General features: G+C 47.2%; 2 protein-coding genes and 1 non-coding gene across 4 annotated transcripts; 2 read left to right on the top strand and 1 right to left on the bottom strand.

The window, feature by feature from the left end:
* Window positions 1–8,707: 8,707 nt before the first annotated feature.
* Window positions 8,708–8,780, top strand: TRNAW-CCA (transfer RNA tryptophan (anticodon CCA)). Its single transcript has one exon. It is a non-coding gene; the product is annotated as a tRNA-Trp (tRNA).
* Window positions 8,781–33,798: 25,018 nt separating this feature from the next.
* Window positions 33,799–36,109, bottom strand: LOC139055905 (alpha-(1,3)-fucosyltransferase fut-3-like). The gene has a single exon (XM_070533542.1). The coding sequence runs from the start codon at window positions 35,929–35,931 to the stop codon at window positions 34,399–34,401; it is 1,533 nt and encodes a 510-aa protein (XP_070389643.1). The 5' UTR covers window positions 35,932–36,109; the 3' UTR covers window positions 33,799–34,398.
* A 1,591-nt stretch (window positions 36,110–37,700) lies between these two features.
* Window positions 37,701–69,221, top strand: LOC135897754 (3-galactosyl-N-acetylglucosaminide 4-alpha-L-fucosyltransferase FUT3-like). Of its 2 annotated transcripts, XM_070533540.1 has the most exons (4): window positions 37,701–37,795; window positions 66,702–66,744; window positions 66,812–66,894; window positions 67,412–69,221. In XM_070533540.1, exons 1-4 carry the CDS (start codon window positions 37,716–37,718, stop codon window positions 68,964–68,966), a joined length of 1,761 nt encoding a protein of 586 aa, XP_070389641.1. In that variant the 5' UTR covers window positions 37,701–37,715; the 3' UTR covers window positions 68,967–69,221. The 2 variants fall into 2 exon arrangements, with proteins under 2 accessions (XP_070389641.1, XP_070389642.1); XM_070533541.1 differs by lacking the exons at window positions 37,701–37,795; window positions 66,702–66,744 and having other exon boundaries at window positions 66,795–66,955.
* Window positions 69,222–72,089: the final 2,868 nt, after the last annotated feature.

Raw genomic sequence — 72,089 nt, 5'->3', positions numbered from 1 at the left:
ACTTGGTGTCAGTGTTTGTTGGCTTCTCATTATATGACTAATAATTATCGGGTCCCTCCGTTAACCCCCTTCCTTCTGGTTTATTACATAACGAGGGTCTCGAATCCGGCAACATCGATGCCTTCAGGTAGCATATGTGGGTTTATCGACCAGTTGCCTTCACCCGAAAAGATCACGTTCTCGTGACGCCTGCGGCAAAAAAGACGTTCCACGTCCGCCGCCAAGGTCTGTGAGTGGGGGCGCTGGCTAACACTCCCAGGGTTCTACTAGTGCACACAAATACCCAAGAAAGTGGATGGGGAAACGCCGCCGCGGTAGCTCAATTGGTAGAGCATCGCACGCGACATGCGAAGGTTGTGGGTTCGGTTCCCACCTGCGGCAAGTTGTTTTTCATCCACTTTAATTTTCATTAATTTATCATTACTTTATTTCATTTATTAAGCGCATGCAATTTCCCTTATGTTGTACTTGGTGTCAGTGTTTGTTGGCTTCTCATTATATGACTAATAATTATCGGGTCCATCGGTTAACCCCCTTCCTTCTCGTTTATTACATAACGAGGGTCTCGAATCCGGCAACATTGATGCCTTCAGGTAGCATATGTGGGTTTATTGACCAGTTGCCTTCACCCGAAAAGATCACGTTCTCGTGACGCCTGCGGCAAAAAAGACGTTCCACGTCCGCCGCCAAGGTCTGTGAGTGGGGGCGCTGGCTAACACTCCCAGGGTTCTACTAGTACACATAAATACCCAAGAAAGTGGATAGGGAAACGCCGCCGCGGTAGCTCAATTGGTAGAGCATCGCACGCGACATGCGAAGGTTGTGGGTTCGGTTCCCACCTGCGGCAAGTTGTTTTTCATCCACTTTAATTTCCATTATTTTTATCATTACTTTATTTCATTTATTAAGCACATGCAATTTCCCTTATGTTGTACTTGGTGTCAGTGTTTGTTGGCTTCTCATTATATGACTAATAATTATCGGGTCCCTCGGTTAACCCCCTTCCTTCTCGTTTATTACATAACGAGGGTCTCGAATCCGGCAACATCGATGCCTTCAGGTAGCATATGTGGGTTTATTGACCAGTTGCCTTCACCCGAAAAGATCACGTTCTCGTGACGCCTGCGGCAAAAAAGACGTTCCACGTCCGCCGCCAAGGTTTGTGAGTGGGGGCGCTGGCTAACACTCCCAGGGTTCTACTAGTGCACATAAATACCCAAGAAAGTGGATGGGGAAACGCCGCCGCGGTAGCTCAATTGGTAGAGCATCGCACGCGACATGCGAAGGTTGTGGGTTCGGTTCCCACCTGCGGCAAGTTGTTTTTCATCCACTTTAATTTTCATTAATTTATCATTACTTTATTTCATTTATTAAGCACATGCAATTTCCCTTATGTTGTACTTGGTGTCAGTGTTTGTTGGCTTCTCATTATATGACTAATAATTATCGGGTCCATCGGTTAACCCCCTTCCTTCTCGTTTATTACATAACGAGGGTCTCGAATCCGGCAACATTGATGCCTTCAGGTAGCATATGTGGGTTTATTGACCAGTTGCCTTCACCCGAAAAGATCACGTTCTCGTGACGCCTGCGGCAAAAAAGGCGTTCCACGTCCGCCGCCAAGGTCTGTGAGTGGGGGCGCTGGCTAACACTCCCAGGGTTCTACTAGTACACATAAATACCCAAGAAAGTGGATGGGGAAGCGCCGCCGCGGTAGCTCAATTGGTAGAGCATCGCACGCGACATGCGAAGGTTGTGGGTTCGGTTCCCACCTGCGGCAAGTTGTTTTTCATCCACTTTAATTTCCATTAATTTATCATTACTTTATTTCATTTATTAGGCACATGCAATTTCCCTTATGTTGTACTTGGTGTCAGTGTTTGTTGGCTTCTCATTATATGACTAATAATTATCGGGTCCCTCGGTTAACCCCCCTTCCTTCTCGTTTATTACATAACGAGGGTCTCGAATCCGGCAACATTGATGCCTTCAGGTAGCATATGTGGGTTTATTGACCAGTTGCCTTCACCCGAAAAGATCACGTTCTCGTGACGCCTGCGGCAAAAAAGACGTTCCACGTCCGCCGCCAAGGTCTGTGAGTGGGGGCGCTGGCTAACACTCCCAGGGTTCTACTAGTACACATAAATACCCAAGAAAGTGGATGGGGAAACGCCGCCGTGGTAGCTCAATTGGTAGAGCATCGCACGCGACATGCGAAGGTTGTGGGTTCGGTTCCCACCTGCGGCAAGTTGTTTTTCATCCACTTTAATTTCCATTAATTTATCATTAGTTTATTTCAATTATTAAGCACATGCAATTTCCCTTATGTTGTACTTGGTGTCAGTGTTTGTTGGCTTCTCATTATATGACTAATAATTATCGGGTCCCTCGGTTAACCCCCTTCCTTCTCGTTTATTACATAACGAGGGTCTCGAATCCGGCAACATCGATGCCTTCAGGTAGCATATGTGGGTTTATTGACCAGTTGCCTTCACCCGAAAAGATCACGTTCTCGTGACGCCTGTGGCAAAAAAGACGTTCCACGTCCGCCGCCAAGGTTTGTGAGTGGGGGCGCTGGCTAACACTCCCAGGGTTCTACTAGTACACATAAATACCCAAGAAAGTGGATGGGGAAACGCCGCCGCGGTAGCTCAATTGGTAGAGCATCGCACGCGACATGCGAAGGTTGTGGGTTCGGTTCCCACCTGCGGCAAGTTGTTTTTTCATCCACTTTAATTTCCATTAATTTATCATTACTTTATTTCATTTATTAAGCACATGCAATTTCCCTTATGTTGTACTTGGTGTCAGTGTTTGTTGGCTTCTCATTATATGACTAATAATTATCGGGTCCCTCGGTTAACCCCCTTCCTTCTCGTTTATTACATAACGAGGGTCTCGAATCCAGCAACATTGATGCCTTCAGGTAGCATATGTGGGTTTATTGACCAGTTGCCTTCACCCGAAAAGATCACGTTCTCGTGACGCCTGCGGCAAAAAAGACGTTCCACGTCCGCCGCCAAGGTCTGTGAGTGGGGGCGCTGGGTAACACTCCCAGGGTTCTACTAGTACACATAAATACCCAAGAAAGTGGATGGGGAAACGCCGCCGCGGTAGCTCAATTGGTAGAGCCTCGCACGCGACATGCGAAGGTTGTGGGTTCGGTTCCCACCTGCGGCAAGTTGTTTTTTCATCCACTTTAATTTCTATTAATTTATCATTACTTTATTTCATTTATTAGGCACATGCAATTTCCCTTATGTTGTACTTGGTGTCAGTGTTTGTTGGCTTCTCATTATATGACTTATAATTATCGGGTCCCTCCGTTAACCCCCTTCCTTCTCGTTTATTACATAACGAGGGTCTCGAATCCGGCAACATCGATGCCTTCAGGTAGCATATGTGGGTTTATTGACCAGTTGCCTTCACCCGAAAAGATCACGTTCTCGTGACGCCTGCGGCAAAAAAGACGTTCCACGTCCGCCGCCAAGGTCTGTGAGTGGGGGCGCTGGCTAACACTCCCAGGGTTCTACTAGTGCACACAAATACCCAAGAAAGTGGATGGGGAAACGCCGCCGCGGTAGCTCAATTGGTAGAGCATCGCACGCGACATGCGAAGGTTGTGGGTTCGGTTCCCACCTGCGGCAAGTTGTTTTTCATCCACTTTAATTTTCATTAATTTATCATTACTTTATTTCATTTATTAAGCGCATGCAATTTCCCTTATGTTGTACTTGGTGTCAGTGTTTGTTGGCTTCTCATTATATGACTAATAATTATCGGGTCCATCGGTTAACCCCCTTCCTTCTCGTTTATTACATAACGAGGGTCTCGAATCCGGCAACATTGATGCCTTCAGGTAGCATATGTGGGTTTATTGACCAGTTGCCTTCACCCGAAAAGATCACGTTCTCGTGACGCCTGCGGCAAAAAAGACGTTCCACGTCCGCCGCCAAGGTCTGTGAGTGGGGGCGCTGGCTAACACTCCCAGGGTTCTACTAGTACACATAAATACCCAAGAAAGTGGATGGGGAAACGCCGCCGCGGTAGCTCAATTGGTAGAGCATCGCACGCTACATGCGAAGGTTGTGGGTTCGGTTCCCACCTGCGGCAAGTTGTTTTTCATCCACTTTAATTTCCATTAATTTATCATTACTTTATTTCATTTATTAAGCACATGCAATTTCCCTTATGTTGTACTTGGTGTCAGTGTTTGTTGGCTTCTCATTATATGACTAATAATTATCGGGTCCCTCGGTTAACCCCCTTCCTTCTCGTTTATTACATAACGAGGGTCTCGAATCCGGCAACATTGATGCCTTCAGGTAGCATATGTGGGTTTATTGACCAGTTGCCTTCACCCGAAAAGATCACGTTCTCGTGACGCCTGCGGCAAAAAAGACGTTCCACGTCCGCCGCCAAGGTCTGTGAGTGGGGGCGCTGGGTAACACTCCCAGGGTTCCACTAGTACACATAAATACCCAAGAAAGTGGATGGGGAAACGCCGCCGCGGTAGCTCAATTGGTAGAGCCTCGCACGCGACATGCGAAGGTTGTGGGTTCGGTTCCCACCTGCGGCAAGTTGTTTTTTCATCCACTTTAATTTCTATTAATTTATCATTACTTTATTTCATTTATTAAGCACATGCAATTTCCCTTATGTTGTACTTGGTGTCAGTGTTTGTTGGCTTCTCATTATATGACTAATAATTATCGGGTCCCTCGGTTAACCCACTTCCTTCTCGTTTATTACATAACGAGGGTCTCGAATCCGGCAACATTGATGCCTTCAGGTAGCATATGTGGGTTTATTGACCAGTTGCCTTCACCCGAAAAGATCACGTTCTCGTGACGCCTGCGGCAAAAAAGACGTTCCACGTCCGCCGCCAAGGTCTCTGAGTGGGGGCGCTGGCTAACACTCCCAGGGTTCTACTAGTACACATAAATACCCAAGAAAGTGGATGGGGAAACGCCGCCGCGGTAGCTCAATTGGTAGAGCATCGCACGCGACATGCGAAGGTTGTGGGTTCGGTTCCCACCTGCGGCAAGTTGTTTTTTCATCCACTTTAATTTCCATTAATTTATCATTACTTTATTTCATTTATTAAGCACATGCAATTTCCCTTATGTTGTACTTGGTGTCAGTGTTTGTTGGCTTCTCATTATATGACTAATAATTATCGGGTCCCTCGGTTAACCCCCTTCCTTCTCGTTTATTACATAACGAGGGTCTCGAATCCGGCAACATCGATGCCTTCAGGTAGCATATGTGGGTTTATTGACCAGTTGCCTTCACCCGAAAAGATCACGTTCTCGTGACGCCTGTGGCAAAAAAGACGTTCCACGTCCGCCGCCAAGGTTTGTGAGTGGGGGCGCTGGCTAACACTCCCAGGGTTCTACTAGTACACATAAATACCCAAGAAAGTGGATGGGGAAACGCCGCCGCGGTAGCTCAATTGGTAGAGCATCGCACGCGACATGCGAAGGTTGTGGGTTCGGTTCCCACCTGCGGCAAGTTGTTTTTTCATCCACTTTAATTTCCATTAATTTATCATTACTTTATTTCATTTATTAAGCACATGCAATTTCCCTTATGTTGTACTTGGTGTCAGTGTTTGTTGGCTTCTCATTATATGACTAATAATTATCGGGTCCCTCGGTTAACCCCCTTCCTTCTCGTTTATTACATAACGAGGGTCTCGAATCCGGCAACATTGATGCCTTCAGGTAGCATATGTGGCTTTATTGACCAGTTGCCTTCACCCGAAAAGATCACGTTCTCGTGACGCCTGCGGCAAAAAAGACGTTCCACGTCCGCCGCCAAGGTCTGTGAGTGGGGGCGCTGGGTAACACTCCCAGGGTTCTACTAGTACACATAAATACCCAAGAAAGTGGATGGGGAAACGCCGCCGCGGTAGCTCAATTGGTAGAGCCTCGCACGCGACATGCGAAGGTTGTGGGTTCGGTTCCCACCTGCGGCAAGTTGTTTTTTCATCCACTTTAATTTCTATTAATTTATCATTACTTTATTTCATTTATTAAGCACATGCAATTTCCCTTATGTTGTACTTGGTGTCAGTGTTTGTTGGCTTCTCATTATATGACTAATAATTACCGGGTCCCTCCGTTAACCCCCTTCCTTCTCGTTTATTACATAACGAGGGTCTCGAATCCGGCAACATCGATGCCTTCAGGTAGCATATGTGGGTTTATTGACCAGTTGCCTTCACCCGAAAAGATCACGTTCTCGTGACGCCTGCGGCAAAAAAGACGTTCCACGTCCGCCGCCAAGGTCTGTGAGTGGGGGCGCTGGCTAACACTCCCAGGGTTCTACTAGTGCACACAAATACCCAAGAAAGTGGATGGGGAAACGCCGCCGCGGTAGCTCAATTGGTAGAGCATCGCACGCGACATGCGAAGGTTGTGGGTTCGGTTCCCACCTGCGGCAAGTTGTTTTTCATCCACTTTAATTTTCATTAATTTATCATTACTTTATTTCATTTATTAAGCGCATGCAATTTCCCTTATGTTGTACTTGGTGTCAGTGTTTGTTGGCTTCTCATTATATGACTAATAATTATCGGGTCCATCGGTTAACCCCCTTCCTTCTCGTTTATTACATAACGAGGGTCTCGAATCCGGCAACATTGATGCCTTCAGGTAGCATATGTGGGTTTATTGACCAGTTGCCTTCACCCGAAAAGATCACGTTCTCGTGACGCCTGCGGCAAAAAAGACGTTCCACGTCCGCCGCCAAGGTCTGTGAGTGGGGGCGCTGGCTAACACTCCCAGGGTTCTACTAGTACACATAAATACCCAAGAAAGTGGATGGGGAAACGCCGCCGCGGTAGCTCAATTGGTAGAGCATCGCACGCGACATGCGAAGGTTGTGGGTTCGGTTCCCACCTGCGGCAAGTTGTTTTTCATCCACTTTAATTTCCATTAATTTATCATTACTTTATTTCATTTATTAAGCACATGCAATTTCCCTTATGTTGTACTTGGTGTCAGTGTTTGTTGGCTTCTCATTATATGACTAATAATTATCGGGTCCCTCGGTTAACCCCCTTCCTTCTCGTTTATTACATAACGAGGGTCTCGAATCCGGCAACATCGATGCCTTCAGGTAGCATATGTGGGTTTATTGACCAGTTGCCTTCACCCGAAAAGATCACGTTCTCGTGACGCCTGCGGCAAAAAAGACGTTCCACGTCCGCCGCCAAGGTTTGTGAGTGGGGGCGCTGGCTAACACTCCCAGGGTTCTACTAGTACACATAAATACCCAAGAAAGTGGATGGGGAAACGCCGCCGCGGTAGCTCAATTGGTAGAGCATCGCACGCGACATGCGAAGGTTGTGGGTTCGGTTCCCACCTGCGCCAAATTGTTTTTTCATCCACTTTAATTTCCATTAATTTATCATTACTTTATTTCATTTATTAAGCACATGCAATTTCCCTTATGTTGTACTTGGTGTCAGTGTTTGTTGGCTTCTCATTATATGACTAATAATTATCGGGTCCCTCGGTTAACCCCCTTCCTTCTCGTTTATTACATAACGAGGGTCTCGAATCCGGCAACATTGATGCCTTCAGGTAGCATATGTGGGTTTATTGACCAGTTGCCTTCACCCGAAAAGATCACGTTCTCGTGACGCCTGCGGCAAAAAAGACGTTCCACGTCCGCCGCCAAGGTCTGTGAGTGGGGGCGCTGGGTAACACTCCCAGGGTTCCACTAGTACACATAAATACCCAAGAAAGTGGATGGGGAAACGCCGCCGCGGTAGCTCAATTGGTAGAGCCTCGCACGCGACATGCGAAGGTTGTGGGTTCGGTTCCCACCTGCGGCAAGTTGTTTTTTCATCCACTTTAATTTCTATTAATTTATCATTACTTTATTTCATTTATTAAGCACATGCAATTTCCCTTATGTTGTACTTGGTGTCAGTGTTTGTTGGCTTCTCATTATATGACTAATAATTATCGGGTCCCTCGGTTAACCCACTTCCTTCTCGTTTATTACATAACGAGGGTCTCGAATCCGGCAACATTGATGCCTTCAGGTAGCATATGTGGGTTTATTGACCAGTTGCCTTCACCCGAAAAGATCACGTTCTCGTGACGCCTGCGGCAAAAAAGACGTTCCACGTCCGCCGCCAAGGTCTGTGAGTGGGGGCGCTGGCTAACACTCCCAGGGTTCTACTAGTACACATAAATACCCAAGAAAGTGGATGGGGAAACGCCGCCGCGGTAGCTCAATTGGTAGAGCATCGCACGCGACATGCGAAGGTTGTGGGTTCGGTTCCCACCTGCGGCAAGTTGTTTTTTCATCCACTTTAATTTCCATTAATTTATCATTACTTTATTTCATTTATTAAGCACATGCAATTTCCCTTATGTTGTACTTGGTGTCAGTGTTTGTTGGCTTCTCATTATATGACTAATAATTATCGGGTCCCTCGGTTAACCCCCTTCCTTCTCGTTTATTACATAACGAGGGTCTCGAATCCGGCAACATCGATGCCTTCAGGTAGCATATGTGGGTTTATTGACCAGTTGCCTTCACCCGAAAAGATCACGTTCTCGTGACGCCTGCGGCAAAAAAGACGTTCCACGTCCGCCGCCAAGGTCTGTGAGTGGGGGCGCTGGCTAACACTCCCAGGGTTCTACTACTGCACATAAATACCCAAGAAAGTGGATGGGGAAACGCCGCCGCGGTAGCTCAATTGGTAGAGCATCGCACGCCACATGCGAAGGTTGTGGGTTCGGTTCCCACCTGCGGCAAGTTGTTTTTTCATCCACTTTAATTTTCATTAATTTATCATTACTTTATTTCATTTATTAAGCACATGCAATTTCCCTTATGTTGTACTTGGTGTCAGTGTTTGTTGGCTTCTCATTATATGACTAATAATTATCGGGTCCATCGGTTAACCCCCTTCCTTCTCGTTTATTACATAACGAGGGTCTCGAATCCGGCAACATTGATGCCTTCAGGTAGCATATGTGGGTTTATTGACCAGTTGCCTTCACCCGAAAAGATCACGTTCTCGTGACGCCTGCGGCAAAAAAGACGTTCCACGTCCGCCGCCAAGGTCTGTGAGTGGGGGCGCTGGCTAACACTCCCAGGGTTCTACTAGTACACATAAATACCCAAGAAAGTGGATGGGGAAACGCCGCCGCGGTAGCTCAATTGGTAGAGCATCGCACGCGACATGCGAAGGTTGTGGGTTCGGTTCCCATCTGCGGCAAGTTGTTTTTCATCCACTTTTATTTCCATTACTTTATCATTACTTTATTTCATTTATTAAGCACATGCAATTTCCCTTATGTTGTACTTGGTGTCAGTGTTTGTTGGCTTCTCATTATATGACTAATAATTATCGGGTCCCTCGGTTAACCCCCTTCCTTCTCGTTTATTACATAACGAGGGTCTCGAATCCGGCAACATCGATGCCTTCAGGTAGCATATGTGGGTTTATTGACCAGTTGCCTTCACCCGAAAAGATCACGTTCTCGTGACGCCTGCGGCAAAAAAGACGTTCCACGTCCGCCGCCAAGGTCTGTGAGTGGGGGCGCTGGCTAACACTCCCAGGGTTCTACTAGTACACATAAATACCCAAGAAAGTGGATGGGGAAACGCCGCCGCGGTAGCTCAATTGGTAGAGCATCGCACGCGACATGCGAAGGTTGTGGGCTCGGTTCCCACCTGCGGCAAGTTGTTTTTCATCCACTTTAATTTCCATTAATTTATCATTACTTTATTTCATTTATTAAGCACATGCAATTTCCCTTATGTTGTACTTGGTGTCAGTGTTTGTTGGCTTCTCATTATATGACTAATATTTATCGGGTCCCTCGGTTAACCCCCTTCCTTCTCGTTTATTACATAACGAGGGTCTCGAATCCGGCAACATTGATGCCTTCAGGTAGCATATGTGGGTTTATTGACCAGTTGCCTTCACCCGAAAAGATCACGTTCTCGTGACGCCTGCGGCAAAAAAGACGTTCCACGTCCGCCGCCAAGGTCTGTGAGTGGGGGCGCTGGCTAACACTCCCAGGGTTCTACTAGTACACATAAATACCCAAGAAAGTTGATGGGGAAACGCCGCCGCGGTAGCTCAATTGGTAGAGCATCGCACGCGACATGCGAAGGTTGTGGGTTCGGTTCCCACCTGCGGCAAGTTGTTTTTTCATCCACTTTAATTTCTATTAATTTATCATTACTTTATTTCATTTATTAAGCACATGCAATTTCCCTTATGTTGTACTTGGTGTCAGTGTTTGTTGGCTTCTCATTATATGACTAATAATTATCGGGTCCCTCGGTTAACCCCCTTCCTTCTCGTTTATTACATAACGAGGGTCTCGAATCCGGCAACATTGATGCCTTCAGGTAGCATATGTGGGTTTATTGACCAGTTGCCTTCACCCGAAAAGATCACGTTCTCGTGACGCCTGCGGCAAAAAAGACGTTCCACGTCCGCCGCCAAGGTCTGTGAGTGGGGGCGCTGGCTAACACTCCCAGGGTTCTACTAGTACACATAAATACCCAAGAAAGTGGATGGGGAAACGCCGCCGCGGTAGCTCAATTGGTAGAGCATCGCACGCGACATGCGAAGGTTGTGGGTTCGGTTCCCACCTGCGGCAAGTTGTTTTTTCATCCACTTTAATTTCCATTAATTTATCATTACTTTATTTCGTTTATTAAGCACATGCAATTTCCCTTATGTTGTACTTGGTGTCAGTGTTTGTTGGCTTCTCATTATATGACTAATAATTATCGGGTCCCTCGGTTAACCCCCTTCCTTCTCGTTTATATATATATATATATATATATATATATATATATATATATATATATATATATATAGTCACTGAAGAAAAAATACGCGGGAAGCGAGAGTGGACAAAGAACGACGACGTTGCACCTACGGATTCCATAGTTTGTGGTGTGCCTTGGTGATCATTAAAGCAGCCCCTCAACCCTCTCCGGAGACCGTGACAGATTGGTGGAAGGTACGGGGTACGACGAAGATGAACCGAATGTCGGAAGCTTTACTCCCTGGACTTAGCCGCAGCCGCCGCCTTGCCGGACGTCCGTCTTCGCCCATTGAAATGATGTCTCAAGTTTAGATCGCTGATGCGGATCACCATCGAGTGCCGCCGTACTTCGGCGGGACTACAGGAGAAGACGCCTATGAGTGGCTCAAGAACTACAAGCGGGTGAGCAGAAGCAACGGCTGGGAGCCGGCAGCACAGCTGAGCCATGTTGTGTTTTCGCTAACAGCGCTTTCATGTGGTATGAAAACCACGAGGACATGTTCACAATTTGGGATCATTTTGTTGAGGAAGTGCAGAAAAGCTTCAGCGCTTCTAACGAAGAAAAACCGAGCGGAGCAGACATTGGATCCGACTGCACAGCTTCCAGGGGAGACATGTACCACATACATAGAAGAAATCTTAAAGTCGTGCAAGATAGGGAATCCCAGGATGGCTGACGCGGACAGGGTTGTACATGTTCTCAAGGGGATACCCGAAGACGTATACAATCTCCTGATTGGCAAAGAGAACCTGAAATCTGTGTCTGAAGTAATGTAGCACTGTCGCACATTTGAAACGCTGAAGATGCGACGGATAGCTCCGAAATTTGGCCGTTTGTCGGACCTCCCAACAGTGGCCAGTGTCGATAGAATGCCTACTACTGACCTCTCGTCGACAATACAGCAGATTGTAGGAGAAGAATTGCTTCGATGTCACGAAATCTCTCATTGCCCCGATAGCTTTCAGAACGGCTATGCAAGAGCAACAGAACGCATGCGAACGCCAGCTGCTCGAGCTCCATGGCAGCCATCAGTTAACGCCGCAGATGTCGATGAATACAAAGGAAGACGTTGATCTGGGTACTGATATCGACCACCCTCCAATTACGCACGCCCTTTTCGCTCGTCACGTTTCTCTCGACGAACGTCGGCTGGATACGGTCTCCGTGAAGAGCGATACTACAATTTCGTTCCTTCTGAGAGGCCTGGTTACTGCGAGCTGCCACAGGTGTCTTGACCCCTTCCGGTGTGCTACAGCGGTGGCGTCCCGAGTCATATCTCACGCTTTTGCAACTACCGCCCTTCATACAAGCGAGAACCCATTCATATGTCTTTCCAGCCTTTCGACCGCCCGTTCTCTATGCCGATATCACCACGCACACCCCCCGGCTTACGCTACACCTCGCCATCTCTGATCGAAGCTTAACGCCGCCACGAGCCCCTCGTGCTCCACGATCCCCATCACCGACGCCGGAAAACTAGTCGGTGCGGCCAGTGAGGGTTAGGCCGCTAGGTGCCACGCACTATTTATTTATTTATTTATTTACAAATACTGCAGGCCCTATTCGGGCCCAAGCAGGAGTGGTTACATCAATAGTAACAAACAAGGCTAGAAATAATAATAAAAAAACAGAATACAGAACAATAATAAAGATATATAGAATATAATATACAGGAACATCAGCCTTTGAAATTTAGACCTATGAACATAAATACGATAAAGGAACAAGAGTTGTAGTTTGCAACTCAACAACAAATACTGACAAACCATGTACACACAACAGGTCACTCAATTCAGCATTTTCACCTAATTTTATTACAAAACACAGACAATGATTAATTAATTTCTTTCCCTATGTGCATGCTATTAATCAAAAGAAAAACCATTCAAAAGATGAACAAACGATTGTGTGGTATTAGCACTAACTATTTCTTGTGGTAATTTATTCCACAATGAAATAGCATGAGGAAACAGGGAATATTGATGCATGCTAAGGTGACTGAATGGTTGCCTAACTGTTTTGTTGTGTTGTGTACGGGCAAAGCGTATTGACGGCTCGGTTATGTGACGTTCGCGCTGTATGTTAAAGTGACCATGGTAAAGCTGATAAATAAATTTTAATCTGTATACCATTCTGCGATGATCGAGTTTTTTCACCTTCGCTTTATCTCGAAGAACTGATACGCTCGAGAAGCGCGAATAGGTAGAATAAATGAACCTCAAGGCCATGTTCTGCACCCTTTCTATTTTTTTAATTAAATATTGCTGACAGGGACTCCAGATTAGGTCCGCATATTCTAATTTTGGCCTAATGATAGCTTTGTATGCTGTTAACTTTACAGCAGGTGACGCATGACGTAGTTTTCGTTTTAAAAATGCCAGCTTTTTCAGTGCGTTACTGCAAATATTATCTATATGAGGTTCCCAACTCAAATTACTTGTGAGTGTAACACCCAAATACTTCACCTGGTTAGTTTTTTTAATATAAGCATTTTTAATGGTGTAAGCAAATTGTAAAGGTTCTTTTTTGTTACTAAATGTTATGCTTGCCGTTTTCGAAGTATTGAGTTTCAAGCCCCATTTATCACACCATGCACTGATTGATTACAATGCATCATTTAGTCTGACTTGATCAGCGTGTTGATTTATGCTGGAATAAAGGACACAATCGTCCGCAAACAGTCGGATCTTTACAGGAGGTTGCACTGAAAAATAGATGTCGTTGATATAGACCAGAAACAACAATGGACCGAGCACCGACCCTTGTGGTACTCCTGAGTGTACATCTAGTGTATCAGAGATGCAGTCGTTAACGGCCACGTATTGTTTCCTTGAAGCTAAGTAACCTGCTATCCAGCGAACAATCTTGTCTTCAATACCAATAGCATGCAGTTTCGTTACTAAATCATCATGTGGAACAACGTCGAACGCTTTTGAAAAGTCTAAAAACACTGCGTCAATCTGACCCTTCAAATTTAGGGAATTTACGAAATCATCGGTTATCTCGGCTAGCTGAGTTGCAGTGGACAGACCGGACCTAAAGCCATGTTGATTGTCATGAAGCAGTTGGTTATTTTCTAGATGTATCATAATCGCCTTAAATATAATATGTTCTAACATCTTAGAAATTGTGGATGTTAGGGAAACTGGTCTGTAGTTGTTTAATTCTAATGGTGATCCAGTCTTGTGAATTGGGACTATCCTTGCGGAGCGCCAGTCATCGGGTATCACACAAGATTCTAACGAGACTGTATATATTTTATACAAATACTCTGCTACCCAGGTCGCATATCTGTTAAGAAACACGTTTGATATTTCGTCAGGACCGGGTGATTTTTTTATATCAAGTGTACGCAAAAGGTGAAGAATGCCCTCTTTGCTTAAGTTTACTTCAGGCATCGGTTCAAGAAGTGCATAAGATGGCAAATGTGCGTGTGACGCCGTCAGCGTGAAAACGGACTGGAAGATGCGTTGAATTTTTCAGAAATTATGGAGGGGTCATCGATGATTACGCCCGATTCTTTTATTTCTGTGATACCGCTTTTATCTTTAGACAAATAACGCCAAAATTTTTTGGGTTGTTCTAACATGAAAGAGGACAGAGTGCAGGAAAAAAATTGGTTTCTTGCTGCGTGCACTTTTTCCTGAAATGTTTGTACAAGACTTGGAAGTTGTTGTTTGTCACCACGTTTGCGACAGCGTTTAATCTTGCGTTTTAGATGAATCAAATCACGATTCATCCATGGGTAGTCCCTGTTGACACGTTTCTTTTTTAAAGGCACATAACTGCGCTCACAATGAAATACCATTTCTTTAAAACATGACCATAACTCCTTAACATCTCTTATTTCATTAAAATATGGGAACATGGATTCCATATAGCTGACTACGGCATTGTCATCCGCATGCGTGTAGTCCCTGATAAAAATGTCAGAAGGCTTGACGGGTGATCGTGAGCCAGAAATAGGACATGTTAACACGAGTAACTTATGATCAGATATCCCATCTCTGATACTAACAGAGCAGTTTGGGAGCGAACTGCTTGCAAACGCAAGGTCAAGAATAGAAGAAGAATTGGAAATCCTGGTAGTTTCGGAAACAAGTTGGTTTAAGGAAAAGGTAAACGCAGTTAGTAGTAGAGGCTCAGCATTTTTAGAATCCTTGCCGTCGTGGGAAAAACTGGACCAATTAATGCCGGGTAAGTTGAAATCGCCAGTGATAAGGATGTTTGAACGTGAATTGGTATTTCGCAGCAAGTAATCATATAGTGCTTCTATATACTCAGGGGGAGCATTCGGAGGACGATAGACACCACCCAAAGTTATATTCTTATCGAAAAAATTCGATTTGCACCATATGCTTTCGTGATTGTTGATACCATCTAAGCGAGTAAATTTAATGTTGTTTTTTATCGCAATTGCAACTCCGCCACCACGTGATCCTCTGTCTCTACGGATTAGCGTGTAGGAAGATGGAACTATTTCACTATTTTGCACATCTGAATGTAGCCAGGTTTCTGTAATCACTAAAACATGTGGCTGATAAGTCAAAATTACATCTTCAAGTAACTGTACCTTATTAAGAACGCTGCGTGCATTGAGTGAAACAAGCCGGAGCGTCTTGCTAGACACTTGTCATTTCTTAGCACTCTGACGGGTGGTCGCACGAGTGGACTGAGAAGGCAACTGTTTGGATTTCGCAGACGCAGTGGATTGGGATAACTCTACTCTGCAATTTTTAAGTGTGTCCCATACATACAGCTTGCCATCGACTTTCAGCTTATCAAAAACGAGTGAAACTTTAGAACCGCTGTCCTTTCCTTCAGCGGCAGACCGCCATAATTTCGCACGTATATCGCAAATCTTTTTAGAAAAGTCCTCCGAAATGGCTATTTTTGTACCTTTTAATTTGAAGCACGAAGACAGAACCTTAGTTTTGTCGATGTAGTTATAAAACCTCAAAATGATAGGACGCGGACGGTGTGTGTTTTTGGCGCCAATTCTGTGGATGCGCTCTATGGAATTGATTTCAACGCCAAGGACGTTCTTGAAAATTTCTTCGTTTACTTTCCGTTCCAGTTCTTTTGAGTCTTCTCCCTCTTTTTCTTTTACGCCATAAACCAAAATGTTGTTACGCCGACTTCTATTTTCGTGGTCTTCGATCTTTGCAGTTAACTCAAGAACTAGTTTGGTAATGTTTCTGCAAACTTCATCGCACTTTTCCAACCTTTGCTCGCTTTTCTCGATTCGGCAAAGTTCTTGCTCAATAGTTGTAATCTTAGCTTGAATACCTTCGACCGTTGATTCAACCTGTTTCAAGTTTCTAGTCAGTGCGACTAGAGTCTTATTTGTCTTGGTTTGCTCTTTCAAAATTTTTTTCAGTAATTCACTGTTTAAGTGCGTCTCGGACTCAGAATCAGAAGGACCAGGGTTTAGTTCTACATCGCCGGAAGTTACTAGCAACAATCTGATCACATGCACGCAATCAAACAATAAACAGAGCAAACACTGGGGGCTTGGCAACACCGTCAATGTGACTGAATCGTCTCTAATAGAAGAAATTAAATATTTGTCACCAACCTGGACAAAAAGAATTGGGATAAGCATCCGTCTGCCAGCGGTGTCACCAAGCCCACTGAAAGAATCTTCCAACAGGCTCCGGTATTTATACTTGAATTCGCCAGTGTTCGATGATGTCACCGAGTTGATAAGATGACAGATGACAGATATACCCCCGTCAGTGTATATGCTCGAGAACAAAGTTCATGTACTTGTTGCTGACATACCTACCATGGCACTTGTGGATAGAAGCACGACAATATTTGTGATACGTGTATATTTTAAGAGGCTTCTAGGACTGAGAGTGATGTTTTCTTTAAGCCGTGGTGCGACATTCAGTGGTTAGAGCGGTAATGCGTTGTGTTCTGTGGGAGTCTGCACTGCGGACGTGTCATTGTGTGGTAAAGTCTTTCGCACAGAATTCGCGGTTATTACGCAATGCACACATGACGTTATTTTGGGAATCGATTTTGTGCGGGAGTGCAAGAGATCCTAGGAAAGGAGCAATTTAAGAATCGGCGAGTCCCTGGGCCGCTCCCGTCATTCTCGTGAAGAAGAAGGATAGTACGTAGAGATTCTGCGTTGATTACCGCCGACTGAATTCCGTTACCAAGAAACACGTCTATCCGCTGCCTCGTATTGATGACGCCATCAACTGTCTGCATTCCGTTTCCTACTTTTCTTCCGTGGATCTGAGAGCAGGTTATTGGGAAATTTCGATGCACAGCTGACAAGGAAAAGACGGCATTCATAACGCCTTAGCGGTTGTACGGCTTCAACGTCATGCCATTCGGATTGTGCAATGAGCCAGCGACATTTGAAAGACTCTAGGATACTATTTTGCGCGGTTTGAAATGGCAGATTTGTATGTGCTATCTTGATGATGTCGTAATTTTTGGACGCACATTTCAAGAGCACAACCAGAGTCCTACCATTTTTTTTTTTTTGTGGTCACGAAACTGCCGCCTCAGTTTCGTATAGAGCCAGCGCCTGCCGCTATAGGCGCAACCATGCATGAGAGGGCTAGCGAACGCCGCTACCGCTGTGGTTGTGTGTGGGGCAGCCTCGGTATTCTAGCTTTCTCAACTTCCTCAACCGTCGCTTTAGTTTCGCGTAACTATGTTTAACATTGAATATGCTTAAATTACTGCCTGAGCGCGTCTTCTGCCATGATATGAGCGCCCGGGACGAAAAGAAAAGCCGCTCATAACATGGAGCTTGCGGCGGTGTCAGACAAAAAAAAAAGAATCTGGGATTTTAAGAGCCAAAACCTCGATACGATTATGAGGCACGCCGTAGTGGAGGACTCAGGATTAATTTTGACCATCTGAGATCCTTTAACGTGCACCTAAATTTAACTAAACGTAAATAAATGTCTGAATGAGATTTAGGTAGGATTAATGCAAGGCAAACCTCGCTACTAAATGTCTTTGGTGCGGCTTTTAGCAATGGATTGACGCGAATGTGAAGTGTTATGACCCGCGCAGGTGAAACTAGCTGTATTATAATTAGGGAACTGCCTTAGCAAATAGTCGTTTAGAAGCGTCAGTAAGCCCAGCACTTATTCACGCTGCTTGCGGTTTCGACGCAGAAACGATGAGACTAGGTATTTTGGATCTTAATGCGCAATTATTTACAATATGTTAAAAACTTTATAATTCGATAAAGAAAAGAAATAGAACGTGTTGGTGCAAAAACAACATAAAAGCACGATGATTTATTGATCATGTAAAATAAGCGGAGAGAAATACAGACAGCACAGAGGTGTCCGGTCACGAATGGTCCACCATTTACAATGCAAGAAGTTTGTTAAAAGCATGACACTGATATCATAAGTATAAAGAAATAACATCAAACGTGAGAGATATGCATTGGGGGGCAGGAAACAAACACCAGCAAACGAATGGCAATAACTACAGAATGCATAATCGATTGTTTCTGTAAACAAGAAAGTATAAAGCATAAGCATTTTATAACACATGGCAAAACAACTCTCAAACGAATACAAGTAGCCCCATCACAAATACAGCAATTTTTTAGAGCGCAGCTCTTTGGCGTCCGTTCCTGGGTTTCGCGTCGTCGTCGGCGTCGTCGTTGTCGGCGTTGTCGTCGGCCTCGTAACCAGCTCGCCGACGAATCTGCTCCGCCGCCGCCGCGCATGCGTGCTGTCGGCTCTCCGGGCGAGGGAGGATGATGGAAGGGAGGAGGAGAGACTGTGGAGGAGGGCTGGCTACACAAATGGCTCTTTGGCGTCCGTTCCTGGGTTTCGCGTCGTCGTCGGCGTTGTCGTCGGCCTCGTAACCAGCTCCGCCCCCCTTTCATCCCCCCAGCGCTAGCAGCGACCGACTGATACCGCTTTCGTGAGTCCGCTACCGCACTCACGAAGGACGTCGTGCACTTCCTGCAACTCGCATTAACCGTCCATCGATCGACACCGATGTTAGTAGTGGGGGACTTTAATGTTGACATAAAGACAAACAGCAATTTCCTAACACTTATGCGGGAGAACATCCCGTTCCTCTCGCTCGTAACAAGTCCCACGGCTGTGACAACCTCGCGAAGCACTTGTATAGATCTCGTCTTTGAGAATCAAGCATTGGTGTACCAAGTCGAACATATATCAGTCTATTTCTCCGACCACAAAGCTTCCTTCATGACTGTCAAGAACTGTTAATGCAGTCTTTGTTAAAGGAATACGTGTGAAAAATAAAAAAAAATTCTGTGATAGCGCATACATCTGTTGCTCGATTTCTTTGCCTCAATCTATCGAAAAGGTGAAACAGCTTATTTGCTGCGCTCAAATTTCGCATTAGGAAGTAACGTAATCGTCGGTAATTTTTTAAATGGCTTGTTAGAGATACCACCATTCTACTTCTCCAGCTGTTACTTGGAACACGTGTTCAGCATCGTTGTCCCAACCCGCCACTTCAACTAAACAGCCTGGAAAAATAGCGCAACACATGCACAGAACGCACCTGATCACTCAGCTCGCCTCGCACTGCGCACGCGTTTCGGTACGCGAACGATGCCCTCTGTGGCACTGTGGCACCGCGTCGCGGCACCTTTGGGCAGCATGTGAACCTCTCCCATAGCGTGACGGCAGAGTTTCGTAACCAGAAATGCATGGAAGGACTCTGGCACAACACTCGTATCACTATTGTACTCGACTGCACCGAAAAGCTGGTCTCGAGCTGAATTTCAGAAAAATGCTGTTTTGGCAACCGCCAAACTGTGGTCTTAGGACATCTCGTCAATAAAGATGACATTAGACCCGACCCACAGAAGACGGCAGCCGTTGAATCATTCGAGCAACCTAAATCTGTGAAGCAGCTTCGTAGCTTCGTATAGGCTCTGTTCATATTTCCGGCGGTTAAGACCTGGTTTCGCGGATGTCGATCACCCGTTGACGAATCTTCAGCGTAAGAACACTCCATTTCAGTGGACCTCTGAGTGTGAATCCACTTTTCGCCAGCTGAAGTTTTTGCTAACGTAACAGCCAATACTCCGGCACTTCGATCCTTCATCACCAACAGAGATCCACACAGACGCAAGTGGCGTCGGCATCGGTACCGTCTTTGTTCAGTGCTCTGGAAACAAATGTCGCGTACGCAAGCCGTCCTTTAAGCAAGCCAGAGCAGAACTATACTGTGACAGAACAAGAATGTCTAGCAGTAGCAGTTGCCGTGCCGCGGTTTCGCTCATACGTCTATGATCGCCCGCTCTTTATCGTCACAGATCATCATCCTCTGTACTGCCGGTCAATCTTCGTGACCCTTCCGGTCGCCTCGCGCGATGGGCCCTTCGTCTACAAGAACATGTGTTCACTATTTCATACAAGAGTGGCCGTCGACACGCTGACGCGGATTGCCTTTCTAGGATGCCACTACGTACGACGGATTGTGAAGCCGACAACTTTGATCACCTTATCGCTTCTCTTTCGCCTTCCCTTTCCCAATGCATTGACATTCGCCGCAGAGCAGTGCAAAGACCCAAGCTTGAATGCTCTTTTCCCTGCCACAGAAGGACCTATAACGGCAGGTCGATCTTGCGTCCGAGATGGTCTTCCTTACAAGAGGAACTTCTCAACGACGGGCACCCGCTTTTAACTGGTGGTTCCGGATTCTCTATAAACATCTGTTCTGCGCATCGCGCACGGTGACTCGACTCAGGTCACTTAGGGACCGAGCTAACACTTAGTCGTGCCAAAGAAAGATTTTACTGCCCTCGAATATGCAATACAATTGACACCTATGTGGCCAGTTGTATACAGTGCCAGAGCCAAAAGCGACCTACCTCAGCTCCAGTCGGTCACTTGCAGCCAGTAAAGCCCCCCAGTTCCCCTTTTTAAAAAGTTGGCATAGACCTGATCGGACCGTTTTTGCGTTCTTCAAGAGGCAACCAGCAGCTCTATCCTCCGCCACTGCAGCCCAGCTTCCCCAGTTTTTGCTGCATTCAATCATAATCCGACACGAGCCGCCTCGCGTGATAACAAGTGACCGTGATCGCCAATTTATTGCCGATATTGTGGAAGAATTTCTGCGTTCGTGTACCTCCACGTTCCGACACTCAACAGCTTATCATGGGCTCACCGAGTGCACACACCGAACATTGATAAACAAGCTATCAATGTACGTCGCTTCGCACCACAAGAACTGGGATGAAGTATCACTGTTCATGACGTGCGCTTTCAATTCTGCGAAACACGAAATGACTGGTTTCCGCCCTTTCTTCCTTCTTCACTAGCGCCCACCTTGTCATACGCTGAACACTATCATTTCTTTTGCCATCCATGGCGATTTGTCTATCGCGGAGGGTTTGGGTTGTGCAGACGAGGTTCGTCGAGGTGCTCGCTTACGTACATTGGCCGCACAAGACCACTCTGAAACATGCTACGACAGTCACCACCAACATGTTACCTATGTTCCTGGCGACCTCGTGTGGTTGTGGACTCCAATACGCAGACGTGGCTTGAGCCAAAAGTTGCTTGCTGACTATGCGGGGCCGTTCCTTATACTCGATCGTCTAAGCTAGGTGAACTACACGATTGCACGTCTCACTTCCTATGGCCGCTGTTTACGCAAGACTGAGGTGACGCATGTTGCCCGCCTGAAGCCGTTCACACGAAGGGCGCAGGAGTGACTCGCCCGGAGGGCTCCCTCTGGAAGAGGAGGAACGTTACAAAGTGTCACTGAAGGGAAAATACGCGGGAAGGTAGAGAGGAGAAAGAGGGGGACGACATTGTTCCTATGATTTCCATAATTTTTGGGCCTTGGTTATCATTAAAGCAGCACCTTAACCCTCTCCGGAGACCGCAACAATAAACACATATATATCACAACGGACGGTCCTTGCTTTTTGAGTAACCCTCGTATGAGCGAGTTCTTTTAATTACCACCTAAATATTTAGAAAAACTCTCGGAAATCACAACAATTCACAGAATAAGACGATCAAGGTTACTACTCTGTAACTCAGCAATGAAAATTTATATCAGAACTATGCAAATTGCCCAAAATAACACACCTAAATTGGAATAAATTGATGTAATATAATTCGCTCTGTGAAATAACAAAATCACGAGAAGGTATTCGCAAAACCTTTGTAAACATTGTAACAAATTGGCATAACTGTAATATAATATTGACACGTGTACTTATCTTTATCGGGCAACCACGTTTCGCCGCTTAACAACTGTAATCGCACAGCGAGGGACGCGCCTGCATGTATCCGACGTTTCTGGAAAGTTATCGACGCTTCTATCCGCGTGTCTGTTGTCGCCGAACCTGGTACTATCTGATTTCATCGCTTGACACGAATGGTGTAGAACTTTGTAGAAGGCATGCGGGTCCCAGCGATTGCTCTGGAACATTCGACGACCGATCTATAAAAGCCGACGCGCTTGACCCGCTGATCAGATTTTCGACGATCGCCGAGCGTGTTCGCCGCCATCGTTGCGCTTTAAGTGTAGCCTGTTTTGTGGGCACAGGTTCGCCCAATAAAAGCTAGTTTTGTCTTTCACAGTACTGATACTGTGTTCTTTAACGTCACTACCACGTGACAATATATGCAATTGACCAGCTTTAGAGTGTCTGATACCATTGTTACAGGGTACTTGCAACGGCCGATAACGCAAACGGCAGTTAAATGCGTAACGGCCGTGGGAACTCAATGGTGGAGGCTATGATGACAGGGAATTTTCCATGTCCAGTTCCGTTTGGACGATTTATCATGTGACTTCACGGAAGATTTATCACCACTGTGGATTTTCTTTTTTTTTCGTACCACGAGCCACCATCTGCGGGATTCCGCGGGTGGAGTGTTGAACGTGGTGCGACTTTGCGACGGGTGCCTGAGAATTGTCATGTAATGGCGCTCAGCTGGCCGCATTATAAATGCGACCATGATCGTGCGCCCGGCTTGCTTGTCGTGGTTGCTCACCATGATGCCTTGTCGTCTGCAAAAAAGGGCCGAACTGCAAGTTTTGTGCATTCAGCATGCGTCAATCAAAAGAAACCGAAGGCGGCTGAGCGATGATGACGCAGCTCGCTGCACTTGTTGCGGTGATGTCTACAGGGCAAAGGAGTGTGTGGGCGGCTTCCAGACCGCCGTCGTGGTACGACACCACCGTGCCGACATAACTTTCGCATGACCCATTCCACATTCGCCTACATGGTGAGCTCGTGTCCCTAGCTAACACAGGAGGATACGAACATGCGAGCTTGCATATCCCTACACAACCGTGTCGCCCTTTCCCTGTACAAACCCGCCACACTGGCAGAGGAAAGGACCATGTCGTATCTTTTTGGTGTAATACCCGTGTTACACGGGCAATTCGGATCTCCTTCAAACTTCCTTCTCTTAAAGTACCGCAAGGGAGTTTCACTTCAAAGGAGTTAGCTCCATGTCACAGGGCCTATAAACGAGCTTTTGAAAGCTGCCGCTGGGGGCCCATTAGGCGCTGCTCACCTCGTACACAGCCATGAAGGAAACATGTTATATATTGCTTAGAAGTTTTGGTTACTTGTCTTTTCTTACAAAATACAAAATTTCGCATGCGCGAGATGTGCGATCGCGTTGACCAAAACACCAATAAATGGCGCAGTCAGGGCAAACGCAGCAGCCATTCCGAGAACGCCCGGTTCGAGATTCGAATGCAGCTGCTCAACTCAAATACCTTTGTCAGTGTTCAAATACTATATTATATGCAATAAAACAGTTATAATTGCTGGTAAAAGCGAAATTAATAAAAATGAAGGTGATTTCTTGACTTGAAATTCAAGCACGCTGGGAGCAAGAGTATTCCCTTCAATCTGCAAGAGAGATCTTCCATCTCCTTTTGCTAGGAACTTCCTTAAACTTCCTTTGCTAAATGACTGCCGTGTGGACACGGCGCGAATCTCCCTAGAGATAAAAACGTCCTTGGTTGAAGGGAGTTAAAAGGACTTGAGCCACGTCCGTGGGACAGGGGTATTAGTTGGCCATCCGTGAACCTGATCTTCCGCGAGTTTTGACGTTGTCGTGGATGTTCTATAGTCCCAAATTGCGCGGTTTCCGTCATTGAACAATGTTATAGAGAACGTGCGGCAGTTCGAAGCCTGCACAGGCTTTCCGCAAGCCATTGGCCTATTGGAAGGCTGCCATATAAAAGTTTCGCCGCCTTGAGTACATCCGCAGGACAATTACAACTACAAGGGCTGGTATAGCATAATTTTGCTTGCTGTCGTAGACTAGAGCTACAAGTTCATGTTTCTTAATGTAGGGTCCAGAGGGCGGAATCATGACGCAACAGTGTACTGAGGCTCCATAATAGCGGATGTAGTGCGGACTGAACTTCTCACTCAACCAAGCCATCGTCTAAGCAAGGTGAACTACACGATTGCACGTCTCACGTCATCGACGGCATGCCAATAGGAGCAGTCCTCCTCTGTGGCCAGGCCTTGCCTTCGCAGCATCAATTGATGAAGCCTCGCCCTCATAGGAGTGCAAGCAACCCAACAGTGCAAACCTTCAACTACACACTCTCAAAAGTAAGGCTTGTCGTTGACAATGTCTTTGGAAGATTGAAGGCTAGTGAGTGTGAGTAGATTGAGCGTGAAATGGAAAATGGAAACAGCATTGTGCGAGTTCATTGTGTCCTTCACAGCATGTCTGAGCACATGCCCGACCAGCGCGACACAAAACGGAGTGTTGAAGCAGCGGCCGGGGAGCTTCCGGAGCCTGTTTGTGTAAGCAACGCCGCGAGCTCGTCAGGTGGAAGCGCCCGACGTACTTTGGTCAAGCGAACCTTTTCATTGAAGCTGTGACTGATTCAAAAAAGCTTTGTTTTTAGGCACGCAACCATGAAAAAGGGACAGTACAGGAAAGTCTGGGCAGGTCTGAGTCAATTTGGTGGCGTGGACATTGGTTTTTATTGGTCAACGCTGTCCTGGCGGTCAGACTGCTGTGAAGGACTGTCGGATTTTGTTCACCATGTCGCGGTGGATATAATTTGCCTCCTCCTGGAGGTGTACAGCCTCTTTGGACAATTTGTATCTATTTTTGACATTTTTTCGGTTCCTTTGTCCTGGCAGTCGAGCAACCTGAAGACTGTCTATGGACGATGTCTGTTGCCGCTTTTTCCGAGTCTATGCTTGCTCGGCTGTGGCAGCAGGTGCTGAAGCCTGGCTGTTCGACGCCTCCTTGGTTGACGCCTCACCGATCGATGCCTGGCGACTCAATGCCTGGCTGGTCGAGGCCAGGCTGGGGACGCCTCCACATTCCCGGTGTCTGTGCCTCTGGGCGCTGCGGATGGTGGTTCTGAACCTATAACCTCTGCACCTTCTGGCAGCCATTACGCCATCTCCAGCTTCAGAAAAGGAAAAGAAAAGGTTACTCAATGTTGCATCTATGTGATTATTATTGGTTTGCAGATTTAGTGCATTTATTACACATAACATGCAAAAAAATTCAGACGTAGCACAATTTTATGGAATAATTGGCGTTTTCTCTGAAATAATTTTGCTGCGCCCTAAAGCATGCGGCCTAGGCTGGTATTATTTTCTAAGATAAGAAGCTAAATCTAGCTCGACCTATTTTCATAACTCCAAGAAAGTAACAAGTATTCTGGCATCCGCTATGTTGGAAGTGTTAACCAATGATAATGAAGTTGCAGATTTTGACGCTTATGAGTGTATTTCGCATTTGTAGTACTCTGGAACACAACAATACTTCATGTTCGTGCGACAGAGTTTTAGTAACAAGAAAATCTCTAAACTTTGATGCCACCTGCCTTCCGCGACAAACCTATCTATTCAAGAACAAATTAATATCTTTCAAGTACATTTTAAATGCTTGCATACAACCAAAATAAATAAATCTTGCACCTAAAAGCTCTGTTTCACTAAGCTTCGGTCATTTACTGGCCTACTTCCTAGGAACATGTGAAGTCGTTTGTACAATTCCCACTGGGTGGCACCTGACCCAGTTCCAGCACTGCTTGCCTTTCTTAAATAAGAAAAAAAATACAGATGAGACTCACTTAATTATGTGGTAAGAGGTGTACACGAATTTACAGCGAATCTGTTACCTCTACCATCCGAAGAAATTTTCGTGTCGCTGTAAGCAAGAAACTCCGACATTATAATAGGTTCTTCAAGAATTGAGCTTGTTCAGTCTGCGAAGACGTTAGGTGTCTTTTTTGACAGCCATATGTTATGGACTAATCACATCGACTTCCTTGGAGGCAAACTTGCGCAAGTAGCTGGGGCGCTCTTCAGCTTAAGACCGCTGCCACGCAAGGTCAAACTTCTTTTGTAGAACGCTCTCTTCCTGAGTCACGTACACTACTGCTGCCTCGTGTGGAGTACGACGTCTGCTACAAACATAAACCGGTTATTCTTGCTTCAAAAAAAGGCAATACGTAGTATCTGTAATGCTCCAGTAGACGCTCACACTGCACCTCTATTCAAACAGTTGAATTTACTCACACTGCATTCTCTGTCGCAGTTGAGGCTGTTACTAGCCTATCGTAAAGAAGCAAAACAAAGCCAGCCATACATCACATCGTTAGCACCGCTAACTAGAAACAGAACAGAATACAGTACACGGTCACCTGAACACTGGTATGTGCCACACCCTCGCACTAACTATTCTCTTCAAATGTTGTACCACCGCTTTTAAACACGCCTATTAACACGCCTATTACACGCCTATTAAACACGCTTAAATGTAATAACATAGATATCACCTCCTGTCCTGTATCGCATTTATATGAGCATTTCAGTGACATTTTGAAGACGATTTAATGGGTTGTTTGTGACTGTTTTCTGAAGTAGACTGTCGTCACACATCTCAATTTGATATTAGCCTCTGTCAAATCATGTCTTATTCTTTCCTAAAATGATTACCTTGTTCTATTGCTGCTTCTTTTGTACAATACTGTACACTGTGGATTCGCGTAGTATTTATGATTTGTAACGTTTTTCTTTTTTTTTCTTTTTTTTCTCCATTGCACTTCTGTTTGCTGGCATACTGTCTAAGCCAAGTTGTCATTGTCTTTGTTTTTTTTTCGCTTGTGTATTGTTTTGGCGGTTCTAAATCAGTGCCTGTGCCTTCTGCTGCTGCCCTCAGACCGGGTTTAAGGCCCGTCAAGTTGCTGCGAGCAACTTTTTCCTTAAATCCCCCATAAATTGTACGTTTATGGAAATAAAGGCATTTGTATTTGTATTTGTATAATACGTGGGCCGATCCCGGAGACAGTGCAATGCTGGGCCGACCCACGCCGGAGATGAAGCAGGCGTTAAGCACTCCCCATAGATGGACGAATCCCGAAGATGGTGCAATACCGGTCCGACCCCCGGGGGAGGTGAAGCAGGCGTTAAGCACTCCGCATACGTGGGCCGATTCCTAAAATAGTACAATTGTCAGGCCAAGCCACGGCGGAGGTGAAGAAGTCGTCAAGCATTGCCCATAGATGGGCCGATCCCGAAGATAGGACAATGCCCACACGACCCGCGGCGGAGGCGGAGCACTCCCCATACGTGGGTCGATGCCGAAGATAGTGCAGTGCCGGTCCGACCCGCGGCGAGGTTGAAGCAGGCGTGAAGCAGGCGTTAAGCACGCACCATGCGTGGGCCGATCTCGAAGATAGTGCAATGCCGGGCCGACCCACTGCGGAGGTGCAATTCGCCACTAAGGGGCCCACATACACAGCTTCGCTTGTCATCCTTCTTCATAGAGTGTAAGGATATGTGAGCTTTCAGTCCATGTCAGCTTAACATCACTGCAACTTTTTCTAATATTTATTAACGACTTACCTCAAAATTTGTCCTCCACCATCAGAATATTCGCCGACGACTGCATAATTTATCGCCCAATTAAAAACTCAGATGATCATCTCATTCTTCAGCAAGACCTTCAACAAATCAATAACTGGTGCAATAAATGGCTAATGACATTAAATACCACAAAATGCAAAGTAATGTCTTTTACCCGGAAGTCGGCAACCTCACAGTATCCCTACCATATTAACAATTACACTGTTACAACAGCTACACAATATAAGTATCTAGGGGTTCTATTCACATCAAATCTTTCTTGGACAGACCATATCACGTCCATTTCAGCTAATGCCTCCCAATCGTTGGGGTACTTGCGACGCAACTTAAGAAATGTTCCTTCAAATGTTCGCAAGCTAGCCTACCTAACTCTCGTTCGTCCCAAGCTCGAGTATGCATCTCCCATTTGGTCCCCTCACCAGAAATACCTAATTGAATCGCTAGAACGGATCCAGAATAGAGCAAGCCGCTTCATCATAAACGATTACAGCTACCAGTCTAGTGTTACACAAATAAAACTTAAACTTTCATTACAATCCTTGAGCACTCGCCGAGACATTGCCCTTTTAACACTGTTCCACAAATTCCTTCACTCCACTCGAACACCCGCATGCTTGAAACGACCCTACTCCACGTCATATAGGCTTCATAATCATTTCAGCTATGCCCGCCTTTACGGGTTTACAAAGGCATTCCATTGCTCTGCTCTTCCTCGTGCTATCAGAATATGGAATTCGCTCCCTGACAGCATTGCAAGCCAATCTAACTACGATTCATTCCGTGATGCCTTGACTGAATACATGACTAACGAAAAGTGAAGTTTTACGTTTGTCGCACAATGCTTCTATACTTGCACTATATTTACAGCTTATTTTCGCATTATTGCTGTTATGTCGCTATGTTTACCGTTTCGTTGGAATGCCGCGTCCGTAACTTTTCTGTCATTGTTTTTCATCATTACTGTTGTTATTAATTACACGACTTCACTGAAAAATCTGTATGATTTATTCCTTGTTATTATATTATGTTTTTTATGTTTCTTCTTTTCCCTAGTGAATCGTGATCTAAATAATTTTTTTTTCATCTCAGTTGTACTTTGGTTGTAGGTTGTAAACAGATACGGTTTATAGATTTGCCTTGTATTCAATGTATTTTCTATGTACTGCCCCCCTTACTCAATGCCTCACTTTGAGGCCTGTAAGGTATTTTTAAATAAAATAAAAAAAATAAAAATATATGCTTACTTCTGAGCTTGGGTAAAGTTTTCCATTTTCTGCTTGATTTGTTTCACTGTGACGCACACCGCCTGTCCACACTCCTCACTCGCGAGCTCGTTGAAGAGCGCCATCACCGTACGTATACGGGTGCGTTATGTTTTTGACCCCGCACTTGGGAGAAGTGCTCCTGCCACAAGTTCATTAGAAAATACGCTAGCGGCGGTGTACACACGAAGCGTTTTTGCGGCAGAGCGCTTGCCCGCAGCGAGGACAGGTTGTTGCTGGGGGCTGCCTTCTTGCCGAACTGACCACAGAACGGACGGAAACAGCGGTGGAACAAAGACCAGTCAGCTCCGCTGGCATCGATTGCCATTGGGCTTCAAATAGTGCTCGCGCTGCCCTCTAACTCCGCCTAGCGGCCGTTCAACGCAACGGTCATTTTCATTAATGGCCGTTAAAGTATTACAATGGTGTATCACAGTTAATGTATTGCAACGGTGGCGTGACGACAGCATGACAAGACTAAAATAACGAAGCTAGAGTGGTACTGATGGCACGACCACAACGACATTAGTACGACGGTCTCAGAATGGCAGCATAATGGCGGCTGTCTGAGAATGACGGCATGAAAAGGCCGGCATCATCACTCTTAAATGATCACAGTATTATTTCAATACGCTATAGAAGATTTACTTCGATGACGCTACAAAAATTACGATGATAAAACTACAGCGGGACGACAATGGCAGGACGACGACAATGTGACGACGATAACGTTTTGATGGCGGCACGAAGATAGTCGATTGACACAGCTGTAATGGCGACGACGGAAAGACTATGATAGCCTCACCACCCCTAACACACAACTCGTGGCACAAGCTATTAGAAAAATTGGACCACTGGGTCGGAGTAGAAGTGGCGACGACAGCATGATGAGAGGCAAGTCAAGGAGCTGTAATGACGCCCACTGAACGACCACGACGGCATCCCTATGGCGGAGTGGTAATGAATGAATGACGACGATGGTATCACGACGACGGCATGACGGGTGTCGGATGACAAAGCCAGAATTACGGCTATGAAACGACCACGAAGGCAACACGACCATAAGTCCATACCTAGTTGCCCAAGCAATTAGACAGCGTCGGCTGCTTAGTCATGATAGCAAGCGTGATGACGACAGCATGACGAGAGTAAGATATCACGAAGGTAGAATGACGACAACGGAACGGCCACGATGCATCACGACTAGGAGCAGATACCTAGTGGCCCAACCAGGCAGACAACGTGGTCCACTGGGTAGTCCTAAGAGGATAGATAGATAGATAGATAGATAGATAGATAGATAGATAGATAGATAGATAGATAGATAGATAGATAGATAGATAGATAGATAGATAGATAGATAGATAGATAGATAGATAGATAGATAGACAGACAGACAGACAGACAGACAGACAGACAGACAGACAGACAGACAGACAGACAGACAGACAGACAGAGAGACAGACAGACGGACGGACGGACGGACGGACGGCCGGACGGACGGACGGACCGACCGACAGACAGACAGACGGACGGACGGACGGACGGACGGACGGACAGACGGACGGACGGACGGACAGACAGACAGACAGACAGACAGACAGACAGACAGACAGACAGACAGACAGACGGACGGACGGACGGACGGACGGACAGACAGACAGACAGACAGACAGACGGACGGACGGACGGACGGACGGACAGACAGACAGACAGACAGACAGACAGACAGACAGACAGACAGACAGACAGACGGACGGACGGACGGACGGACGGACAGACGGACGGACGGACGGACAGACAGACAGACAGACAGACAGACGGACGGACGGACGGACAGACAGACAGACAGACAGACGGACAGACAGACAGACAGACAGACAGACAGATAGATAGATAGATAAATAGATAGATAGTCTCAAAACGACTGAAGTAGAAATGCTATTCGCATTATAACTATCGATGGTTAACTTCGCAGAAAGGAGCACTGCAGGGAAAAAAAACAAATGACATTATGAAAGCATTCTGAACAAAAATAGATAGATAGGCAGTCTCAAAACGCCTGAAGTAGACAATGCTATTCGCATTATAACTATCGATGGTTAACGTCGCAGAAAGGAGCACTGCAGGGAAAAAAACAAATGACATTATGAAAGCATTCTGAACAAAAATCAAACGTACTGCTTATTTCTTTCGCAGCTGCATTTAGGAATTTGGGAGCAGCTCTTAGAAACGTTTGCGCTTCACCTGTTGAACAACCATTGCCTTCTTGGAAGCACAAAGAGGAAATTCTTTTTTCTTTTGCCATAGCTAGCAGCGCCATTATCCAAGAACGAAACACTTCATCACTTTGCTAATCACCGTGGTGGCTTAGTGGTTATGGTGTTGGGCTGCTAAGCACAAGGCGGCGGGATCGGATCCCCGCCACGCAAGCCGCATTTCGATGGGGATGAAATGCGAAAACACATGTGTGCTTAGATTTAGGTGCGCGATGAAGAGTTCCTCATGCATTGTTTGCCCCCGCCTTATGTAATACCTCCGCGTCTTTAAAGCTTCAATAAACGAAATGAAATGCAAGCGTTAAAGAACTCCAGGTGGTCCATATTACTGTGTAGTCCCCCATTACGGCATGCCTCATAATCAGAACCTGGTTTTGGCACGTAGGAACCCCATAATTTTTTTCAGCATTTCAGTAATCCACGATGGCACGAGTTCAGTGACCTAAAAGCACCACAGGTGCGCCTGATGAAGACTCACATCATGAATGAAACGATAGAGCATAGTGCGACACCTGCGTAGCATTACATCCTCTCGAGACATGTACACAAGTCGGCAGCCAATGGAAGCAATCGAAGTGTGCAACACAAACTAACAATCAAACAATGCACCGCTCGTTTTTGCAATCTTGAATGACTGCCACACAGCTTCATTCCTTTCTTGTCATCTGCTTCTCTTCTGCAACGCTACCACCATTCGCCTGATTAAGGACCACTCCTTAGCTATTTGTTTCTTGTCCAATTTCGTAGGCACAACGCGTTTTGTATTAGTGCTAGCAACCAGGAGAATGGGAGCACTAGAAAAATTCCGTTGAAGAAATAGTTCAGCGAAGGCGGAGAGTACGTTTGTGATGCACGATACAGAGTCGTGCATAGGTTACGCACATACGTTTCAAATATACAGTATCCATCTCTAAAGCAAAATTTCAAAGCAAAACATTTATACAAGGATAGCACGAGCAAAGGAAACTGGGCAGCTTGACGAGGTCAACTGCCCCATAAATGCTCCGTGCAATCAATAAATAATTGTAACAAAGGAACAAATAGGTTGCTTTGCCATGTCATGCGTATTCGACATTTGTCTTATGGTCAGTGCAAATAAAAATGGGATTCGTTTGCAAGAGTGAAAGGGCAGATTATGCCCAGTTCATCCTCAGTTCGCTGCATTTGCACCTATGAAGTGGGTGACACGTGAGCTGCCTATAACATTTGCGTAAATATAAATATTTTGCAGAGAAATGAAAAAGCTACTCTAACCGAATCACCACCATTCCTAGTCCGTGAGGATGGTCCAACAGCGCAGCTGTGTTAGAGTCACCGAGTGTTACACCATGCAAGTCAAACTTTGCAGGCAGTCTTTCTGTCTAATTATCTGTGGGGTTCTTTATTCCGACGCCGCCGAAGTGCTTCCGTCTTTCGGGCGCGCAGCTTGGAAACGGCCTCCGGGCTATGCCGATGTGCTCCCGTGTATCGGGCGCGCACTTTCGTATCGGCCTCCCGGTCCTGTCGTTTGAGCAGGACTTCTTGTTGGGCTAGTAGGTGCATGTTATTGAAGTACTAAACAGCGAAACAAACTACACACATTTCCTTCAGAATGCTTGCATAATGGCATTTGTTTATGTTTTCCTGCACTGCTCATTTCTGCGACGTTAACCATCCATAGTTTTAATGCGATTAGCTTTGTCTGCTTCAGCCGTTTTGAACCTATCTATCTATCTATCTATAGATACACGGCCGTCCATGACTGTTCTTGTGTCGTCTGTTTGGCGCATCAGTACTTCAGTAACTGCCGTTTAAACGCGGCATCTCTGGCATGGAACTTAGGGTCGGCTCTACAACAACAAGCCCATTCAGGAGCGAACTCTCGCTGACGCTCGCGGTAGGAAGCTTCTTCCTCAGGAGTACGCAGTACTCGTGTACACTTGTAGCTGGGGTGGCATGTGCGGTACCACTCATCCAAATCTCAGTATATTGGGCGCAAGGCCCACCGCTGGAGGTGCGGGCGCTGCAATCGTTTGATGATTGGTTGGTTTGACGCTTGACGTGTTGCCGGCAGCCACGCGCTCCTAGTATCGCATTTTAATCACTGGGTTTTAATCGTCAATGAAAAGTGCGTGTTTGTTGGCAGCAAGCCGCCAGCATAACATATGTTTCTTTCGCGGTAAGGTGGAATCAATTGTCGTTAAATTCGATGTCGATCTGGCTCGCTCACCGAAAATGCAAAGTGTGAGAACCGCGTAAGATTGGCATCTTCTCATGTGACGGCAAACTTAGTAGCAACACCGTGAGTAACGAAACTTTTATTGGGCGAACCTGTGCCCACAAAAACAGGCTACACTTCAAGAACAACAATAGCGGCGAACACTGTCAGCGATCGACGAAAACCTGGTCTGCCGGTAGAGCTCGTCAGCTTTTATACACCAGACAAAGAAGTTTCCAGAGTAAACGATGGTGCCGGCGTGTCTTCCAAAAAGTTCTACACAATTCGCGTCATTCATGAATCAGATTACACTAGCGTGGGTAACAAATAGAACCCTCGTTGACATTCGAGAAACTTCCAATACATGCGGGCGCGTCCCGCGCTGAACGATAACATTTGTTGGACAGTGAAAAGCACTCACCCGAAAAGATAAAGAAATCCACGTGTCAATATAAAATAGCATTTTCGCCGGGGGAAAGGGGACCCCTGTTATTCCCCTCTTGAGCTCTCCTTTTCCTTTTCCGCTGGGTCACGTGTGCCCCTTTTAGCGATGTCCGACCACGACGGCACATGGTCCGCATAAACAGCTTCGCTGTGTCAGTTCTGTCACAAAAAGCACAGTGCGTGTTTCAGATGCTTAGTCTAAACCTGCACAAATTGGGGGGGGGGGGGGTACCGTTGCTTCTACGCGCGCAATAGTACAAGCAATTTATCGAATAGAAAAGCAGATTGCATTCATAAAATTCATAAAACAGACCGAGCAACAAATGCAGTAATGCTGCTCAACAGATTAAGGTGCTCGTCAAATACGGGAGATAAGATATATACTCATACAATGAAGTAGTCAACGACGTTTGCAGTGCAGTTAAGTGCAACGCAATATTAGCCTGCTGAGAATCCTACGGCGTGTAATACGTAAGTAACACGGCGCTTCGCATCGCAGCTCGAGTTCTTGCACGTCAAGCGGCTTCAAAGCCTCGGCGCGAACCACTTGTCAAGGCCATACAAAGACACGTTTACACACTCCAAGCCCTTAGACCACCATTCTTGAACATCGGGATGACGGTGTCGGTAGTTTGGGGGCGTTGTCCATAGCGCACGGCACAGAGGACATAGTTCGCCCTCGGAAGGAGTCAAGGAGCAGTTCTGCTTCCAGGCGAAGTAGCTCTCGTACGAGGTACTCTCCTTCAGGAGGTCACGCAGATGCGCAGCAAGGTCGCCCGGCTTCTGCAGCTCCGACGATATTACTACTGACTTTTCAGGAACCTGCAGAGTAGCGTTCGATGGTGCCAACACGACGGGAACCACGCTGTATTTGAAGGCGTCGTAAATGAGTTCATAGGCGCTCTGGAAGCAGTAGGGCTTCAATGACACTACGACGAAGTGGTAGTCTTCGGCGATACGTGGGATACACTCCCGTGGCGACGAGCACTTATCCTTCCCACAGGCTGGAAACAGTGTTATGCCGATCATGTCATCCGAGCTACTTTGTATGGAATTCTGCGGTTCACGGCTCCATAATACTTGTTCGAAGAAGCGCTGCTGCTCGCATTTACCAACGATCCAGGCGACGTCCTTTCTTTTTTTGGGAATCACGGTGCCACTTGGCTGCTTTGCACTCTTGTCTGAGTCGCAGCGCCATGTATCGTAAGAAATGACAATGTCCGCGTCATCTCTGTAGGCCATTGTCCAGTTGAACGTGTCGGCAACATGCGACAGTAAGCTCGAGCTATTTCCATGAGCACCGACACCTCCGGGAAGCGAGTAACTCTTAGCCCAAAAGACCCAGAACTGAAACAGTGAGCGTAGATGAGGCATTCCCAAGGGTTCGAAATGCTCGGCAAGAAAGACAACAGCATCACTGCTCATCAGCTGGCGCCGGTCTTGGATTACGTCGCACGTAACCGGGTGTTCGTCTTCAGTAACGCATGCGACTTTTTGGACTACCCACCAGTTGTCCAATCCGGTTTTGTTCCACAGCAAGATCCGGGGAAGCCCGTCGTCACCTTTGCGCTCACGCCACGGCCGCCAAGTTGGAGTGTTCGATGGTCGCGTCGGCTGCGCAGCATGAGAGTTTGCTTGCGACAGCGATCTGTAGAATGCCAGCACAGGGTATATAAGGCCTATAAACACAATAAGCGACGCGAGGAACGTGTACTTTGGCCAATGCTTTGTGATGTGCCGTTCAAAATTACGCGTGCGTCCGGTGACCAAGAGCACGGTCCAGCTGTCCGTCGATCCGGGTGAGTCCTGCTGCTGTGATGAAGATTGTCCCGGAGTTGTACCGTGGTCTTCCGGTCTCGTGTCTCCCATGGGCATCAGCTCTAGCCACTCCTCCAACTCACGTGCACAATCATTCAGGGTCATCAGCGCTGCTGCAGGCCCACGATGTAAATCGGTCATGGAAATATCTTCGCTGTCGCCTTGAGGGACGCGCTCGTGAACGAACATTGTTCTACTGTGGCGGCACAGTGATTTGTTGGGTGAAGACGCTTCAGGCATGGCTTGCAAAGTTGGGAGCAAACTGAAGTAGAAGACGAAAAGCACTTGCAAAAATGTAAGAAAACTGTGTGGCCCCGGCACGGATCATGCGTAAAATAGGGGCGAAAAGTAGGTGCCTAGAAGTTTAGATAATGGACTTCTGAGGGTGGAATTGTATTGTCACGTAGTAATGACGGTGAAGAAAGCAGCAAAAGTGTGAATGAAGAAACTGGCGTTTTATGGGTGAACTGGTGCCCTAAAAGCTGGCTACACTCAAAGAACAGTGATAGCGGCGAACACAGTCGCCGATCGTCGAAAATTTGATAAGCGGGTCAAGGCTTTCATACATGAGCCATAGACTGCTCCAGAGTAATCGCTGGTGCCCGCGTGTCTTCCAGAAAGTACTAAAAGTTGCGTCGCGCATACATGCAGTACGTTTCCAGAAGGTTCGGTGAAAACAGACAGCGTATAGAGCCATAGATACCATTGGAGAAACTACCGATACATGCAAGTGCGCGCTGCGTTGAGCGATAGTCTTTAGGAAACGGGGAGATGCGGTCACCCGATAACGATAAACAAGCACACGTGTCAACGTCTTGATTCCTATTTGTAACACACATATGCAATGGACAGGCAGGCAATATCAGGAGGGAGCGGGCTGTCAATTAAATTGTGGGGTTTTACGTGCCAAAACCACTTTCTGATTATGAGGCATGCCGTAAAGGAGGACTCCGGAAATTCCGACCACCTGGGGTTCTTTACGTGCACCTAAATCTAAGTACACGGGTGTTTTCGCATTTCGCCCCCATCGAAATGCGGCCGCCGTGGCCGGGATTTGATCCCGCGACCTCGTGCTCAGCAGCCCAACACCATAGCCACTGAGCAACCACGGCGGGTCGGGCTGTCAATTGTCACCAAGACGGTAACAATGCCGACTTATTTTTCTAGCGAAACTTGTATTGCCTCCCTCGTGTCGGCGTCGGTGTTCATATTGCCGCACGAAAAATCTCAAGCCGCGTGAAAATAAAATTTTCTTGTCGGGCTGCGCATACGAGCCACCGACCTCAACGTTGGGAGACCCCCACGCTAACCGACTCAGCCGCTGCCTTTTTTTTTCTTTATTACCTTCATTACAATACCATGTAAACGCGTACAAAGCAGGTCACTTGGTGCAGAAAAATAATATTAAATCATTTGGAGAGGCTGTACTTATATAAAAGGCCCTCAAAGAGGATATCACAGAAACCGAACTGTCAAGCTCCTGAAACCACTCTGGCGGTTCAATCATGTGCTTGAGGGCATCACGCGTGTACCTAAGACTTTCACTTAAGTGTTCCTTCGCAGACCTTTCATCTACGCGGGAATTCCCGATATCCATACGCGTTTTCCACAGGCTGCTCATACGCAAAAGAATTATTATAGAGAAAGAAATTCAATAAAAGGGGACACTCGAGCAAAAACTGGCAACAAGAAACACGTCACGCCTAATGTCAACTCCATACATTAGTTGACGCGAGCATCGGAAAAAAAGAATGTGAACTTACAGACAACATTTCATTTTTCTTTTTATTCTTTCCCGCCAAAACTAAGCAGTTTTCCGTATCAATGAACTTATACTTCGCGACCTATTTTTCTTGGGTCACCTAGCAACAAGGTAGCGGCGCGCCAGACGTCATATGCATGCGTCATCCGCCAGACATGCCACTGAAGCGACGAGGCCAGTTGCGCATGTGAAGCGTGCGAAGCTCGCCTGCGCGGCAGCCCGTCTCGTTTGGATGTAGCCCGTTTGTCGATTCCGTCGTTGGATGTCGAGCCCGTTTGTCGATTCCGATTCCGTCTGCATTTCGACGCGACACCGCTGCATTACTGGACTACATACAGCAAGGTGGGGAATCTTGTTTGACAGTATGCGAAGCACTTCAAGCACATTTAGGCTTACTGCACAAAACTGAACCTATATAGTGACGCAGTTATCAAAAAACAGTTCCGCCGTACGTGCCTTGTTAATCTGAGTTAATTTCTCATGCTGGGAGATGTTTGCGGCGCTTTCTATGAGCCCAAGCATTATTATAACTTATTTAGGTTGTTTATGGGCATGCTCGCCGCACCTGTCTTTGTGACGAAAAGCAGCTCGGTCATGTGACGCAGTTTTGCGTGTATTGAATCTTACCAGGACAAGTTTTGGCGCTTTGTGTGACCCCAGACATTGGTTTAACTAATTTCACTACTTTTTGGGGTACTTTTCAAGCACAGTGGCCGCGCTCAGCGTTGTGGCGCAGTTAGCGAAAAGCAGCTCGGTTTTGTGCCGCAGTTAGTTTCGCGTGCACTGTTACGACTTTGCGCCGCTGCACCACGATTACGGCTTTGTGGTCCCGTAGCGCTCGTCACCCGTTTCGTGACAGAGCGTTGGTAGCGAAGACTCCGAGCCAGGCGTCGATGAGAATAACGAAAGGGATTTTATACATTATATACAGGTCATTGTACAGGACAAGATCGGATTGGCACTGGGGCCGAGAGCTCACACAAACGCGACTGTTCCCGCACGGCGACGTCCGGCGAAAACGCGTGACACATCTCACCCCAGTCGGGAGCGACACTGTCTCCCGGTGGGTCGGCGGATCCTGTTTTTCAGGCGGCGCGCCACGTCTTTTATAATCCCCGAGGAACCATTGTCACTGAAACGGCCCAATACAAAGTCAGCACTCGGCGGTCGTCCGAGAGGTCCAACCAGCGACCGCGCTGGCCACCCGGTTCAAAGTTCGCGCGCGCGGTTACCTCCAGGCCAAGGGAGGTGCGGCGCCGGGCTGTCTGGCACTTGCCGACACGTCTGAACACGTTGCCTGCAGATGCTTCTCCCGCAGGACACCGCTGCCTGACGGCTCAGCATCTTGACTTTTCAAGGGAGAATTTGGGCGCTCGCAGGATAAATTCTGCATCTTGCAGATTCGGAATCCGGGCTTGTGGTAATGGCACAACAGTACTGAATCTTACTGGGAAAAGTTCTTGACGCGTTTTCTGACCTTAAACATAATTGTAATTAATTTCGCAACTTTTTGGGATGCGTTTGAGGCATGCTCGCCATGCCTGGGGTTGTGAAGCTGTTAGCAAAAAAATTGGCTGGTGCTTAGCTAAGGTTAAGCCTGGATATCTCGAAGCGAAAAGGTTCGGTGATGCTAATGGTTTAGCTTATGGTTATGCTCTGAGTTAACCTATGGTTATGCTTACGGTTTATCTTATGGTTATGCTTTGGTTAGCTTATGGTTATGCTATACGTGTGCCTTGTGTAGTTATGCAAATTGGTTATCAATGATATATACCATAAACGTTGCACTTCCGTATCGGTAGTATCACTATCCTCCTTCCATGTTGAATGCGCACGCCTGTTCTCTGGCATGCGGTTATATAGCCGGCCTCCGCGATAAACACCCGCTTGCGGCGAACGTCAAACGATGACGCATAGCACACGGCAGTGGCCACCTGCGCCGACTCCCAACACGCTTACGGAGCCAATTCCGACATACGCCGGCTCGCACGAAGCGCGGTGTTGACTAGCGTAGTGAAGCTTTTCGCTTTAAAAGCAAGCCGGCCGTGGTGAGTAAGTTTTGCGTGTACTCAATTTTACTGGGACAAGTTTGTGACGCTTTTTATGGCCCCGCAACAACATATACCTTATATCGGTAACCACGCTTGTCGAAAACGCGATGAGCGGTTGCCGAGAGTTATAACATGGGAGTGTGTTGCTTGCGCCGGCTGGACGCGTAAAAGACAACGCCGTGGAGCTCAAGAACTTAACATTTGTCTTCTGAGCGACTGAAAACAGGCTTTGCACCCACGGATATGTCTTGAGTGCGACTAGAAGGCATTCTGCGAGCGTGTAACATGGTCTGGCTGAGAGCCTCTGTTGTAGCCACCTCTGTCTGCTTGGCGTACCATCGCGTTGACTGACGCCAAGTTGTTTTGGAAACGCGCAGTCACCCATGTATTTGTGCTCTTAAAGTGCAGGAAATAATGCCCGAGAAGGGAGGGATGCTTGAAAATTGGATGTGCTCTTCGGATTTTGTGGCATTGTTTGGGAGGAGTCTATTTGATACGAAAGGTATGTAAAAGTGAATTTATCTGTAATGCTGCTCATTCACCACTTACGCACGTTTGTCCTCTACACGCAATATGCCTGTTAGGTCAATATACCAAAATCGTACATGCTTGTAATTTACTTTTTTTCAGCTGATGGCATCCGGTGGAGCTTCATATGGCAACGACTGCTGCTTACCTGGTGTCACAATGTTCGATGAATGCGCAAGAAGTCCGGAACGAGCATTTATAAAGAGGAAAATAAACATTTCATCGCTTCAGAAGACGTCTTGCGTTTTCTTTATGAAAGTGCACATGACACAGGTTCCGTGGGGGCTTGTAAAGATAGTTCGCAATCATTTTTTACTAAATAATAAAACAATTCCGCACGAAGGCTGCGCCGATCAGCGGAACCGACGTGGTTGTACCAGCTGGCGTTCAAAACGTGCGCGCCCGAAACTGGACGGTGTTAATACCGTCCGCTTGGTGCGCCATAGTCAATTCGGCCGCTGGGATCTGTGGAAGTGCCGCTTTTGTTGACATTTCTTTATTGTATTACCCATTCAGCCGACACCCCCCTGTCTCTGCGCATGGTACGAACCGAATACCGAAAGGTCTTATCAGCAGTTCCTTCTTCAGAGTGTCTTTGAGAACATCCCACAAGAAAACGAAGTCATGGCAATCCAAGATGATGGGCTGAATAGTTTCAGGTTTTTTACATATGATGCAGCAGTTAACACACCATGGAGCAAAGAAGCCCTTGCTTTGTAGCCATGGCTTCACAAGGAGATTGCCAAAATACAATTGAAAAAAGGTTTTCGTTGGATATATTAGCGGCATATTCTCAGTGTTTCAGCACTGAGCCACTGTCGGTTCAGTATACGCGCCTTTAATGCGGTGTTTTGCATGCACCAAGAAGTAGACGCAGCGTGACTCCGGAGCCAATCACAGGCTTCCCCTCCCTCCGGAGGAGAGAAAGGCCGTGATCGCGTGATCGTTCGCCTCGCGCACGCAGTTTCCCGTCAGTTTAGGTCTGGTACTCACATGGGGAGGCCGCATTTGGTTCGTTCTGACGAATACTTGGCTGCATTGCAGCAACTGCAGTGGGAGTGGGCCGCGCATTTGGTCGAACAATATGTGACGTTTTATGGATGCCGCCAGGAACTTGTTCGTTAAAGGGCCCGTCGCCGACGTGCCGACCTCGCCGTGAGGGAGCGCGAAGCCGAGGCGTTACGACAACGAAGAGCATTCGATTGCGAGCTTCGCTTGCGCCTCTCTTCACGCTAGTGGAAGGGCGGTCGTCTTTTTAGAACGGAATGGATAGAAACAAGTTGAAGATAAGGAGAAGGGACGCGAAGATGAAAGAAATAATATCGTAAGGCAGGTCCCAACGACCAAAATAAAGCCACGACAAAGAATGTAGCGCGCCAGTAGGAAGATAACCATGGGAAAGAACTGACAAAAACGTGGGTGTCATTGTTAAGCAAACAAAAACAAAGCGTAGACGGAGACACCATGGTGCGCTAATGTGAACAATTTAGTCAGGAGGAACGTATACCTTAACACTGCATTCGCAACCGCGCCGCAGTTTGTATATTAGCGTGCCCAACCTACTTCAGTGACAAGAACGATTCGCGAGCATATAGACCGTGATAATAGGGGCATGAGTAATGAAACGGTGCTACTAATATCGCTCGCTGTAGGATTTCGTGGCTCGTGAAACAATTTTTAGAAAGCAAAATCACCACAATACCATTACATGGCCTCTGCATGCTAAAACCAGAAATTTCACATCAGATACAGCGCTGCGAGTTGATATGAACGCCGCTGTCGATAAGCGATCCATAGCGGGCAACACAACAGCACATTACTCCTCCTAAGAATACCAGTGCAACGTATGACGAACAGAAGAGCGTATCTAGCTATGAAAATGTTCCGCGAAAGCACCCGCTATGCTATTTTGGCACCTAAAAAAAAAAAACGTGAGTCGGTCTTTCTTTAAACGCAGCGCACGTACGACGCCCACTGGCTGTAGGATTTCGCGGCTTGTGAAACGACTTGCAAGCACGGAAACGGCGATGAAATATACAGGAAAGTGGCGAAATCAGAGTAAGCACCTTACGATTCCGGAAGTCGATAAAATGGCGGTTTTCCTCGTTCGTCGAGAATACAGTATGCTTCCCAGAAAGCTTTCGCTAAGCCTCGTTTACGCTTCGCGCTGAGCCCATTTCACTCACTCGGGCGACGCAGAAAAAATGCGCACATTTCGCGTTTTGGCAGATGGTACATCCGCAACATTGGTAAGGGACGTCAATGAGTTGCGGTCAGGTTTGCTCCAAAGCGAGAAAGAAGTCATGGGATGCACTTTCACGTCCCATGCAAATCGGCTGGGCAGCGGAGCGAAGGCAGTGTTCTGCAATGAGTTCTTGTCATGAGCTAGTTGCGCGCACGCACACTGGCACGTCTGCTGGATCGGCTGCGTGCTAACAGGATAGACGGGTCTGAGCAATTGGTCTGAGAGAGCGGACAGCGATTGCTAAGCAGAATTTCTCGAATATGAGCAAAACAAAAGCATTGTTGCCATAACCGGCAGCCAGCACAACGGCTGCAGGCCTGTCTATAATTCTCCGCTGAACCACTTAGAGTAGATACATAACTCAGCCGTGGCTCTTTTATAACAAAGTAGTAAATATCTATATATTATCAAGTTACGCTGAAAAAAAGCCTCATAGACTAATTCCTGCTTTTTTCTTATGTCTTGAGTAAAGTCGACCCGCTCGCGTTGGGATGCTGTACGTAGAGATTTCACAGATATAGTGGGTAGATAGCTTTCACGTGACAGGGATGCAGCTTCTCTACTGTAAGGTCGCGGCCACGATGACCTTTGGGAGCGCTTGCGGTCGGGGTAGTTGTTTCATTACGCTAACAGCAAAAACAGCGCAAGAAACCTTTTTTGGCATTTTTATCTTAGAGCCATGATGAGTTTACCGCCGCATGTTAACACGCGAACATTTTTTTCGCTTGTTCACTATTTGTTCACTCGCTTATCACTGTTACCGAATTGTTTTTCTGCGCTAGATGTCCCGGTCTTGCTGTCACGTTTCTTGTTTACGCAGCTATTCAACATGCTAGTGCCCCACTTTGGCGGCCACGATGACGTCAAAGCAAACCATCTTTACATCGCACGACGCGTCCTCTCCTTGTGCTTCCGGCTGCCGCCTGCGTCACCGCGCAGAGGTCCGATGTACCGTACATAAAACGGAATGTATGCTGAGTGACCGAAATGTCGATGTCAACCAGAATCTTGGCTGCCTGAACCTAAACCAGAACAGTCACCTTTTTAAAGTGCCTGAAGCATATCCGACCAAGACAACCGAACTCAAAATTAAAAAAGAAACTGTTTCCAGTTTTGAAACAAAATAGTTGGCCACACATGGGAAAAGGTATTCAGCAAATTCACATTCTAAAGAATAACCATTTAAGGTGCGAGTGCACCACACCTCATTTCCTTAACAGCGACTTGGGGCGCGGTCGGAAATCTTTGTTCGATACGCGATCTGTTCGGTTGCTGCAACGTCACACAGTGGCAGCATGCAAAATTTATGTGAGCGGGGCGCAAAAAGCAGCCAATCAGCAAGCGGTGAACTCCCCGAGAGTTTACTTCCCTCGTTTGTCGTCTGCTTGCAGACAGTATATTACAAAACTAAATGTTTCTCGTGTTCCAATGAATGAAATCTTTATCTAAAAAAATGTATTTTTTCCTTCTCAAGCTTAAACACGTTTTCGAAAAGTAATACGTGTGACTACTACAATTTATAACTATTAGTTTCTCTGCGTCGTCCCTAGGTGGCGTCGCGCACGGCTAGAAAAAGAAAAGGAATCTTGAGAACAGGGGCGCAATTTTCAAGAGGCAGCAACAACCTTTTAGCGGCTCACTGGCACCCGATGATGGGGTTGATTTCTCTGCACAACCAACGCACTATTTGTTTCGAGAAACAAAAGCGACGCCGGGACTCGCTTTCTGCCATCTTTAGAACGCGCTTCGCACCTTTGCTCGCTATTCTTCCTCCTCGGGCAACGCCCGCGCAACAACCGAAGTTCCCAACGCAAGCACCCACATTAAACTATGGATTGGATCCAAACATGCTATTCAGCTTCCGATCCAATCCAATCCACCAGACACGCCATGCGAATCCGGTCTCGTAACGAGCGATGATCGCTCAAACTTCCCAACTTCCGTCGCCTTCGGCGCCTAGCAGACGACGTGCTCCGTAGGAAGATGATTGACCGGAGCGTGTCGTCATTTTGACGACACCAACAACGGGGCCGCGCCCCGCGGCTGGCGACGTCGGCGCGGAGTAGGCCAACGCGTGCGCCGGTAACCGAACGAACGCGGCACAAAACGATCTCCGATCGCACCCTTGGTTCCCACCCTATGTCGGTGACGACGAAGTTTTTCATTGTGCTCAATAATTAACTCTATAATAGTGCGATTGCACTGCGCACAGCGGATGTGTTCTAGCTATGTCTAAATACTTACCTCCATTTGCAATAAGCGTCGTTAGTAATCTTGAAACATTTTCACCATCCATTAGTACCCCTGGTCATCGTAACACAATATTACGTACATTCTACCACCCTCTCTCTATGTCATATTCACTTGCCAATGAATTTCATACCGATGTTTGCCATGTGCGCAACCGCCTACCTTCAGCGCCCACAGCAGTCCTTGGCGAGTTCAACTTCGCAAGCATTCTGTGGAACACTGTCCCACCTTCGTTATCGCCTTTTTCGTAAATAGCCAAGACATTTTTAGATACGTGCTTTTTCCCTTTCACAACTGGTAACTGATCCTACATGATCGTGTGGTAATATAGCGAATACCAATGCCGTAATTTCATCATCGCATCATTTATGGGGTTTTACCTGCCAAAACCACTTTCTGATTATGAGGCACGCCGTAGTGGGGGACTCCGGAAATTTCGACCACCTGGGGTTCTTTAACGTGCACCTAAATCTTAGTACACGGGTGTTTTCGCATTTCGCCCCCATCGAAATGCAGCCGCCGTGGCCGGGATTCGATCCCGCGACCTCGTGCTCAGCAGCCTAACACCATAGCCACTGAGCAACCCCGGCGGGTATATCATCGCATCATGACCTGGTACCTGGAATCATGCATAATAATCATACCTAGCATAAGCGATCATTGTCTCCTTCATTTCACTCTTATCTCCCCTAGTCCCAAACCCACGAAACAACCTACGACTATATCCTACAGCAAAGGAGCCAATTTTGACGCGCTTGAGAGAGAATGGAACCTATTTCTTGTAGTATTCTTACAAAATTTGGGCAATCATAACGTCAAAGTTCATGGAACTGGCTCTCAACTTAAATAAATGAACTGACTACCTAATATATACCAAGTAGAATATTACTTTAAGCCATCGAGCACATTGGTATGACCCACGCATCAGGTGCCTTGCAAACCGCAAGAAACGTTTACATTAACGGCCCCGTGTCGCAGAAAATCGGGTGTCTGCGTCCAGCGCCGGCGTATCCGTGAGCGAACATTCTCGTACATATATAGTTATCTGCATGTGCCCCGCCTTGCTATGTTACATGTTATATATGAGGGCTACATTGAAACACGATTCTACCACTAAAGGCGTTCATATCTTCCCTTACATTCTCGACAAAGTTATTCCTCGGAATTTTGAGAATGACAGTCCATGGTGAAACGCGACGAATCAAAACAGCGACAGCGCGTGCCTTATATGTTAAATATTCTCAGATTGACAATTAAAAGTGCTAAATAATAACAGAAAACTGAAAATGATGTGATCTCTTTGGCGTGGCCGTGCACAGAATCTGGGATCGGTCTGCACAAGAGGCCGTGTTTCTGCCAGAAAGCTCGCCTTCGTGCATGGCGTTTCCCGCCAGCGTTTTCCAGTAAACATTTCGGTTACACAAGGTGAAGTTCCAGGGAAGCGTGAGCCACAGTCAGAAATCTTTGAATGCTGTCGCATTTCATTCTTAAGGCCCAACCAATGGCTCGCGTCGGCAAGCTTCGGCACGCGCCGACAAGCGAACGCTTCGCTTCGCGTCGGTCGGAGGAAGAGGGCACACAACCACTGGACGCAAGCTCTGACGCGCGCCGAATCTCGCTCCTCGGGTGCGGCGCACTGTTGCTGGACTATTTTGTCTTCATCCGTCAAAGACCGGCCAAGAACTGCCTGCTGTAAACTAGCTTGAAACAATAAGTTAGTGATCGGTAGGCTCTTTTAGATATAAAAAAAAACACCTTTGATTAATGAATGTACGCCTGCCGCAACAGTTTGTTTTTATCTTTGAAGTAATAATAGTGCACAAAATATCAACATCATCGCTCGCGCTCGCACGTCTTGTCTACAAGATCGCTTTGTAGGCACATGCACGACATTACCATATTATATCAAAAGAAGTTGTACCATTTCATTTCTTGGTAGCTCATTGCACAGCCAACTATGTAAAAATTGGGCTTGCAAAGCATCATTGGAAAAATCTGTGTTACAAATATTGGCACGTAGTAGTGACGGTGAAAACATGACATAGACTCAATTGCAACGATAGTGCCGTGCAATGTGGGCGACCATCGAAAGTCTCATCTATGGTTCAAGCGCATCGACTTTCATACATCAGTCCTCGAAAGTTCCACAATGTTCACTAGTGTCCGCGCGCCTACCAGAATCATCATCACCATCATCAGCCTGGCTACGCCCACTGAAGGGCAAAGGCCTCTCCCATACTTCTCCAACTACCCCGGTCATGTGCTAATTGTGCCCATGTTGTCTCTGCAAACTTCTTAATCTCATTTCCCCACCTAACTTTCTGCCGCCCCCGGCTACGCTTCCCTTCTCTTCGAATCCATCCGTAACCCTTAATGACCATCGGTTATCTTCCCTCCTCATTACATGTCCTGCCCATGCCCATTTCTTTTTCTTGATTTCAACTAAGAAGTCATTAACTCGCGTTTGTTTCCTCACCCAATCTGCTGTTTTCTTATCTCTTAACGCTACACCCATCATTCTTCTTTCCATAGCTCGTTGCGTGGTCCTCAATTTAAGTAGAACACTTTTCGCAAGCCTCCAATCTTTCGCCCCGTAGGTGAGTACTGGTAAAACACAGCTGTTATGCACTTTTCTTTTGAGGGATAATGACAACCTGCTGTTGATGATCTGAGGACGCCTGCCAAATGCACCCCAGCCCATTCTTATTCTTCTAATTATTTCAGTCTCATGATCCGGATTCGCGGTCACTAGCTGCCCTCAGTAGGTGTATTCCCTTACCACTTCCAGTGCCTCGCTACCTATCATAAACTGCTGTTCTCTTCCGAGACTGCTAAACATTACTTTAGTTTTCTGCAGATTAATTTTTCGAACCACCCTTCTGCTTTGCCTCTCCAGGTCAGTGAGCATGCATTGCATTTGGTACCCTGAGTTACTAAACAAGGCAATATCATCAGCGACTCGCCAGTTGCTTAGGTATTCTAGATTAACTCTTAGCCCCAATTCTTCCCAATCCAGGTCTCTGAATACCTCCTGTAAGCACGCTGCGAATAGCATTCGAGGGATCGTATATCCCTGCCTGATGCTCTTCTTTATTGGGATTTCGTTGCTTCCTTTATGGAGGACTACGGTGGTTGTGGAGCCGCTATTTAAGCACTGCGGAAAAAATACCATCAGCACCACAAGAAAGGGAAATTTTCAGGAGCTTCATACATTTGAAAACAAGGTTTTCATTGACTGATAGCGTACACCCTGCCAGACTGAGAAGGAAGGTTACTTGATGCATATTTCCCATCATATAGCGAACAGAAATGTTCTGCAAAGGCATCAGCAGTGTTAGAGGTATAACCATTTTCATCAAGAAGACATACATCTTTGGCGCTCTATTTAGAAGAGTGAATGCGCACGAAGCTCCATAGATATTTTGAATTATGTATCACACTGGCTTCAGCAAAATCAATGTGGTCGTAGGGATAATGCGAATAGTATTATTAATAATAATAATATATTTAGTGGTAACATGGCACTACGGACTAAAAGAAAGACTGATGCGTGTACGCTAGAGCGTCTGATAGCCCGCCATATAGAGCAGGAATTTGCAGGCTGCAAAAGACACCCCCTTCCCCTCCACGTGCACACACACATGCAACAACACGCTTTCTCAATCACACAGCAAGGCACACAGGCACACAGTCGACGAGTGCACAATACACAGGAGTGCCAATTCAGTCCGGCCGCATGGAAGGGGAATCCAAATGGCCAGGGGGGGGGGGGGGGGTGGAGAGAAATATCTGTATGCCAGATATAATCATGGAATTGTGGTGTCGGGTCATACAGGCGTGATAGGGCTTAGGCTGTGCTGACCACCTGTTCAGACGAACTGAAGAAGTATGATTGCTGTCCGGAGAGTCGTCAAGCATCTTACAGAATAGACAGACTATTGCAATGTTGCGCTGGTATTTTAGGATGTGCCACATGAGGGCTTTGAGGTAATCCTTGTAGGCTGGGATGAGCTTGCGACAACCGAAAAGACGGGAGTAGAGGGTGCATGTTGTCCGGCCTTGAACAAGCTGAAGTTTGTCAGCGACGTGAGTTTGATACTCATGAGCAGTACTCGAAACGTGGCAGAATGACAGAAGTTTAGAGTGCTTGGAAAGCCACAGCTCATCAGAGAAGGGAGGCATTGGACACAAACCCAAGGATGGGCCGATCCCTAGACACAATGCTGGTGACATGTGCGGAAAAGTTGAGAGAAGAACTTAATGTTACACCCAGAACAGGAAAGGCCCGAATAGTCTTCATAGGGTTGCCTCCATGGAAGTAGGTTGAACACGAAGCAGTTTTAGTGTGGATGATACGCATGGTAGCACTTTTCGCAGTGGAACTACAAAGTTTGTTATTATAGGCCCGGTCGTTCACCTTTACGGAATGTATTTATTTCAAACACATATGCTGTACATTGGCATAATGTTGCAGTGGAAGTGTTAACTTGTTCATCAAACGAATTCTTCGAAGATGCATTAGGAATTTGGTTTTGGGTTGATCTTTTTCCTGACTACAGTTTGTAGTATCGCAGGAAGAAACATTTCAGGTAGAAGCTGAAGAGATTTCGGCAGTTTAAGCCTACCGACTGCACAAAGCACTGATGGCAATTTTTCACGTTCCCCACAATCCACTCACACCATCTGCACTTCCACTTTCCATAAACAAAAAGTGAGATAAAAAATCAATTCATTTCATTGACTCAGTACAGCTGATCTGAAGCAGGCATCGGAGTAATCCTGGTATTCGCGGCTGCATACATAGTTCTTGCATGATGCAGGTCCTGCTATGTACTGCAAACGGAGCACATATTGCAAACAGATCATTTCTTTTTTCAGTGCTCATGTATAAGGACACACTGACTCAAACATGACTACGCTCTGTCACGTATGCTTCAATGCGTCAGTGTTCTTGAGTGCAGCATGAGCGATTTATCCTCAACTAGCCCAAAAGACGCATGCACTTGACAGAAGTGAGTGAAGGAATGCAGCGAACTTGTACAACTGGATTCATACATGCGGAATAGAAGAGCGCACTGTCAGCTCAAATGGACGGCATGGGTGATTTATACGTACTTCTCATTGTTCGGCTACTAGAGTCTTTCGCTTTCGAAAGTTATCTTTGCCACTGGAAACAGCGCAAACCTCGCCCGTTAAGCTTGAGTCACCTGAGACCACACGAAGCACGCCGCGGTTGATCACCCCAAGTTCTACATGGTTCATTCACCACGTCACACACCACACGAAGTCAGGATTGCCATATTTTACATCACTGAAGCGCCAAACGGAACTGAAAATTCATTTCCTTTGCCAGAGTTTCTCCGCTTGGCTCGTTCACTCGTTAGTTACGAACTTGATGGAGGCGCTAAGCCTACGCGTAAAGCAAACAGCATCGGTGGCAGGCGAGTGCCAATTATCCAGGCTTCGGAGTTCGGAAGCATGTTTCCATTCGTTTTGAGCACAACAAAATAGACATACACTAAGCCCAGACGCTGCGGCAATCGTGATTCCGTTGGGTGTTTTCGCAGACGATCGCACTGAGACCGGCGGAACCCAATGGATTTGTCCGCATCGTTCGAAGTGGGTTCGTAACCAGGTCGCACTGCTGCAACCCACGGCCGTCGGTTGTGTCGTTGTCGACCTACTATTACAACACTCTTTCAGGAACACTGTCGCGCACGTCGTGCCTACAAAGAACTCGGACGATCGTTGGTGTTGGCGTCTTCGCATGGGCGGCCATTATAGGCACAGTAGCTGGAGGCTTCGCATCCTCCCATTGGTTGACGGCGGTGACGCGTTGCAGCCTCTGGTCACACGCCAGCGAATTTCGCCATGCGTCAGCGAACTTCTAGCATCAGCAGTCGACAAAATTGCTGTGCGTGGTCACGCTTCGCCCTGTTCCCGACCGACGCTTTTGAAGCTTGCCGACGCTTTGGCGCATGCTGCAGCTTGCCGACGCGTGCCAGTGGTTGGACCTTTAAAGACAAAGCTTAAGCGACCGCCAAAGATTTTTTATCCACTTGGCTGAGGACTCGCCCACTGTATCTAAATAGCCTACTTACAAAACGGCATTTGATGCTTATGTAAGTGCACTCAGCATTGCTACGAATAACTTTTATCTAGCATCCTTCCATCAATACCAATAATGCTAAAAATGTTTGCAGAATGCGCAACACGCTAGAGGAGCTAATAGAAGTTCGATGTGTAGCGCAATAAGAATGCCTCTCCAAGACGACGGCGGGCAGACACATCCTAGATAAAGTAAGGATACGCTACCACACAACACGGAGACAAACAGAACGTACCCAAGGAAATAAGGGCCAAACTCTCAGTACCCCCCTTAACCAAGAATATGCATCCTGTACACCACGAGGGCCGGAGAAAAAGCAGGGCAAACAACATGGCGAAAAACTACGGGAGAAACAAGGACGCGGTGTTTGTAGACGCTGCACGTTACAAACACAAACGCAGCTTTGTCGCAGCAGTACGTAACCACAACAGACAATGTTGCACAAGCTTGTCATTAACAGGATACGCATCGAAACGGCGGCGGAAGTGGTTATAGCGTTAGCCATAGCACATACCAACGCTTACTATATAATCGCCGATTCCCAGACGGCAGTACGAAACTTCGCGAATGGCTGGACCTCAGCTGAGGCGCTAAACACATTCAGAAAAGGCAAAACAACAAGGAAAGGCAGTTGCGTCGAAATCTTATATATACCAGCCCACACCACCGACTCAACAGGAGAGGACAGCCCTAACGCTGCGGTACACAACGTAGCTCGAGGACACACTTTCTGAACTGCGAGAATCGTAGACACCTCGGCAGGGCACTCCGAAGTATGGGAATCTGAAGGCAGAATGACCAGGTTCCACAACAACTCCAACCATTACAAGCTGCAAAGATGCACTTATCCACCACCTCATCCACAACTCAGTACATCACAAGCTGTCCAGTGGCGACAACTACAAACCAAATCATACAAGAGTCTGATACTAATGCACGCTATTTATCGAGACATATACACAACAGATAGATGCAAAGTATTTGGCACCAGGGCCATGCTGGAACACATGCTATGGGAAAGCCAGGAACTATTACAGGACAACGAGAGCGAAGCGTCCCTCGACAGCCTCCGCGCGTGATGCAGGCTGGGCTGCTGAGCGTCAACCTGGAAGACCAACTCTGGGCAGTCCAGCGGGCCAAGGAAGCCGCCGAGAGGCAACAACTCTTGGCCGTAACCTCGGCGGGTGCTCCAGCTCTTACTAACTCGCCTGACGCGAATCGTTCTGATTCGAAATAAAGCTTTCTCACTCACTCATGAACCCTTCTTCTAGCGATCAGATTTTTGGGGGATGGCAACTCGGGGACCCGTAGTCCTAGCGACCAGTGTGCTGGTGTTTCAAATGAAACATTTGTAATAAACTTCCCCAACACATTTAGAAGTGTATTGCTCAACGCAAAAGAATATGTCCATGTGCGAGTGCCTCTAATTTATGTTCGAATATCTGGCGTGCTAAAGGTAAAAAATGTTTGCTAATAATTTTACTTCTCCCAGCTTACTTCTCTCAGGACTCAGCTAATAACACGAAAGCATTAAAAAGCGCTAGTGTGGTTAGTTCAGTTATATTTTCAAAGCTTTTTCAGCAATCTCTGCATGCATAAGCACTGCCTACCACCAGACGATCAGAAAGGTGTCTCCTCTGCATAGGTCAGGTAACAAAAATGCGCCTAATAATTAGCGCCCCATTTTCATGAGGACTACGTGTTGTAAGCTACTGTACGATATAAAATTATTCTAGCCTTGCCGACTTCCTTTAGTCTAATTGATTATGCACCCTAGCATAGCATCGTTTTCGAAAAACCTTTTTCATGTGAAACGCAACTATTCCTCTTTCAGTGATAAGTTACATCGAATAGTGGATTGTTTTTCTAATGATAACTGTCTTGTTTTAGGTTTCTCTAACACGTTTCCCCTGGTTTGCCACATAATTCCGTTGTTCAAATTAAGAAAATTAAATCTGGATCCTAAACTTCACACCTGGATTGAGCGTTTCCTAAGAAATCGCGCTCGGTTTCTTGTAGCTAATGGACACAGTTCTTTTGGAGACGTTCATTCTGGTGTAAACCAAGGTCCGATCCTGGGCTCTGCTCTATTTATCATCTGTATTACCGATCCTACGGCTGCAGTGTCTTCTAACGTGCGTTTGTTGGCTGACGACTGTTATACTTCGCAATATAACATATGAAGCCGACGTTAATCAAATAGAACTTGATCTTAACCCAATAGCTAAAACTTGTCACGTTTGGTTACTGGCGCTGAATATTAACAATTATAAAGTACTACATGCGTGTCGGGTAGCTCACCACCAAAACGTTTGCTGCTTAACCAGCGTTCCTCAAGAAACTGCCAAGTTATGGACCGTTTCATCAGCGAAGAGGAACCTAGCTTCGAGCCACGGCGCCGCGCCGCTTTCCTCCTCGCACTGGTATGTGCGGATGCCGTTTTCTCCCAGCAGCAGCTTGGGAAGGCAGTGGTTTAATTGCGAATTAGTGCCATTCTAACGTGTTCTGTCACGGATTTCTGCGACATCAGATCACTCAACGTCGATGGACTACAACTTTGCTGTCTTTCGCTTGCAAAAATAACTTTCGGAAGCAAGCGTGAAGTGCAGCTTCTGCGGCAGCGACTTCGTGGACACCACCGCTGCGATAGCAGAGAAGCGGCCATTTGCATTGCCAGCATAAACAGAAAGGACTTGATACCATCGCGTGTATGTTCGGAAGGTTTTGTTCCCAATGAGCGCACGTCGACGAAATCGGAACCCGGCACCAATAATCCAACTGCGATATGAAAGAAAGGTGCGTATTCAAAGTTAACTATTTCTTCGTGCGCGCACATCAAACTTATTCTGTTCGAACGTGTTCTAAGATTTACAACGTGTTCTAAGATAGGCTTCGCAACAAACGTTATGGTGGAACTTGACCGATGATGTACTAAAATCTACCTGCCGATTAAGAAATGAAGGTGTGTTCTTTGCCATTCCGTAACCAAAACACACCTACCGTGTGCCAGCCGGCTCTTGCGCATAGGCTTTCTTACGGCAGCAGCATTCTCGCGCAGCAAGATCCACCATCACACTTATGCCTCCCTGCTTTTTTCTCAAATAGTCGCTCTCTTCCACTTAGAATGAATGGACAAACCAGAGGTTATAAATTAGTTGTTTTGGGCAAGAGCCACTCTTCGAACATGAATTTAAAAATGAGGTAGTGATTGTTATATGTAAATGCTAGCAATTATTTTTAGTAAAGACAGAAAGCTATTTTCTAGACAAATAAATTCGGACTTTATCTTTTCGTTATGTACGCAGCTCCACTTCTGTATCGCACAGTATTGCATGAAGTGTAGTTGAAATCCGGACAAATTTCAATTCTCTTGGACGCCCTATGTTTAAGTAGGCAAGACATATTTAGTTCAAATCTCGCAGGTGTTTCGAGAAACACGATCACTACTAAATAGTACAAAAGGGTCATTTTATCACTCTTCAGTGGCTTCCTGGCCGCTGCGGCATCATGGGCAATTAACGTGCCGTTGAAGCTGATCGGAGCGCTCGCTAAGATGGTGTGAAGCAATCGAGCCCGCAATCAAGAACCGATATGCAACAAAGCTTCGCACCCTCGCGCATGTTGACACAGAATCCATGTTGAACAGGCCAGGTTTTCGGCATGCTCTACTACACCGCCTGGAGCCATCCCTCGGAGTGCGCATTCTATCTGAAGTATCCCAAATCGAGACAGCTGTTATCTGCCGACTGTGGCTTGGAGTATCTTCAACGAATGCATTTGCTTGCCACATCGGGATGGCTGACAGTGCTGCCTGTGATAGTTGCGGCAGCGAGGGAACAATGGAACCTATCCTCTGTCATTGTCCTCGCTACAGCTACCAAAGGCAGTCGCTCGGGACGGAGTTGGCACGCCTCGACGAGGGGCTGATGTCTGACCAGAAGACGGCGAAGGTGCTACTGAAGTTCGTCCGGCCAAGGGACCTATTTGAACGGCTGTAACACTCCTCAGTTCATTTGTGTACGTGTGTGTGTAATTTTTAACCACTCTCTGCTTCAATGTGTGTGTATTTTTTCTTTCTTTTTCTGTCACTCCTTACCCCTTCGCCAGTGCAGGGCAACAGACTGGATTTCTGTCTTCCGGTTAACCTCACTGCCGTTCGCATCACATTTTTCTATCTTTAAATGCTTCCTACTGTATTTGGGGGCACGCTCGCTGCGATGCGAGGAGCGGATAGACTAAAAATTTTGTTTTTTTTTCACTTTGGCGCACTTGATAAATAAAGAACCAACGTTTTCGGTACTGATTACAAAACATGCGCTTCCATATATTTGAGCACAGCCTCTCTAGCACTAAAGGCGTACCTCCAGTGGAATGTTTCTAAATTTTGTATGGCGGCGACGACTTTCCTGTAGTGCTCAACGCAACAAAACAGGATAAGTTCTCGCCACATGTTCCTCGGCGGAAGGTTGCGTTGTCAGAGTGGAAGCAGTTCCGAGAGAGAGACAAAACCTTTATTGAATTGGCGAAAGAGGGATGGTTGGATTAGGGGATTAGGAGTTCGACGGGTGGGACATTAAGTCCAGGGCTCCACTGGCTTCTACCGCCAGCCAAGAACTCGCACATTTGTTGTGGGATGAAATGATCACCATAATCATAGATGATGCTCTTGCATACCTCCAAGCTTGCCTGATTGATGCTGTGATAATGCATCCCACATACAAAAGGGGTTACTATTAAACGAGAAGTTCCGTGGTAGAAAGCAGGAAAGCTCGTAAGCAACTTAACAAAGGGCGGGGATTTCTTAGCGATTCGCCAAAGGCGGATAACCTAATCAATCTCTAAAACCAATCACGTGAAATCGCAAGAAGGAAGGGCATGTCGACAGTATTGGAGAGAACGTTGGCAAAATTGTATCTATGCTAAAACTCTTAAGCAGACGAGCGAAAAGTATGGAATAGCGTTATTAAAAAAGAGGCCGGCACTGAAACACGTTACCAGTAAGTTGCAAATAAAAAATAAATAAAAATTTAGAGAAATATTATTGTTATGGAAGGCTGAAAGAAAAGAGAGAGGAAGAAGATCGCGAGATGCTCGCTGCTGCGTGTTGTTACTAGTCAGCCATTTTAACCCCACTGACTCAGCTTTTACATACACTGCAAATACAGCTTTACACTTCCAGCATCCCCGTAACATATTGGTGGGAGGTGAGGGGTGCCACGGCTGGAAACGGAGCACCTCAGTGGACGTAGCATCGCCGTCTTCATCATGAATGACGGTGAGCACTAGGGGTCAACGTCAATGCCGCCGCCAACGTCACTATCGCCCAATACATCGCTGTCCCCTTCGGTTGTGGTTGTACAACCCAAGTATCCTGGAGCTTTCTTCGGGACTGATGGGGCCGACGTTGAAGAGTGGGTGGCTATGTACGAAAGTGTGAGTGGAATCAACAGATGGGGCCCTACGCTTATGCTTGCTAATCTGTTGTTCGACCTAAGAGGCACGGCAAAGGTGTGGTTCGGAAACCATGAAGAGGAGCTGACCAGCTGGGACCAATCAAAAGAGAAGTTACCAGATTTGTTTGGCAAACCAGCCGCCCCTAAAATTGCCGCAAAGCAGGAACTGGCCTCTCGTGCCCAATCCCACACAGAGTCCTATGTTTCGTATATCCAGGACATGCTGGCTCTTTGCCGTAAAGCTGATCACAACATGGCTGAAGCTGAGAAGGTAGGGTACATGCTTAAGGGCATTGCTGAAGATGCCTTTAATCTGCTCATGTGCAAAAGCTGCTCTACAGTTGATGCTATCATCAAGGAGTGCCGACAATTCGAGCAGGACAAAAGCCGACGCGTCCTGCACCCATTCACCAGACTTTCCGATACTGCCGCAACGTCGACGTCTGAAGATCAGCACGCACAGCAATATGCGTCGCCATGAGAGGACGTGGTGCGAATCGTTCGACGTGAACTGGACGCGATGGTGCCCGCAGCTTTCTGATCGCGTAGCGCTGATTCTAGCCCTTTTCAGTTCCCCTCATGCAAGCTATCGTTCGACAGGAACTTGAAACTTTGGCCTACATTATGTACATTTTTACATTATGCTGTCACCAACCCCAGAGCCAACGAACGCCCTTCTACTATTTTCGCTCCACCCCGACGCTTCTCTCCGCATTGTCGCAACCTAACTGAGTGGAAAACCGCGGATGACAAGCCGATATGTTTCACTTGTCGCCGCATTAGTCATGTCGCCAGAAACCGCCGCAACTCGTGGCCCTCAACACGTTGCACGCCGACCAACCTGAGCCGTTTTAATGGAAATGCCCGCAATGTTTCGCCTACCGCCGAGTCTAACAGCGCCGACATCTCTGCTAGGAACACGTGGCGCATTCGCGCACCACCACCTCGCGGTCACCGCAAACACGTCGCCCATCTTACCGTTCAACGCAGGCACGTCGCCATTCGGCCCCTGTAGCTTTTGGCCGCACACTTTCGGAAAAATAAAAAATGCAGACCTGGGAGGTGGTGCAGTATTGCCCACTACAACAGCAAATCCTTTGTCTGTGTCCTCAAAGAGAAGTGTAATTGACGTTAAAATACACGGATTACCTGTCCAAACACTTGTCGACATAGGAACCCACACATCTATGATGAGTGCAAGCCGACGTAGACGTTTAAAGAAGGTCCTCGCCCCAGCAGCTGCCCGAGGGCTTCGTGTGGTCGACGGCGGCGTGCTGGTTGTACTTGGAATGTGTACTGCGCGTATAAGTATAGCCGGCCGCCCTACTTCTGTTCTCTTTGCTGTGATCGACAACTGCCCTCACAACATTATTCTTGGATGGGACTTTTTATACCATCATTCCGCTCTCACCTACTGCGCAACCGATGCTCATCAGTTCGAACTGCCTCGAGTCGCCGATGTTCCGAGCACCGCTCCAGCGCACTTGTGTTCGCTTCAAGATGTGCGTCTGTCACCTGTCACTTACGCCGCTTTGACCACGCAGCCACAGATTGCCGACGGTGAATGTGTCCTTCGCCCCATCATCGACGTGCTTTTGAACCGCAACAATGCTCTTCCGCATACGTTGATGACGATTACTAAGAACAACGTCGTTCTTCCACTTCTGAATTTCAGCTTGTGCCATCTAGTGCTTCCAGCCGGCATGTTCTTGGCCAGTGTTTCTAATAATTCCGAAATGGACATTAAAAGTCTGAATGCGCTCACAGCTCTAGTTCCCTAACGGATGACTTGGCGAAGATGATTGCATCCGACCTCACCTCTGCACAGGTCACATACATATGTCTCCTGCTCGAATCACACAGTGACATCTTTGATTTTGCCGACAGGCCTTTAGGACAAACATCTGTTGGTGACCACCGTATCAACACTGGAGCACGAATCCTATTCGTCGGCGTCTCTATCGTGTATCGCATGCTGAATGTCGAGTCATCCAATCAGAAGTGGACAAAATGCTCTGCAAAGGGGTCATCGAACCAACAGCCAGCCCAACAGCTAGTCCGTGTGAAAAAAAAATATGGTACCTGCTGTTCTTGCATCGATTATTGCCATTTAAACAAGATCACCCGAAAAAACGTCTAACCACTACGACGCATCGATGACGCCTTGAACTGCTTGCACAGAGCTAAATACTTCTCGTCCATCGATCTTCAATCCAGCTACTCACAGATTTCAGTATATGAAATGGACCGCGCGAAGATGGCCTTCGTCACGCCGGATGGTTTATATCAGTTCAAATTCATGCTCTTTGGCCTATGCAATGCTCCTGCGACATTTGAACGCTTGATGGACTCTCTTGTGCGAGGCTGCAAATGGACCACCTGTCTCTGTTACCTTGACGGTGTTATAGTTTTTCCTTCCAGGTTCGGCAGCCACCTTACTAGACTCGCTGCCATTTTGCGGTCTTCCGAAAAACCGGCCTGCAACTGCACTTCACGAAGTGTCAATTCGGGTGCCGTCAGATTACCGTGTTTGGACACCTCATTGACGCATCCGGTGTCCAGCCAGCTCCGGAACAAGTTCGCGCCATACGCACTTTCCCTGTACCACGTTGTGGTTCTGAGGTGCGCTGCTTCGTCAGCCTGTGTTCTTACTTTCGCCGTTTCATCAAGAACTTCTCCGACGTTGCTCGGCCTTTGAAAGATCTGCAGAAGGACACGGCGTTCTCATGGGGCCCTGAGCAAGCTCACGCGTTCGCCACTGTCATCGGGTTTCAGGCCACCCCTCCCATGCTTGCCCACTTTGATGCATCTGCGCCGACCAAAGTCCACACTGACGCAAGCGGCCAAGGCATCGGCGCTGTTCTCGACCAACAACAGAATGGTACCGAGTGCGTGATAGCTTATGCCAGCCGCCTGCTGCCACCTGCTGAGAGAAACTACTCCATCACCGAGCGGGAGTGCTTGGTTTTAGATTGGGCTGTCGCCAAGTTCCGGCCATATTTGTACGGCCGCCCGTTTTCGGTCGTTACAGACCACCACGCCCTCTGCTGGCTGCCTTCCCTCCGGGACCCCACAGGACGGCTTGGTGGTTGGGCGTGCGGCTCCAGGAATTTTTATTTTTTGTCAACTATAAGTAGGGACGTTTGCACAAGGACGCTAACTGCCTCTCGCGTCACCCCGTGGATCCTCCCGATGCTGTTGCGCATGATCCAGTGACCTGCGTGATGGTTTTGACTGAGACGACCGGCATGCGCGTTTACCAACAACGCGACGCATCCTTACAGTCCATCATCGCCTGAGTGCAATCTCGCAGCACTGACGGCACGTGCCGCATGTTCGTTCTGCATGACGGCATCAACCCTGACGGCGCTGAGTTGCTCCTTGTCCTTCTTCATCATCTGTGATCCGTCGCTCTCGAATAACTTCACGATGCACCGTCGGCGGGACACCTTGGAATTTTGCGTACATACGACCGCGTACGCCACACGTTCTTCTGGCCGGGTCTCTACCGCTCTGTGCGTCGTTATGTCGCAACTTGCGAATTGTATCAGCGCTGGAAGAAACCTCCCCTGCCACCTGTCGGGCGACTTCATCCAATTGAAGCTCCCTCTGAACCATTCTTTCGCGTAGGCCTTGACCTGCTTGACCCTTTTCCCATGACGACTAGAGGGCATAAGTGGATCGCTTTCGCTACTGATTACGCGACACGCAACGCGATAAAAAAGGCGTTGCTGACTAGCTGCGCAACTAACGTCTCCGATTTTCTCCTTCGCGACGTCATTCTCCAGCACGGTGCACCTGGACAGTTACTTACAGACCGCGGCCGCTATTTCTTGTCTCGAGTTGTGGACGAGCTCCTCCGCTCCCATGCCACTAAGCACAGGCTGTCCACCGCCTACCACCCACGAATAAACGGTCTTACTGAACGTCTCAACCGAAGACTCAGACATGCTCTCGATATACGTTTCCAACGATCACCGCCACTGGGATGCCACGCTGGCCTGCGTGACATTCGCGTATATCTCGTCCCGACATGGCACCGCAGGATATTCACCCTTTTATCTTTTGCACGGTCATGACCCCCCTTTGCTCTTTGGCACCACCCTACATTCTGTGCCCCGCGCTGCCACTGAGTACGCTCGTGAAGTCATGGATCGCGCTTACGTGGCGCGTCAAGTCATCCGATCTCGCCTATTGGCCTCGCAGCATCTGCAAAAAGAGCGTTACGACCGGTGCCATCGCAATGTTCAGTTCCCCCCCAAGTGCTTGGGTGCTGCTTTTGTCACCATGTCGTCGGGTTGGCTTCTCCCAGAAGCTACTTTGTCACTACACAGGGCCTTATGAAGTCCTACGTCAAGTTAGCGACGTGAATTACGAGATCGCAGCGCTACAGTTTCATCCATCCTCAAGTCCGCCGCCTGTTGACGTCGTGCACGTTTGGCAGCTGAAGCCATACTTCGCTCGCAGTTCTTCGCCTACCAGGCGCCGAGACGGCGCTTCACCACCCCGGGGTCCTGTTACAGAAGTATGAAAGAAGAGAGAGAGGAAGAAGATCGTGACACGCTGGCTGCTGCGTGTTCTTACTAGTCAGCCATTTTAACCCGATTGACTCAGCTTGTATATACATTGTAAATACAGTCTTATACTCCCAACATCCCCGTAACATATCGGAGACCAAGCAGATTTTCTGGGCACACATTTTCAACACATAATCGGTTCTTTTTACTATTTCGGATCATTCCTTACATACAAACAACAACCAGAACGAGTCTTTCGAACAGACATGCGCACCAAATAAAGCATATGGTTGTACACTTTACATATCATAATCCAGGCATCTTTGAACTGCTGTAACTCTGTTCCAGGATCTCATCAGATCACTTATGAATTGATAAACCACTAATACACTGAAACCCAGAAAACTCGACTCTTTCTTTTCAACGCCACATTGTCCTTATGGTATATCCCGTCTGAGTGGATAGCGACTGTTATAATTCCAATTCTCAAAGAGGGCAATGACTGCCGTGTATCGACATGGAAGAAAAACGGAAGAAATGGGCCACAAGATTTCCGGCACGGCTCTATGTTTGGCCTACACGGGGAAGAACAGTAAAGCGACTTTCCCGCTTCCAAGAAAATGACATGTAAGCATTCTTTATGGAGTCGTTATGTAACGAATAGCCGCGAACATTGTTGAAACGGCTATACTACGAAATGAAGGTTCCTCCATACGCGATACGTTTACATGTGGTGTGCAAATACATGGAAGCTACCTATCGACAGCAGCTCCCGAGTTGAGTGAATGCTAGCTAATCCGAAGAGGTTTTCTTGACGTATCAAGAACTGGTAATTTATATTTGCTCAAGACCTTTGAACGCGTGCTGCACAAAAGAAGTCATTAGATTAGAGAAGATTGCGCTTGTTTGTTGTTCTTGGTTAGAGAGTGTAAGCAGCATGCCTGGAGCTTCGCGAAGCGCAGAAACCCATTCGAGGAACATTACGTAGGTGCAAATGATGGACGGCAAGCACTGTTTTCTTCGCATTGTCTACTACGGTGTTGGGAGCTTTTTACGTTACGGAGCAAACATTTATGGACTTCCTCATAAACAGCCAGCTGCTCTCTTTCTCTAGATCGGATATTCGTCTACGATGCGTGGTGTTTGTATTTGTTAACTGAGAAATAAGCGGCCAAGCAGATTTCGCTTCCAACGAGTGTCTTCTCTACAAGTCGTCTTGAAAGTCCTCATTACAGGTCACACCCCTTGTACAATCAGTTCAATTTCACGTGCATCTACGGAAATACTAATTCATTTAACTATTCTGCTCTTCCAAGAGCCAATCGCCTTTGGAACAGTCTTCCTAACGCCATCACTTATGGGAATGACCTAGAAAATCTCCGGCATCTTCTAACAACGCATTTTTCAAACTCCACATAACCTGACACGTTATTTTTTCTTGAGTTTCCTTTTCTTTCTGCGCTATACTATTCCTTAAATAGTTTTGTTATAGCCAAATATGTCCCGCTCGCTCTGGAATTCTACTGATTATATTTTACTTCGTGAAAGTTTCTTGTTCACTGACCTCTCACATTCAAAAGCGTGCGCTTTGTCCTTTGTACAGCTTTAACACACATTACTGTATGCTAACGCAATTCTTACACTGTATTTCTTGTATATATATTCGAATATGTATTCTACCTATTGTATAATCTTTCTGTGTGCTCTCCCCCCTTACATAATGCCTCTAGGGGCCTGTAAGATACCTTTAAATAAATAAATAAATAAATATAAATAAATAAACAAATAAATAAGTAAATAAATGAATAAATAAATAAATAAATAAATAAATAAATAAATAAATTCTCGCGGAAATGCAATGGTACGCTGGCTCGCGCATCTTGAACGAATGGGGTAAAGTCTTCAGAAACATGGATATGCTGCTGACGCTTAAAACGTTGACAGGCACTTTAGCAAACGCTAAAGAGGATGATGGAGGAAGACCGCGCGCTCAAGAGACATTCATTAAATTACTTTTACAATGTCATACTAATCCGATGTTGCTTCCTGCTGCTTCTGTTCTCTTTAATGCTTTTTTTCTTTCGTTCACATTTTCAGTCACCCAGACATTACCAATTGTGGCGATGTCTGGTCTGGTGATGCCTGGTTAATGGCATGTTAGAACAGCCGTGGCAAGCCTATGAAGAACATTGAGATACATACGGAAGTTAAGTGAACGAATGTTTTTATTTTATCACTTCAATGAACAAGGCTAGCGACATGGCTTGCATATATGTTGACTTATTTTTTATTGTAGCGCAGGAAGAGTGAGAGATACAGAGAAAGGCAAATTAGACAGACACACTGCGCTAAATTTTCACAACAGATTTATTTACGGTTATCGCTGGCGTACTTATATCCCTGAAAAAGTCATAAGAGACGTCTACTTTACTCGGCAAATATGAAGAGAACCGGGAAAACTACAAGCAGACACTTTTGTGGTCACACTGATTATTTAAAAGGGGCCTACCTAATGCGCAATACTATCGTTTTCACTGGCTGCACTGCATGTCACATCGACGTAATATTGGCGCGTACACAATTTGATCCGAGAGCACTTCACCTTTGGCGGCAACGTTCCTAGCGACATGGCATGGTACTCTCGAGTACTTTGCACATACGCAGGGTTCTACCAAATGCTTCTTGTCGCGTTTCATTCTGTTAGTACTGTGCATGTATTCCGCCACATTTCGTTGTTCTACCTCCTAACACTAATATAGTAAAGTTAACCCCTCACGACGAAAGAAAAAACGTGCCCACGCTTCTTAGCATTGATGAACGTGGCCTAGCCGTCTTCGAGTCAGGGCAGATAAGGCAGATGGTGCAAGGATCACTCGCAAACTGCGCCGTGGTATGCGCATTATTGGCATCGCCATAAGAATGAACCTCACCATAAGTATTCGGTTACGTGTGCTTAGATTAGGCTGCTGGGTTCATCATTGATGGCTGCCAGGAATAAAAACTTTGGGCGAAGAGGATCAAGCATATTTCCACATCTTCTGGAGAATACAACAGTTACCCTTTGCAGAAAAAAAGAAAAACAATCAGAAGCAAGAAACAACACCAGAGAAGAGAGAGACAGATAAAAGCAAAGAAAAGTCACGGAGGTTAACCATAGGGTACCTTCGCATGTCTACACTGTACTGAGGAAGCAGGATAGGAGTGCTATAGATAAGAGAAAAGGTTACATGGACGTTTCACTTCGTGAGCGCCGGTTACAAACTAGCGTATATGTCCTATTCGCTTTTTGTGCATTGCTGCGAGGAATGTTCTAAAGATGCCTTGATTGTGTGCAAGCGTGGATGTCTTCTTCAAGGTTTATTTTTTATTTTGTATGTTTTATGTCCGTTTTTAGATTTTTCTAAAGTGTAAAGTGCCATTAGGACACGCGATAAGGCACTGTAAGGAAATCCACTGTATTTATTACTTCAAGCAATTTGGTAGTGTACTGTTCACACCATGCGTTTTCCCGTTCTTATTGCTCTTCTGGAGTCTCCTGGGTGCGCGCCAAGCTGACGCCCTTGGCCGGACTTGTTCAGCTCGTGAGAGGCGCTTGGCGTCCACTTCTGGGTCGGTCAACTCGCGCTAGGCCTGCTGCCGCTCGCGTCACTGCTCCCTCCACGCCCTGTGCTCAGCCTCTCGATCACGGGACGAAGCCGCTGCGCCGTTAGCGCACGAGGAACCCGTAGCAACCAGAGGAGGGTAAACCAGCGCGCCTCCGACTACCCTCTTTTTCGGCGACGCTTCTCCTTCTTTCCCCTTCCCCGCTTCGCTCAACTTTCCTCTAGATTACGTTGCTTTGCCGCGCGCTACTCTAGCGCGCTCATCAATACTTTCTCCGGCGGGCGATTCTCTTCTCCACTTCCAGGCGCCTTCCTCCTTCAGCGCTGGCTTCCCTCTCGGCGACATACGTAACCTCGCCTATTTTACAGACGGGGCATGTACGCTTGCGCGAGAAAGAAAGGACCGATATAGAACTGCTTTTGTCGGTCCTTTCATGCTGTCTCCGAAGGCATATCGTAGTATATTCAGTGTCGGCGTCCCACTAACAAATTCGCCGTCACAAAGTGCACATTAACAACTTGTGACGCAGTTGGGTATCATTCCCATAACGCAGCTGCTCCTTTATATAGGCAGGTTGCGAACGTAGTTCCCGCGCCTACTAGGGCGCCCCTCGCGGCGGCGAGCGCGGAACCGGCAGGATACGACCGGCCCGCTTGCGTTCGGAAAGCCTGTATGTGCACTGTTTCGCGCGTAGCGTTTGCCTTTTCTGAGCAATGCCGAAGTGCAGCCCGAGCTGTTGAGTAGTGGGCTGCAACAGCACGTACACCAACTCACGAGGAACAAAGTTTTACAGGTTTCCAAGCCGACCGTATGAAGCAGAACGGCGTCAACACTGGATAGCGCTCGTCCGACGGCATAGGCTGTTTTATGTTCCGGCGTTATGCCAAGTGCGTTATAACGCTGAATTCTTTACTTTTACAGCAATGATGGCAGCAACGGGACACCTACAGTCAGTGGCGTAGCTAGGTCGTCTGGCACCCGGGGCCCATAGGTCTTCTGTCCCCCCCCTCCCCCGGGTTTATTGGAGGAAGGCGAGGATACCAACAATTTCCGTGTGTCTCAAGACGTATATGACACCCCCCCCCCCTCACTGACCCCTTGCACCCGGAGCCCCCTCCCCCCCCCCCTTTGCTACGCCACTGCCTGCAGTGCGTACCAGGATATGCATCGAACAAAGTAGTTTGTTCCTACACTGTACCGCAGTAAAGCTGTGGAACTCTTTCCCAATCCTCTCCCATCCAAACAGCGCTAGGGCTTACTGAGAGATTTGAGGAGGGGTTGCAGCCGGCTGAGCTGGCATACACCCTTCTGCGCCCAGCATATCAACCAAGGGGCAGATGAGATCACCAAAATTTTTGATAACGTGGTTTATTGGTTTATTGGAACCTCCCTTGCACGCACTGAAAAATCGCAACATAAAAGTATCGCACTTCCAGTAACTTGGGCGAAAATATTTTCCCAGCGTAGTCTAACACAACTGGTACGTTCATCCCCTTTTTTTCTGTTTGGGGAGAGCAACGTTAGAATACCTCTAATAGGTCTTACAAGTCGTTCGTACGCCCCACGTTCTTGGATGAGATGTTTTGGATTCGTATTTGCCGACCTGTGTGTACAGGGAAACTACCGCGGCGTCCTTGCACTTCCCTGAGATGCCAGCACGGTAATCGCAGCTCCCCGCTAGGATTTGTCTGCTGTCGCCGATCTTCAAGAATCAATTTCGCCTACAATTTCATGCGTTCACACCGTAGATAACGAAGTAACTTACGCTGAGCTTCACGCATCTGGCTGGTGCATTATTTTTCGTTTGCGGAATAAACCTAGCAGTCACTTCCGATCAGTGCGAGTTCAGCACTTCCATTACGTCGTAGACGTGCCCCACTTCAAATAGACGACTTCCTTTCTCTATATTTTTTTTCACGAAAAAAGCTATGAAGATCTTGTAATTTCCGAAACCCGGTAAAATTAATATCGGCACGCTGTTTCGCGCCATCGCTACCGTTTGACAGGACGCCAAACACGCAGCGCGGGCTGCTGACGCCGCGAGTAATCCTACCAAATTCGCGCGACTATTCGTCAGATGGCGCTAGGGGTCGGAAAGACAGGGCGCCGCCTAGCACTTGCAACGTGCCCATGGGCTTTTGCGGAAACATCGTGCATGAGCGAAATACATCCAACAGAACAACACGAAAACAAGACAGAGGGTCTGTGAGGTCACTAGCGGGCAGGCGCATAGGCAGAAAAAAAAATGCACCGATTTTAGCGATTTCTCGTCCGCGGCTGCATTGTTTGTCTGTTCGCGGCTGCAATAATCTGCGGCTTAGCTTGTTTGTCTGTATGCCGATAAAGCACCTAGGACCAAAGGAATCATGCTCGTCTGTTACAACCAGCGGGTTCGCGGCAGTCTATGACAGCTATCTGAATGACGCCATAGCCTGGAGGCAGATCTGTATACAAAAGTGTGTTAATAAAAAAAATATTTTTATCGCTTGCAGACACCACGAGCACCTACTCTGTTTTCATCACCAATCTACAAACGTATGTCACAGACCATGCGCGGATTCCCGCCATCATTTTCGTGATTATAAATCTGCTTTTTCAAAAGGCGCCGAATCCAACGGAAAGCAAGGCAGTCGCAACTGTGCAACGCTCGAAGGCAGACACTCGCTCTCCTGCGGTGCAAAAACTGTAAGTGCTCTCTTCGAACTCCCGTCGACAGACACTGTGCCGTCAACAAAACAATCTTGTGGTATGTCCCGGATTTGAACTCCATTTCCTATCTGTGCATCAGCGGTCGAACCATGCGCTAACGGCAGCTTCGTTTTAGTTGCAGCGTTGCAACTGTTCTCATATTCTTCTGGCGTGGTCGCGAGCAATGGCCCTTTGCTAGCGCGTTACCGTGAACTTTATGTCGCGGACTGTTAAAAGCGCATCTTAATTTTCTGTCAGTGTCCGGCTCTGGTAGGTCATAGCAGGTTATTCAATGGTAACTGATTGTAACCGGCTGCTTTCAATAATTTAACTTACCCACCTGTCCCTGAAAGGCACGCATTCTTGTTTTTACTTGTCGTTTCGACCACGCGCAGCCTCTTTCTTTAGTTATTCTTCATCGTTTGTACTAATCAACTGTGTTTCAAAGAACACTTATGCATTTTTAAGTTGCTGCCCGTGCAATACATGTCTAATACACTTCGCGCAATTCCAGCCCCACCATGGCAGAAGCAGCAGCGCCACGGAGCCGTTCCCCATCGCCTGACGGGGGCAGCACTCAAGGTGACGGCAGCAGTGACGACGCCTCGTCCCACGATTCACAAGATGCGGCTGCCGCCGCGCAGGAGGCTCTGGGCGCCACTCCAAGCGATTCGGATGAGTCGCGTGACCTGGTGCCGATGCAAGACCTTCACATTCCGGAACAGGTGACACCACCGGAAGGCTCCTCGCCGCCGCACGAAGAGTCCGAGCCTACGGACAGCACGGCATTGCTCATGGAACGTATGGGCGAAATTGCACGGCAAGTCAGAGACCACTTCAGGAAGTACCGGTTGGGATACTTGTTCCTCCTGGCGTTTGTGTCAGTTATCATAGCCGCGGTCGGTCTTACGGTGGCAATCGCCACATACGCGCCGAAAGAACAAGCGCGCACCACGACAGAGCCACCGACGCCACCCCCGCCGAAGACCCGTATACTGGAGCATTGGCGGCCGTGGCGCGAGCGAAAGGCCGACAACGGACTTCCTCGAATCCTGCTGTGGAACAAAATCCAACACGACAAGTTCAAAGTCGTCGGGTACACCGTGTGCGCTACAGGACGTAACAAAACGGTGGTGTGCGACGTCACTCACGAGCGGTCCTTCCTAAGGTTCAGCGACGTCGTGGTCTTTGATGACGAGCATCTGGCGCATTGGGGCATGCCTGAGGAGCGAAAGCCATATCAAAAATGGGTCTTTTGGGCCAAACGCCACGTGTCTGCCGACGTAAGCAAGCCGAGTTCGGAGGACTCCCTTTCAGTCCCGCTATTTGCCGGCAAGATCAACTGGACGATGGCCTTCAGAGACGACGCAGACATTGTCATTCCGTACAAAAGATGGCGCTGCGATTCGCCCGCGAATACGTCTCTGTCCAAGAGCTCAAAGCGGACTAGCGAGAAAAGGAAAGACGTCGCCTGGATCGTGGGCACTTGTGAGCAGAGTCGATTTGAGACGCAAGCACCGTCCCTGCCTGGGGAGGGCGACCCCGTCCAAGGTCACAGGGAGCGCACGGTGAGCCTGCAACTGTTTCCAGCGTGCGGGAATAAACGGTGCCCGTCGCCGCACCGCTGCATTCCGCATATCGCCGAGAACTACAATTTCATCGTGGTGTCTTTGAAGCCCGACTGCTTCCAGAGCGCATACGAACTCATTTACGACGCGTTCCAATACAACGTGGTTCCCGTCGTGCTGGCGCCACCCAACGCTACCCTCAACGTTCCCCACAACTCAGTGGTCAGCTCGTCCAACCTGCAGCAGCCGGGCCAACTTGCTGCTCATCTGCGAGAACTCCTGAACGACCGTGCCCTGTACGAGAGCTACTTCGCCTGGAAGGAGAACTGTTCCTTCGTGCCTTCCGAGAACGAAATGTGTCCACTGTGCCGCGCTGTTATGACAACACCCGCGGACTCCGTGGACCTTCATTCCGACATTGTGGGATGGTGGACGAAAGGATTGAAGTGCGAGGATGACTTTCTGTACGGCCTCGACAGGGCGTTCATGCCACAGCTCTGAACCTGATCTTCGTATGCGGACAGTTGAGCTGGTGTGTTCACGGCTCGGCTGCGTGCGTCTGGCACGTTTCAGTCTACTGGCTCACGCTGCAGTTCTATCCATTTCACAAGCAGTGTTTTTACCCTTTTCGTACCCATAGTTATAGCAATATTTGTTGTATTTTCTGGGCACCTATATTTCTGCACCTGCATTGCTACATTTTCTTTCCTGCATGCCTTTTAAGAATGAATAAACGTTGCTTTTAGGATTTGTAAATGCATCTCTTTTTATTGTTGTTCAGCATGGAAGTAAGCCATGAACGGCCGTTCCTGCACGATCGAACTTACCTCTTTCTGGTGAGCGATTTGTTTCTTTGACGCGAACCGCTGTTACTTCTTCAGCTGCTGTTTATGATTGTGCCCCATTGCCCACCTGTAAGAGCACTCACCAATATACGTATGTATGCTCCTCACCAGTGGACGCCTTTCAACAGAGAGACTATGCCTACGGCGTAATCGGCGCTTTAAAGTCTGCAAGTAAATGTTTCTTTCAATGTAGTTGGGCAATGCACTAGCGATATACCACTTGTGGTGCAGCACAGAAGCTTATGCCGAATGTTTCTTTTTTTATTGGGATAAGTAACTTATTCGCACTTCTAAAGGAACGAGAGTTCTAAAGTGCAACTGTACATACGTTACCATAGTGATATTTCGTATTAAATTTTGTCTCCTGCTCTGCATTGAAAACAAAGCAGAAACAAGCTGGGCGGCTGTCTGGCGCAAGGGAATTCTTGCGAGTGGAGAATCTTGTGACTTCATGCTCCTTTTTTTGTGACATGTGTAAGCGTGACATGGATAGGAATCTCGCCGTGCGAAGGAATTGGCCTGCGCACGCCGATCAATATTTCATTCAGCAAGAACCCAAGGAACGGACACAGCGTGGTAGTTCCCACGTAACGATTTACAGTAAAAATACCCGAATTCACCTTCATTGACTAAATGACTAATTGTTTCGAGGGATCTCAGAAATGCGCTGGATTACCACTTCCTAAATACTACCGTGGTTTCTACAACGAAAGCATTTGGTAGAATGCTACCGGCAGCCCGATAGCATCCTGCCACCAGTTGAAGTCAATGAATGCCTTCCTGGGCGAATAGGGGGGACGTCACTGCGCACGCCCCTATAACGCGTCGCCCTGGCGTGACGGGAGTAGCGTCCGACTCTTAAATTTTTAGGTTGCACTATTTTCGTTATCGGCCCAAACCTTGATGGCTATTTAGAAGGACGCCGCCCTCGCTGAGCAGAGGGCATTGAATCCTCCTGAACTGTGCAAACTGCTCCGATTTCGTTTACACAGTACGTACTTCACCTACAACTACTCGCCGTCATTGCTCAGTGGCTATGGTGTTGGGCTGCTAAGCACAAGGTCGCGGGATCGAATCCTGGCCGCATTTCGATGGGGGCGAAATGCGAAAACACCCGTGTACTGAGATTTAGGTGCACGTTAAAGAACCCAAGGTTGTCGAAATTTCCGGAGTCCTCCAATACGGCGTGCCTCATCAAAGTGGTTTTGGCACGTAAAACCCAGTAATTTCAACTTTTTCACCGACAACTCTACGATATCCAAGCAAAGAAAGGGACCACTATGGTGCCGTCGCTATTGGTGACAACCGAAAACCTTGTAATGGAGGCACTCGAGCAAATCCTTTGAGAGTTCAAACCTGCACCGAAAGTCTTTACGTTATGTGGATTACTGGTTTTGTATCCTGCACAAGAACGACATCAACCGGTTCCTAAAAAGCATCAAAACCATACAACCAGCCATACAATTCCCTGCGGAAGAAAGACGGAACAGGAAGGTGACTTTTTTTTTTTTTTACTTGGGAGTCGTTATAACGGCGGCCTGTCCTCCTCCGTATACTGGAAAACGACCCACACCGGTCACTACCTCCACTTTTCGTCTTGCCACCCAGACAGGGATATTGTCTTGCCACAATGCCTCTGTCGTGTCGCCTTTGATTTGTCGTGCTACCCCCCTATGCTCTAGTGAAAATCAACTCCAAAGAGAGCTCGCGACACCGAGAGCTCTCAAAGAGCGGCTGTTCGGCTGACCTCCTGCGCAGAATCGAAAAACAGGTGCTGAATTCTGAACCAGCAGAAGATCGAGATACTCCAAAATCGGCGAGCATTCCATAAATGCTTGCTGTCAGTGAAGTGCTGTCACGAGTATTAAAAAAAATGGCTGTGGCTTAGCTAAGGTTAAGCCCAGGATGCGAAGCATACTAGCCTTTATTTTAGTTGTTGAACCACTGTTTAGCCTGGTGAACTGCTGTTGCTTGGCTATATTTGGTTCGGCTAGACGAAGAAACAACTCATGCAGGCGAGTGCACGAGCTGAGACCCGGCTATGTAGCTACGCGGCCGCAAGCGAGCGCACGAGTTGAGCCTCCGCTTTTGCAGCTATTATGACGTCATATGGTAGCTAGGCGGCCACGCGCGGCGCAGCAAGGAAGAGCGTGGTTGTGCGGCTAGTATGCTTCGCATAAAATCATCAGCCCTTTCGCTCTGCGAAGAAGGACGAGCAGTGACGTCGTGGCGTGTTTTACCAATTGACGGATCTGTGTATATATAGTTAATAATATTTGATTACAAGGTCGCCTAGGTGACTGTGACGTAACCACGACACACAACGCCCAATGGTGGTAACAGTGTGTAGGACGCAGATGTCCGTTAAACCGAGCCTCGATGTGAGCGACGATATGCGTTGACCGGGGTGCAGCCAAAGGAGTGCGCGAAACAAAGCACGCTGTTTTGTAATTTCTGATTCTGCACACTTCCTACTTAATTAGCTCAATGAAACTTGGAAGGACAAGAGTTTTATTACAGCGGACAAACATGGGGCTGTCCGTTTCCCTCCCAGAAGCCTTTGTAATGACAGCAGACGGGAATTTCACAATATTTACAACTTCACTCTGAACTACATAATTAAGTACAGTAGATGAAACTCGGCGTAATGTTAGGGTCGTCTTCGCGGCTATTTGCACTATAATTTCTTTCGGGTTAGTTATGAGAAAACAAGAGTTACACGTGATTTTTGTAACTATACTCTCTCCGTAGACGGCCATGTATTGACAGCAGACGAGAA

This window comes from Dermacentor albipictus, chromosome 2 (genome assembly GCF_038994185.2).
Source record: "Dermacentor albipictus isolate Rhodes 1998 colony chromosome 2, USDA_Dalb.pri_finalv2, whole genome shotgun sequence".
In the NCBI taxonomy this organism is placed as follows: Eukaryota; Metazoa; Arthropoda; class Arachnida; order Ixodida; family Ixodidae; genus Dermacentor; species Dermacentor albipictus.
The sequence above is the reverse complement of the archived record's forward strand: the minus strand, read 5'-3'. Positions and strand labels throughout refer to the sequence as shown.

Coding starts and splice junctions, on each gene's coding strand:
- LOC139055905 (XM_070533542.1), bottom strand. CDS start 35,931: ATGCCTGAAGCGTCTTCACCCAACAAATCACTGTGCCGCCACAGTAGA.
- LOC135897754 (XM_070533540.1), top strand. CDS start 37,716: ATGTCGAGCCCGTTTGTCGATTCCGATTCCGTCTGCATTTCGACGCGA. Junction 37,796..66,701: donor ACTGGACTACATACAGCAAG/GTGGGGAATCTT, acceptor TATCGCTTGCAG/ACACCACGAGCACCTACTCT. Junction 66,895..67,411: donor TCTCCTGCGGTGCAAAAACT/GTAAGTGCTCTC, acceptor GCGCAATTCCAG/CCCCACCATGGCAGAAGCAG.